General features: G+C 36.4%; 2 protein-coding genes and 1 long non-coding RNA gene across 7 annotated transcripts; all 3 read left to right on the forward strand.

Moving 5' to 3' along the window:
- The first annotated feature begins 44,826 nt into the window (after positions 1-44,826).
- Positions 44,827-48,576, forward strand: LOC113335008 (protein PHR1-LIKE 3-like). Of its 2 annotated transcripts, XM_026581230.1 has the most exons (7): positions 44,827-45,173; positions 45,259-45,465; positions 46,752-46,828; positions 47,036-47,090; positions 47,439-47,511; positions 47,603-47,672; positions 47,923-48,318. In XM_026581230.1, exons 2-7 carry the CDS (start codon positions 45,264-45,266, stop codon positions 48,316-48,318), a joined length of 873 nt encoding a protein of 290 aa, XP_026437015.1. In that variant the 5' UTR covers positions 44,827-45,173; positions 45,259-45,263. The 2 variants fall into 2 exon arrangements, with proteins under 2 accessions (XP_026437015.1, XP_026437016.1); XM_026581231.1 differs by lacking the exon at positions 44,827-45,173 and having other exon boundaries at positions 45,264-45,465; positions 47,923-48,576.
- A 1,260-nt stretch (positions 48,577-49,836) lies between these two features.
- On the forward strand, positions 49,837-53,448 carry LOC113334342. Of its 4 annotated transcripts, none has more exons than XR_003352713.1 (5): positions 49,837-50,008; positions 50,234-50,424; positions 50,941-51,083; positions 51,296-51,452; positions 51,708-53,448. It is a non-coding gene; the product is annotated as an uncharacterized LOC113334342 (long non-coding RNA). The 4 variants fall into 4 exon arrangements; XR_003352714.1 differs by lacking the exon at positions 50,941-51,083 and having other exon boundaries at positions 51,708-51,818; positions 51,992-53,448; XR_003352715.1 differs by lacking the exon at positions 50,941-51,083 and having other exon boundaries at positions 51,296-51,553.
- Positions 53,449-53,942: 494 nt separating this feature from the next.
- On the forward strand, positions 53,943-55,078 carry LOC113334934. Its single transcript, XM_026581157.1, has 4 exons — positions 53,943-53,952; positions 54,060-54,073; positions 54,179-54,370; positions 54,440-55,078. The coding sequence occupies exons 1-4, from the start codon at positions 53,943-53,945 to the stop codon at positions 54,890-54,892; spliced, it is 669 nt and encodes a 222-aa protein (XP_026436942.1). The 3' UTR covers positions 54,893-55,078.
- The last annotated feature ends 17,011 nt before the right edge of the window (positions 55,079-72,089 follow it).

Below are 72,089 nucleotides of genomic sequence, written 5' to 3' on the forward strand. Positions count from 1 at the left end.
ACCGGCTCTGTCCTCTCCTTATCTAACTTCAAATTCAATATCAACCACGCTCAAATCACTTTCTTGCCAACCACAAGAAACAATTTCTAACCAAGCACTATTAGGAAAGTAAGATGTATTATGAAAATAAGATGCATATATATATAGGATCAGCTTGACGATTGATTGACCGATGGGAAAATATTTGTGAGGAAGTAATTGAGCACTTAAATTTCTCTCATTTGAATCCATTCTATGATTGCCGGCAGGCATTATAACATATACAATCCAACCTCGATAAATAAACATTCGACAAATCAATAACCTCGTCAAATAAATAATCTCATTTATTACAATTTGGGTCAAGGGGTTAAATAAATAATCTCATTTATTACGTTAGTGAATAATGAAAAGGGTCGGGATCCCCTAACAAAAGGTTTTGACAGAACTTTTTGACAAAACGTACTAAGAGCAAGTCTTATGGTGGAATGCATCCATCTTCCATCTTCCACGCCACCTCAGCACTTGGAACTTTGGATGGAAGCGCAAGTGTAATGGTGGAATAGTAGAAACGTTATTCTTAATAGCGTTTTACGCTATCCTTAATAGCGCTAAAAAAACGCTATTAAGAATAGAGCTTAGCTCCATTAAGAATATAGTTTTTTTCTCAGCCGTTAGATTCTCAACAACTCAGTTTAAATCTACGAATTAAAAAAAAAACGTTGTTCTTAATGGAGCTAAGCTCTATTCTTAATAACGTTTTTTGTCTTTTAGCGCGCTATTCTTAATAGCGTTTTACGCTATTCTTATTAGCGTTTACATGGATTCCACGGAGCATTCCACCAAATCATGGAACCCTGTTTGGATTTTTTGTGGAAGACCCCAACTTGGAAGCCATTAGACTTTACATTTCATGAATTTTCCACACTTGGAATAGGTTGAAATCCACCATATGACTTGCTCTAACCATGGGATCTCATTTATCCTACGGTTACTATACTCGGTGACATGACGCACATTTTAGTGGTAGTGTGCGTTTGGCCGAGTAACCTATATTTCAGATTCAGTTTTTATTTCATGCAAACTTAAGATTCATTTATCAATGATTTTGAATGGTGATCGGTGATCAGCAAGATTAAAAACAGTTCCGTTTAATCTTGATAAGATGCTGAGTTAAATTTCCATATTTTATCACGTTGATTGCTTGGTTTTCTCCCTTGCAGCTAGTGCAGTTCATCACTAACGGTGATTGGGCGAATACAGAGAACTCTAGGGCTGGGAGACTGATTATATGATCAAATAAAGACAATCATAAGAATCTAGGGACGGCCATTAAAATGTCTAATGTAAAAATCCGTTTCAGGTCGTCAACGGGATAGTACATACGGCGAGAGTTCATCATATCTTAATTTATTGGAATCTTATTTTGTTGCTAAGTTACGATCCCCATTTTCAATCTTCACATTTTTATTCAAATTTTTTCCAATTGAATAAGGTTTATGATCATGTCCTTTTAGTTTCGACCGACTATTCGAGATATGATCGACAATAAAAACATTAGTCGAGATAAATCCACAGACAAGTTACATTGTTCATCTAAAGCTCCATTTTTAACTTTTTTGTATGAAAAAAATGTAAGTAGAGATAGAGGAGAACAAACATGGAGATGACGGTTCATTTTTAGTCTCTAACTTTCTCTCTCTATACTCCGGTGACGATCAAACGCAAACCAAAACAATAATATTACCATCTCATCAATGATAATGACCGTTAGATATATAAGATTCTATGGTTTGGGTGTTTTATCAAATGGCTTTGTTAAAAGACTTTTGTTAGTTGGTCCCGTTACAGAATCCTTGAAGGCCCTATACAAATATAAACGCATAATCAATAAATTTCATATAAAACAATCAAAACTAGTGACGAAATATCTAGGTGACCAATTTTGTGGTACAAAAAATCCAGTAATATTATTTTTAGTAAGTTAAAACAGTTTCATTAAAAAGTGGCACAAAACCCCAGGTCAAATAACAATGAGCAAATTTAGTTTTTGGTACTTTAAAAAAAACCAAACATACTCTTTTTAGCTCTTCTTCTTCTCTCCTTTATTTTTTCTCCTTTCTTACGTCTCCTTCTCCCCACCACCACTACCACCAGCAGCAACAACAGATCTCCACAAACACCAGCAGCAACACCTCCGCCACCTCCACAAACACTTCTGTCTCCTCCACGAACACCTCCGTTCTCCTCCACGAACACCTCCGTCTTTTTTTTATTGTTTTATTTTCAGATCTATCACCAACAGTAGCTCCCCCACCACCAAACCAGCCGCTATGTCCAGATCCGTCACCAACAACACCTCTATTTCATCCACGAACACCTCCTTCTCTTTTCTTCTAGTTTTTTGTTCAGATTTATCACCAACAGTAGCTTCGCCACCACCAAACCACCTGTTATGTCCAGATACGCCACCAATAACACCTCTGTCTCCTCCATTAACATCATCATCACTACTTCAGCCTCCTCCTTTTATCATCTAAAACCACCAATACCTTCAAATCCGCCACCAACACCTCATCCTCCTTTTATCCTCTACAATCAACACAATACTTACAGATCCGACCTCATTCAATCCTCTACAACCACCAACACCACCACCTTATGATGTATCATCACCAGCAAATGATGACTCATCTTTATCATCGAAATCAATATTTGTGTTAGGGAAATGACATATTTATGTTAAAACCAAAATTGGTTTCATCAAATTCTGACACTTTTGGTTGGTGAAAAACAGTAAGTTTATGATGAAACCAAATTTGGTTTCATTGAAAACTTGCCTATTTTCTACCATGAAACCAAATATTTTAATGATGAAAATTAAGTTTATGATGAAACCAAATTTTGGTTTCAACTGATTTTTGTCTAGTTTATTCGGCCTGTCTTGGAAGACGGCTTGTTTGGTTTCATCATTGAAGTTATGTTGGTGAATGACAATATGTGGGAAAATGATGAAACCTAATTAGGTTTCACCGTATTGTTTTTCATTTTGTTGAATATTGATCTCTATGAAACCAATTTTTGATAGTGAGACACAGGTGGATTGTTTTTTGTTGAAACTAGTTTTAGTGAGGAGGTAATGGTAGTGGTGGTTGTGGCAGCGATGGAGGTGGTGCAGTTGACAGTGGTGGTAGGTATCATCTTATTGTGTTTCATCTCTTCTCATTTCTTCTTTCTTCCTTCTCCTTTTCTTTTATGATGAAACCAAATTTTGGTTTCACCTGATTTTTTCCTATTTTATTCGAACTGACTTGAAGTCAGTTCATGGAGGAGACAAAAGTGTTTATGGAGGTGACGGAAGTGTTGTTGGTGGTGTTCGTGGAGATCTGTTGTTGCTGCTGGTGGAAATGGTGGTGGGTAGAAGGAGACGGAAGAAAGAAGAAAAAAGAAATGAGAGAAGAAGAAGAAAAGATAAAAAAGGGTATGTTTGGATTTTTTTAAAGTAGTTGAAACTAGTTTTAGTGAGGAGGTAATGGTAGTGGTGGTTGTGGCAGCGACGGAGGTGGTGCAGTTGACAGTGGTCGGCCGACCGACCACCAATAGGGTTCTTTCGGTCTCTCTGGTCGGTCGCCCCAAACATATTGTTCATAGATCAATCAATAGTTGGGCCAACCGACCAGAGAGACCGAAAGGAGGAAGTCCCTTTTATGGCCATATTTTTGAAATGAAGAGTAACACAAATGTGCAATTTGATAAAAAAGATTGGAATCAAATATTCTTCACGGATTCCCGTCACAAGTAAAATTTCGTGTGGTTTTTTTTGTTACTTTTTCACTAGACAAAATTGTCCCTCCCTTTTAGTCCAATTATTATAACTCTTTATGTATCCTATTTTTTCATGGCATAATCATTATGCAATCAGGAAAATTAATACCTTCGCCTCGTTTCAGGAAAAGTGATATCTTCGCCTCGTTTCAGGAAAAGTGATACCTTCGCTCAGTTTCAGGAAATGTGATACTTTCACCTTTTCAGTATGGCCTATTTTTAGGCAAAAATGAAACTGTTAAAGTATCTTTTTTCTGAAACGAAGGTAATATATGCTTAAAAATATCTTTCCAACAAAAAAAAGATGCATAACAAATTATGGAGCCACCACAAAGAATGCATAACAGTTTATACAGTCGTATTTTAGTTCATGCATCCACTAATTTGGTTATGCAACCATTAAAACGATGTATATGTCGTAAAAATAATATTCCAACAAAAGAAGAATGTTAACGCGTTATGCAATCAGCGGTGTTTCGTTTTTCTTCGGTCGGCCCTCCCCACCGTGGCAACGGTGTTTAAGTAATACCAATACCATACTTTACCAGACACCACCAATCTCTTATTTTCTCGTGCTATGTTTCTGAATTTTATTTTATCTTTTTATAGGTCTCATAAAATTTCATTAATGATAAAATAAGAATTCCACGGACTTCAAGGATATCAAGATCAAAGTTCACAATATAATTAAAAGGTACTCCCTCAGTCGAGTTTCGTTATCTGGAAATGTCAAAAAAAAGAAGCTGGTTTCCATAAATAGAAAGTCAAATATTATTGGTTTACTAATCTGTCCATGGGGAGTATTTCTTTCTCTTCTTTTTTTCTCATAACACAAAAAGGGGACCACCCATTTTTTTCTCTAATATCAAATGAATAGGAGCAAGAACAAATTAAGAAAATATATGAAAAAGTGGCTACAGTGATTAGTTTTCTTAGTCTTTATGCAAATCAAACAGGTCTATTTTTTTAGAAACAGAGGGAGTGTTAACTGTTGTAGTATTAAGATTGCGGTAAATAAGAATTCGTTGCTCGGGCTTGAAAAGATTTATAAATAAAAATATATACACAAAAATTTGTCACAGGATCAAGAGATACTGGGACTCAGGATTCCACCGTTAATCATTCACAGGATTCATATATTTATTCCTAACAGTTATAGCTCAAATAATTAGGACTCTCATTCTTGCCAAGGTAGATTTTTAGAAGATTAATTGTAAATCGAAAGCATGGCATATCAAAAGTACTAAGACCAAGCATAAACCATCAAATGAAATGACAATGAATTAAGAAAAATCTTAAAACGATTAATTATAAGTGCAAGTAGTCAAAAAAGGAATTAAATATAATTATCATATGCGTGAAATATGGCTTCCTCCATCATTCCAGTATTGGGGTTTAGCTACTCATATTAATCATGTTCTCAAAATACATTTTTATAGCTCAAAAAGTTGATTAAAAGATGAGAAAATGCTAAAACAAAGATTCGCAACAGTTATAAGCGTTACAATTGCGCTGTATAAAAAACTGAAGTGTAGCAAAGAGCGATACAAACTCAGCGTTGTAAACAGTGACACAAGGAAACTGTTGCTGGTGATGTTGAAGAACGACGCTTCTGGAGCGTCAGTTCTTCGTCTTCTTCCTCTCCTCGAGCAGCAGCAGGAAGTTCTTCCTCCTCTCGGCTCCAAATCCTCCCCCCCCCCCCCCCAAACTCTTCTAAACTTGCTTGCCTTGTATTTATAGTGAATTGGAGCCAAAAATCCGACCATTGATTGCATATATTCTCCATTTAATCCAAATATTCTCGGCTGCCAATAATAACGAAAATTTCCATTTTTAATCCTATGCACGCGTTAACTTTGATCCTGCACGCTCCCAAATGTCTTCTCCACGCCTCAACACTCTTCCAACGCTAGTAGGACTCTTCCATGCACACAAGAACTCCATTTTTGCTCGTGTTACAGTGCACGTGCTCTGTTTTGTGTCTAATTTGTCTGCAATGTCCGTATTGTTGGAACTCTATTTTTGTACTAATATTGTGTTTTTATGTATTTTTAGGAAATAAACATTTTTGGAAAGATCTGCTCGAAAAATTATGCAGGGCATCTCCGGAGGACATTTGTTATTCGGACTCTCATTTTGGTTAAGGGGCAACCCAATTACTAAGGGGCACCTCAGTTGGGCATTTGCTATTTACACTCCACAGACGATTAGGGGCACTTCATCTCTTTAAATTCAAAAACTTTTTTTTGGCGGGAAATGAAGTTCTCAACTGTTAGAGTTTCAATCAACAAAATGAAGGTGTTTTAGGGAGATTCAATCGCTCAAACTTGGTAGGAAGATGTGATATGGTATGAGGAACACATTATGGGCAGTGGGTTCGATCAGAAGTGGCTGGAAAACGCGTGATGATCCTTGAGCCCAAAACAGAGCACGTGCACTGTAACACGAGCAAAAATGGAGTTCTTGTGTGCATGGAAGAGTCCTACTAGTGCTGGAAGAGTGTTGAGGCGTGGAGAAGACATTTGGGAGCGTGCAGGATCAAAGTTAACGCGTGCATGGGATTAAAAATGGAAATTTTCGTTATTATTGGCAGCCGAGAATATTTGGATTAAATGGACAATATATGCAATCAATGGTCGGATTTTTGGCTCCAATTCACTATAAATACAAGGCTAGCAAGTTTAGAAGAGTTTGGGGGGGGGGGGGGGGAAGGATTTGGAGCCGAGAGGAGGAAGAACTTCCTGCTGCTGCTCGAGGAGAGGAAGAAGACGAAGAACTGACGCTCCAGAAGCGTCGTTCTTCAACATCACCAGCAGCAGTTTCCTTGTGTCGCTGTTTACAACGCTGAGTTTGTATCGCTCTTTGCTACACTTCAGCTTTTATACAGCGCAATTGTAACGCTTATAACTGTTGCGAATCTTTGTTTTAGCATTTTCTCATCTTTTAATCAACTTTTTGAGCTATAAAAATGTATTTTGAGAACATGATTAATATGAGTAGCTAAACCCCAATACTGGGATGATGGAGGAAGCCATATTTCACGCATATGATAATTATATTTAATTCCTTTTTTGACTACTTGCACTTATAATTAATCGTTTTAAGATTTTTCTTAATTCATTGTCATTTAATTTGATGGTTTATGCTTGGTCTTAGTACTTTTGATATGCCATGCTTTCGATTTACAATTAATCTTCTAAAAATCTACCTTGGCAAGAATGAGAGTCCTTATTATTTTAGCTATAACTGTTAGGAATAAATATATGAATCCTGTGAATGATTAATGGTGGAATTCTGAGTCCCAGTATCTCTTGATCCTGTGACAAATTTTTGTGTATATATTTTTATTTATAAATCTTTTCAAGTCCGAGCAACGAATTCTTATTTACCGCAATCTTAATACTACAACAAAATGGCGCCGCCGACGCGGACTTGTATATAGATTTTTTTTTATTTTTTTTAGGTTTATATTTTTTTTTATTATTTGTTCCTTTTTACTTTGTTTTTTTTTCTTTGATTTACAGGTTCGAAGTGGAGCACTAAGGACTTGGAGAGGAAAAAGCTTAAAGCGAAAAGCGAAAAGAGAAGAAAAGAGGATAATTTTAGGATTTAATTTTTAACTTTTAATTTTTTAATTTTTTTTAGAGTGTGTGAGGAAAACTGTAATTTTTTTTTATTTATTTATTTTGGACTTTGGACTTTAAACAATTGGACTTTATTTTTTTTATTTTTTTTAACCCTACATAAGGGTAGTATTAAAAAAAAAATAAAAAATTATAAACTGTGTGCAGGGAAGGACGACGATTACTATATCGTCTCGGCCCCTCCGGTTCGTACACGACATAGGAGTCGTGGCCCGAGTCGACTTCAGCGGTTCTTCGCCCGTCTGGTACGGGAGGTAAGTCTTTCGAAACACCCGCGAATATCCTTCAAGCGGGTTTACTGTATTCCTTAAGGTGATTCATTGATTGAGGACGAATTTGGACTGTTTTTAAATTCCTAGTAAAGGGAAAGGACTGGCCAATACAAGATAAGGGTTCGGATTTCATCACCGCTCCCTTCTTGCCCGCTTTAGGAAAACGAAACCAAACGCGAACCTAAGCTTAAAATTTTGACTAGAACGAGACCTATAGGGTAACGAGCTTAGTAGGAAAGTCGTTCGAAAAATATTGGTTACTCTTTTAGCATACTTCGAAGTTCATGATGGTTTATGTGAGTTGAATGCGTGATTGCGCCGCCTCGTGATAGCGGTGAGGCCTTGGATATCGAAGCTCCACTGAGCTTCCCTCGCCTCAATTCAACTTACTTTGACTCGGATTGATTCCAGAGGGGTTTGCTTAAATTGTAACGAATTCCCTTTCGAAGGATTGGAAGCTGGTCTAAAAACAATCTAAGTGGAGCCATAATGCTTTTTGTTTGCTAGATTCTATAGGTTTGATTTGGTCGAGTCAGCCTTGTTTGTGATTGTGTAGAATTCCCTTGCAATTAAGAATGTCGAACTGGTATGATAGAAGCCAATACAATGATTATCGACCTGAATTTAAATATGGACATCATCCTTTTTATGACCATGTTGGGAATAGTGGTTGGGAACGCCATCCTTTGGAAGGATATGGGTCATACCCTGGTGAGCCCAGTTACTATCCACACATGCATCAGTCTTACGAGCAAGAAGATTATAGTACTAGTTCTTCGTCTTTAGAGGATACAATCAAACTATTGAAAAGTAGTCCTTTTTATGATCCCTTTGTTCCTATTCCTCCTTTAGAAGAGTCCCTCAGGGAGTTAGCTGAGTCGACGCGTAAGTTAGCTGAGATGAATAGTGTAATTTTAGACGAAAGAACTACAATAATGAGTGAACTTTCTATAGAGGAATCCCTCAAGATGATGGCTGAGACGAACGAAAGACTTGCTCGAAATAATCTTACTTTCCAATATAGTGTTTCCAATAATACCCTTAAAAATGAGGATAGTTATTTTCATAATCAAGATGACGAGGTTAGAATTGGTAACACTACTTGTTTTGATGAGGTTCGATCTTTTTCATGTTATTATGATGAGGATAGTGTTGATGGAGAATCATACTTATGTAGGAATAGTGATCAGGAAATGGTTACTCCAATTGAGCTTTACAATGATAATATTATTTCTAGTTCAAATCCAAATAATTTTTATGATTATTCACCTATTCAAAAGGACGAGGATTTGATTAGGGATACCACCGTTTTAGACGATGTAGTTTTTCCTTTTGATTACGAAGCCGATAGTGGTTTAGAGGAACGGGTTTATTCCGAAAATGTTGTTTTAGAGTCTAGAGACTTAGAAACAATAGTATTAGATGAAGAAGATATACTCGTAGAGATGAGTAAAGATGCACTACCTGATAATAAATTAGAAGAATCAATTGACCATTTTCAAGAATCTAATGATCCAGAAATTAGGGAGATTGTAACTAGTCTATCTAGAGACACGGAAAACTCTAAGTTTGGGAGTGATTATCACCTTCCTAGTGCCTTACCTTTAACTCTCAGAAAGTCCCTTCACATAGGACTTGATATCTCTGCCTCGACAATTTTACAAGATTACCTTCATACTCGTTTTCCCGAACCTAATGATGTCCAGGAAGAAGTTCTAGAAAAAGAGACATTCTCATATAAAAAAGAGAGTAATATGTCCAAAGTCTCGAAACTTGATCCAAATCCAAATCCAAAGACTTTTCCAATAGCAAGTACGGGGTCGGCTAGAGAATATCTCCTAAAATTCGAAGATAGGTTTTACGCCGGTCTGTCCAAGCCTTGCACAACTTGCACTACGACAAGCAAAGTATCTTGATCATCACACTTAAACTTCCACCTCAAATCTCCATTGAAATCGCACAAAAAAAAAAAAAACGCCATGAGAGAGTATAGAGAATCTAAGAAAAAGACACACAAAAAGGAGACTAAAACCATAAAAAAAACACTTAAAATCTCCAAAAAGCAATGAAAGGTTGGAGCAAAAACTTAAACTAAAGGGAAGCAATACCTAATACTCTCTCCATCCCTAATTAGATGACCTAATTCAAGTTACATAATTCTTATGGCAAAGAGGAAAGAGAGATGACCTATTTATACCCATATGGACTAGGGAATGACCCGTGTCGTAATGGCACAGACAATTTCACGCTGTCTTAGTCGTTGAACAATTTCTAAGAGACGGACTCGTTCCCTTTTGTTTCGGTCCAAAAAAGTCATGATTTATATATACTAATTTTTCACCCGTGCGATGCACAAGTTATTTTTCTCTCTTATGAAATTTTGTATCCTTTTTTTAAAATTAATTTGATTAAAAATTGAAAAATGTGATTACAAAAACTAAAATAGAATAAAGTTTATAAGATATAAAATACACAATAAACTAATATAAATTCATGCAATGGAAGAAAAGAGTGATGCGACTTCTTATGAGTCTATATACTATTATTCCAGCTCCATAAATTAGCCAAAATTCTCCAAAGTTCGATATTCTTAGAGTTTCTTGATCTCATGTTCCTGTTTTTCAGAAATTCTCAAAACAACCTTGACCTTTTGGTATAAATTCTTACATACGGTCTATCATGTGACTTTTCTCTTTTTTTGATGTATTATAAACTCCTACCGCAAATGGATATCTAGCTAGCAGTTCCTCGGTTGTTTAATAATTTTTTGTCCAACTGCGGTAGTTCGATAGTTCTTTATGCAATTGTGTTATTTTCAAAATAAATAAACATCGGGTTTGATGTCTTATCACATACTTGATACCGTGCATTTTTAATTTTCACTCAGAAAATATTTAACCAAGAATGGGGAATAATTACGCATATTGTCTACCAAGTGGTCATAATACTTTGTTATCGATATAAAAAAAATATCTTACCCGATATATCAACGAAAAACTTGGATCAATTTTTTATTGCGATTTCATTTCATGTTTGTCTTTCACAATAGTAACAGAACACTTAAATTTTTAGCTTGGCTGCAAAATGAATTAGTGAATCTTGAAATAGCCCAAGATCCAAAAAAACTGAAAAGTAATTTTTCATGCCTAACAATATATAATAACCCCGCACAAAAAGAAAAAATCCAATCATTCACACATTAAAACTATCAACCAGGAGATAAAAAAAAAAGTCAGGATGACATTTGACAAAATATTTTTCATGCCCATATATATATTAAGAAACGATAAATATCTTCTTCAAGTATTCGTCTTAGAAAATACCATAATATGGTCAAGATGATAGAATCAATCAACGTATCAAACAGTGATAAAAAAATTTGGTTTTCGGTACACTAATCATCAATTGTGCAAACCATTTTTGACTGAAGATTCCTCACATCATAGTAATTTGATATAATTTTATTTCTTTTTAATCTAATTTTTGCCCTATTTTTGATGAGATGAACCTTACTAATTTTAACAAACGTTAGTTGATTCATGATAATATTATGATGTTGATTGATTCAGACAAAATGGTCATTTGATGTATCCTATACCAAAGTCCATCTAATGCTCAGTCGTTTCGGACGCTTGCCAAATGATAATATTTCCTTTAATAATTGTTTGGTTCGGCTTGATTCGGAGCTGCATAAAAGATTATGTATGTTATAACTGCCACCTCATTGATAATATTAGTCATTGGATACATATGATCCTGTGGACTGAAAAGTTTGTCAAATTTCTTTGTTACCCGATTGCGACAAAAAAAAAATACAAATGAAAGATAGCTAGATATACGCGAACTACTATCATTGTTCACATCCACACACCATATCTTACATTAATTTATAAACTAGAATAGAGAAGTAATATCACCAAGCGTTTATATGTGTAAAGCAACTTCAGTGCACTGTCTTTACTCAAAAGGGTATCTGTACTAACCAAAAGACTATGTAGCTTCCCACAAAATATTCCTATGCCAAAAAAGTTTGTATATCAAAATCCATGAAGAAAAGCAAACACAAAACAAATAGACCAACTATCCACTTGTAAAAACATTAAAATTGCAGAGCTGACTATTTTTTGTAATCAATGTTGAGGCTTGTGTGACATTCTATGAACTCTACTTATACTTATGTTGTCTGTTGGAATTTTTGAAAGAAGAAACCATCATGATGGTTTATGACACCACCAGCAAGCCATGACATCTATTCAACAGTCCCTGAACAAAACAATGAAGTGAATTTTAATAAATCACAGAAGCTACTTCTCTAATTGAAATGTTACGAAAAACTATTACAAAGGAAACTATATGGCCTACAAATTAATGCTTCGGGGATTCCTTACCCAACCACAGCATCACTAAAGAGTGCATTGCAGAGAGCCACTACAAGATGTACTAAGATTAATATAAGGGAACATACGTCATAGTTCAAACTGAAAATATCGGAAAAACCAAATATAATAAATATACTCACCATGGTCTTGTTTATAAAACATGTTTTTTTTGTAAATTTTCATGTCTGCTTCGCGGCAAAAACTTCCTTACCATCAACTAGTTAACAAATACAAACCTAAGTGTAGACCATGAAGTCCAATCTAAACATAAAGGGGAAAAAATTACCTACGTTATAGGAAATACAAAAATGTAATGAATCAATCTGCAATAAGAATATGAAAGAATTTAATAGTATAAGTCAGGATTTGCAGTTATTAACTTTATCCATTTCAGAAAAATTAACGCTCCGCTGCAAAATTAAAACATAATGACATAAATCAAAAGTGTTGCACAGACCGCTCTATGCATTAAATAATGCAATGTGCGACTTCCATTCATAATTGAGCGGCTTACACCTTGGTCTAATAGAAACGAACCAAAAACTCACAGAAACTAAGGAAATCCAATCAATTACCTCGGTCCATGATCACCAGGTCCATGATCACCCACTGCAACATTCTTAACATTGAACCCAGAATTGTCCCCTGAAAGAGCTTCTTGAAGGGCTCCGTGGTGCATCACCACAGAATGAACTTCAGTGGTCAACCCAGTGGGTCAAAGTTTGTCAAATGTCTTTGTTACCCGATCCCGATCCAATATTCTGCTATTTTCCTTTTCAGGAAACACAAAACACTAATATGGATTATTATGAATTTTGACTCCACAGAGTCTTGTAATAAGTTCATCTTCATCCTACATAGTCAAGGTAACATAGTAAACACAAAACTATCAAAATGTTCATATTAATTAGAAAATCTAAACTACATACCAAAGTATACAATTTGGTTACACGTAAGACTTTTAACTTGGTTCGATGTAGGTCGATATTTGTATACATAACATAATCTTGCATCTTGTAATATCCTATCTCGTAATAAAAGAAAAAGAAAGCTGATATTAATATTGCACATATGCTTATAGGTGGAACATACGGAAACAATCAGTCATCTGACTCTCTGCATCATAAAACAAAAAAGGCACACTAATCTACAACTTCAAGCTTAAGTTGTAGTATTTACCTGGGTCATCTCTTGAGTGAGATAACACCACCCTGGATTTTTCAGAATGTATTTATCAGAATTCCATGTGACGCTATGATAAAAATCCCTATAACTTCCAACTATGCAAGTCACACTCCAAAAAACAAAACCTGAAAAACGGATAAACTCAGTGAAGGCCATAAAACAAACAAAACAATATAGAAAAAAGAAAGATAAAATTAAAGAACTCATCCATAAATCCGGAATCTGGGATCTTACATTTTCTGACTCATACATACCAACAATAAAAGTAGAATGAGAGGGTAAAAAATTCCACGAAACAAAAGGTTAACCATACAACGCCCTTATATTTTGATTTAACAGTTCCTATACACCACCTGTAAAAGTGGATTTAAGGGTAAAAACAAAGAAAACCATCTATTAACTCACCCGTATATCAAGGAGAGGTACCATCAACGACTGCAACACAAACAACACCGAGGAGAGGTACCATAAACAACAACAACTGCAAAACAGACAACATACCGCGATTTGACAGTTCCTACACCACCTGTAAAAGTGGGTTTAAGGGTAAAAATAAAGAAAACCATCTATTAACTCATCCATATATCAAGGAGGGTACCATCAACAACTGCAATACAAACGACACCGAGGAGAGGGACCATCAACAACAACAACTGCAAGCAAAACAGATAACATACCGCACCATGTATTTTGATTTAAGGGTTCCTACACCACCTGAAAAAGTGGATTTGAGGGTAAAAACAAAGAAAACCAGCTATTAACTCACCCATATATCAAGTAGGGGTACCATCCACAACTGCAACACAAACAACACCGAGGAGAGGTACCATCAACAACAACTGCAAAACAGACAACATTGTAGAAGAAAAAACAGCGTAAAAAAAAAGAGGTCTTGGCCCAAAAATAAGGGTATGTAATTTTTATAATTTTGTATGTCTACGCTTTAGATAGTCATGATAGTTGCCGCTACAGCTTTATATGCAACAATTTTATTTTCTTATTTGTTTTTATATGGAAAGACTATGAAAATTCATCTAGTATATTGTTTTTGCTTAGAAAAAAATAAGAAAAGAGTTTATTCTTTTTTTTGTTAGCTTGTTCCGTTAAATACTACTGTATTTTGTTTCAAATAATATACACCTTATGCTAATGATTCTGTATATACTTTTTGATTATTTGACAGTTTCTTTGCAAAAGAGAAACACCATTCGATTTTGATCTACAGGTTAGTACTATATATGTTGTAATTCATTTCGTTAGAGTTCAAACCAGACTGAAAGAGGTTCATTTGCTCCGTCTATTAAGACTTTATAGTTTGAAAAAATCCCCACTGTATCATGGGTCCTACTTGCTGTGGTTAATATCAAATAAACAAAAAACCATAAAACAAACCTAAAAATTGTATCACATCTTTGACAAACGCCAACAATCATATTTACGCGTTTTAGAAAAAACTCGTCAGGTAAACATACATGGTAAAAGCAACAATTTTCTTACTGTCACAAGAGGAGAATGATCACATTTTACACTTGCTGAGATGAATTCTCTTCTACTTCTACTATCTCTGCCACAAACGAAGCTTCTCTACCATCCTAATCGAAAAATTCAGGGCTCAAAAAGTAAATAACCACTAATTTTTATTTGAAAATTCTCAAATAACAAAAAGATAAACTAAATCACTTACCCGATTCAATGGGAATAACCACCGATAAAAGAGACACAATCTCTCATATTCATCAATCCACCCAACAGAAACAAAAAAAAAGATTATGGAACAAAGAAACTGTGGGCGTTTTTTGTCATAGAATAAACTCATAATTATACTATTTGAATAAACAATTAGAAGCAAGAAAATAAAAATCACCCGACCAGTTTTCAAAAGGGAGAAGCATCGCCAGTCGTCTGCACACACTTCCTTTATATCCTGCAAAATAAATGGCAACCACATACCAGACTAATAATCGATCGTAAACATCCATTAACCAAGAAAACGAAGAAAGAAACACACCAAAATAATGAGGCTTGGCTTTTGCTCAATCGTTTTTATACAGGAAGAAATTACTACTTTTGGAATTTATGTCTTATATATTCTCTAAGAGAAAAATTGTGAAGATTTTTCCTTCCTTAATTTTTGTTCGCATATTAAATATTTTAAAATTGAGTTATATATTTATCAAAAAAAAATCCCAAAATATACAATTTTTGTTTATCTATTGATTCATTTTCGGTTCAAATTAAAGTTTTACTACTCGCGGAAAGTGTTTTATTTACCCAATTTTTATTAATTTCATTTATTTGTGGGAACATTTTTGCCCAAAATATATTGAGATTTTATTCTACGTCTAAGAATAGAATTTATTTTATTTATTTTTTATTTTTATTGTAATGAATAATTTTACTATGAAAAACTGCATTGAAACAAAATTGAGTTTTTTATTTTGGTTCTCATCACGATTTTTTCTTCTTCTTCTTAGAATTGATTTTTTTTTCTTTTAATAATTTTGTATTTTGATCATTTGATAGGATTTATCAGTTTTTTCCGGAGGAAAGAAGAAGTACAATTCGATTTTCAACAGGTACTAATCATCTAAATCTGATAAATAATTTTTTCATTTTTATCTCGATCTTAATTGTAATTGAAATTAGTTTAATTTATTAGCAGCTTGAAGCTGTAATGAAGGTTGGTTTAATTTTAAGAAATGTAATTGGACGTTGGACATTTTTTTTTTGAATGGACGATTTAATTCTTAGATTAATGTCATGGTGGCATTTTAATCAATCGTGATGAATAGCATAAACAATATTTCTTTTTAATTATTTGTTTGTGTGTTTTATTGATGGAATTTAGTTATGATTTTCTAATATTTTCAATATATATTTGGTAATTATAAGATTTTGTTTTTTTTCCTAATATTATGGGGTAAAAGATTTTTTTTTAGATTATTTTGTCCAAAAATTTATAAAATTGTCTAAATTTTTTTTTATGGCGGGGTCAGAATCAACCAGACATTCCGATTAACCACGTCGCTCGAAAAAACTCTATTTTTATATAAAGAATGGGACCAAGATTAGGAGGGGTTGCCATTTGAACGTTCTAGTGGTGTATAGGTTTGTTCAGATTTGTTTGGTATTAGCCCCATTAAAATCGGTATCCCAGTGAATGGTAGTTCCTCCCACCCAATTTCTTTCTACTTTATTAAGTTTCTATGCAATAAACTTGAGCGTGCTAGTTTCCCAAAAGAATTATCTGGTCCAATTAAGTTAGATCGGGTTTTTAACATTGTAAGATACCGGTTGAAAAAGGAGGGCATTGAAGATGTTATACACGCAGAAATGATAGCGATCGTATAACAACACATTAGCTTAGAGCAGGCACCCAATTAATTCGCACCCAATTTTGTCCATAACATTTCCCGCACTCGGCACATAATGATTTTACAAATGAGCCATATTCCATTCATAATAGTAATAGCAGCCAAGGAAAAAAATAATTTGAACGCGTATAGAAGACTATATAAAGCAATCCAATAGTATGCTCACATTCATAATGCGGATCATTTGTCCAAATATTTTTAAAACATGGTTCAAATGGACGAGTAAAAAATTAGTATGAGTGAAATGGACACCAAAAAAATAGCAAGGATGAAACTAGATTCATCCTGACTTAAACTTAAAAAATAACAAGGATGAAACTGGATGCATTCTGATATAAATTAAAAATAAAAGAAAATATTTGAAAATGGGTAGGATGAAACTGTTTACATCCTGAATATTTTTAAATTTTTGTCCATGGTATCAAAATCTAAATGTCCTTTTCACCCAGAAATTATTGATTTTGGTCTTTTTAACCAATTTTGTGTTTATAAAGAACCTTTAATTAGACTGAGAATGATCTTTTATAGACATAGTTGTACTTTCCGTACAGAACCTTTTAGTCTTATTTGATAGGCTTATGGCTTGAATCCCTTTGACATCGAGTGCGATCTAATTTATGACCACTTGGAACGCGAACTTGTGAATAAATAATTTTTGCATGCCGTTTTAATCTAGATAGTGCAGCTAGAGTTCCTAGTTTTTAAGAATTAAAACCATATGCAGATTGAAAGTGCATGTTTAAGTTTGCTTAGCAAGACATAACATTACCCAAAGAAGTATTTCACTCGATTCGTATCCAACTCGAGCTTTGTATCCTCTTTACAGTGCACTTCCCATTGCCTACAAAACCAACAAATTATATACCATGTACTCAAGTTATTCAATGTGTACATTGAATTAATACTTCGCTTAGAAATATACACAAACAACTCAAAAGATGTCGTGCAAAGAATTGCAGATGTAACTTCCATCCAAAAACTTGGCAAATACGAATCATACTTCCTAATTGCGCTATCCCCGAACATGAAGCTGTCAAGCTCATCATCGTGACCAAATCAGCCACAATACCATTTCTCTGCATTATCCTAAACTGAACAATTGCTTCGATCGATGAAAAAGTGTTTAACTACATAACATTGAATTGGTGGGTATCTGAAACGTGTAGAAATCTGTGCCTAAAAGTGGGATGCACAACCAACTAAAACCATTGAAATGTTGAATTGGGATGTAAAAAAGGACCTGGCAAGATGGATCCCATTGAAATGATGTGAGGAGCTGAGATATGGTTTTCCTGTTGTCAGAATCGAATATATGGATCGCTGTCTTGCCTTTCCTAGTCGGCACCGTAATATGACGGGGTAGGCGCGCATAAGGGCATCTGCACACATTTGATTGGTAGAAAAAAATAATTAATGGCAATAAGAGAAAGGACATGGTCAATGCGGTGAGCTTCTACAAAAGCTAGTTAACTACCTTGAACGCATTTCGACGGTTTCAGGTCTACGTTGTTGTAGATCTTCGTCGCATTGGTTGACGACAGGGTGATTTTCCCTGAATCAGTAAAAAGAGGGGTTTAAATATTTTATTACTTAAGTTGCAAAGGGAAACAACATTGAAAATATAGAACAGCGCAAGTTTGTTGGACTGTTAGTTACCTTGGTAATTTTTCACAAAAGTGGAGCGTACAGCTACCAACACTCGACATGGAGTGGAGTCGCAATCAATTGGGTCATTCCCAACCTGATTAGCGGCGGAACCGTAGCGCAATCTTCATGAAATAACCGGTAAATTAAATATACGTACAAACGGATTGTAAGATGACAAACTAAGCGATGTTAACAAGTGATAATACCTAACATTCTCAATCATTATCTCGCGCATTCGGCTGGATTGCCCACCAGCCCTCTGAAGTACCTGAATGTTGGTGAGGTCTTTAAGAAGCCAACTACATCTGTATCAAATGGGTGTAGCGAATAAGGAAATTGGAACCAATCTAACTCTTTTAAGTGGACCAACTAAGATAATAATAAAGCATCAAACTGTATTTCTAAATCTCTAAGCAATAAAGCTCAGTAACTATCATCCCAATATTAACTGTATAATGAACTACACCGTATGAAGCGTAACATACATGAGCATAAACATTATTCGAAACGTATGCAGTAAGAAATACCCGTACGATGTACTTCTGAAGATTCGATCCGAGTGCCTCAAACTCATAGAAGCAGAAATTATGGGGAATAATGGACACGGAGTAAGCATCCATTGCGGAGAGAGAGGTGTTCCTACCAAAGTAACCATTTTTTTCACCGTTTGCTGGCCTGAACTTGGGTTTTGCAGCAGTCAAGTGTTGTTAGAGAATAGCTCGGTTGAACCCACCAAGGGTTGGTATGTCAAGTTTGGTTGTCATATTTTAGTGAATCAAAACTCATTTTAATAGTCGCTTGATTATGTACTAGAGTCAACTTCGTATAGGTTAGCTTGAAAGTATTAGGATATGAGACATTACAAGTATTGCCAAGACTTGAAGAAGTGAAGAAGTAAGAAGCTACAACGTCAACATCATCTTGCCACTTGAGGTTAGTGATATTTGACTTGAACTGTTTCATTCCCTAACGTATCTTTCAAGTCGTGCATATTGAAAACAGAACTGCGAAGCATGAACACTCTAGATATACATAGTATTAAGGAATACAATACGAGGTTTATTGCTTAACCATTAAACTTTGTAGATAAGATATCGACATAATCGTTTAAATGCTATTGTGATTATGTATGGGTATGAGGTGAGGATTTCATCCTAGGAAACAATGTTTTACATGTATTTTAAGGAAGTAAGTTCATAAACTTGTTTATGAATCGAAAAGGAAATCGACAGACGCTATTGGCATTGTTATTCATTGCGTATCTTGTGAACAACCAATATGTGTGATTTAGTATAACCTCTCATGACTTGTTTGTGTTCTTGGTAAAAATATTCACAAAGGCCTGACTAATGTATTGGTATGATTTTTATTAGTGAAACCGATCTTAAGTAATCACCTGAGATGGTATGATCGAGTTTGTGATTTGTGTATGACCGAATCTGGGTAAAAGGGAATAGATCCTAGTAAGAGGTGCAACACTTCACAAATGGGAATCGATCCTTGTATGAGGTGCAACAAGTTTGTAGCAGAAATGGGAACCGATCCTATGGACATGTGCAACACATATAATTTAGATACAATATATATGTGGGGAACCGATCCTAGTACCTAGTCAACCGAATTTTGGAAAGCTAGTGTGACTATGCATAGTACTCACATGGAGGTAGAACTGAAACTTGTTTTGGTAGAACCGTTAAACTCATGATTTGTGATTGAGTGTTCTTGATCAATCACATAGTTCTTGAAAGTCAGATGAACCAATTCTAAACTTGTTTGGAAGTGTGGCAAATCGGTTTCAAGGTTGTAAGTATGAAAGAGGACTTACAAAGTAAGGATGTCGACACACTTTGAACACATGCAGTAATGTTTATCTTTAATTGTTCAAAGTTATTCCTTAATAACTAAAGGAAAAAAATCTCAGGATCGAAACATAAATAATTTAAGAATCTTTTAATTAAGGTCTTAATTTTATTTTAGGAAAATAAGAATTATTAATGTGCATTTACTAGTTAAAAATTTTCCAAAGAGATTTTCGGTCAATATTTTGGACGGAGCATTTCCAGGTTGAAACCAAATTTATGCTTTAATGAATATCTTGTGAATATTTTCGGTTTTGGAAATTCCTTGGTGTCCAAACTTCCTTGTCTATAAATACTTGAAGTTTGCATTTCTAGCAAACTAATCCTTCGTGACAACAAACTTCCTCGGTTGTGTTGTTACTGGTGAAGCCGTCTATTCGGAGAGGAGAGTAACCTAATTAGGCGAAATCTCTAACGACCGCTCAGTTTAAAGTCTTATTTGGGATTGAGAAGCTCTATTAGTACCATTGGTGGGAAAGTAGATAATTGCGGTTTATATTGTGTTTTCGATTGATTTGATTGACTAACGGTGGTTGAACTTTGATTGCACTTAGTTTGTTTATGCTTGAGAATCTTCTCTTCTGATACAAGATTCACTTAAACTAGATCGAAGTTTCGACAGGGATCTTTAGACTGTTTTTAGTTTTAAAGACGATCTTGTGATAATCCATTGCTAACAGACTTCATTCTGTACGTGATTGATCACAAGAGATTCAAGTGGTTGTGTGCAGGCGTTTATTGAAGATTTAAGAAGATTTGAAGACAAAAAATATATTGAAGATTTTTGATTTGGGGTTCATAATCTTTGGTGTGCACAATACTTGTTTCGGTATAAGAGGATCCAACTATAATCGGTTTATCCTTGTGGTAGATTGGATTGATTAGTTGTGTAGATCGGCATTAATACAATTCTTTGTGATTAAAAGTATTGATTGCAAAATCTTAACAATTACTTCGATAATTGAACATAAGATAGATCTAAGAACCTGACGAAGGAGTTTATTGAGATAAACAGAAGAGCCTTTGTCGAACTCACATCACTTGGTTGAAGAGAGTTGATACCAAACAAATTTGTTTTTCTTTTACTGTTTGGAATACGAACCAAAGGAATTGTTCCAAGTACGTGACTTATTCATAAGTTGGAGGTGTGGGAATACAGATGGAACTAGGTGAACTATAGGTTTAGTTGCTTGGTCTCAACTATACGAAGTTGGTGTAGTTTTGTGTAGCGGCTTAATCCTGAGAGTATTCAATTCTGGACAAGGTCCCGGGGTTTTTCTGCATTTGCGGTTTCCTCATTAACAAAATCTTGCTGTGTCATTTACTTTATATTTTCGGATTACAATTGTTTTATTATAATTAAAGTAATTTACACAAACGTTAATTCCTATTTACTTGTTAAGCAATCATATTGTGTTTGGTTAAGTCCGAACCTTTTTATCAAGTAAACATACTTCGTTGTTGTATTGTCTCGATCTTGTATCCATAGACGATCACATGAAGTGTGAACCGATTAGTTGCATTTTCTCGACTAAGTCCATAGACAATCACTTTCGGAGAAAGAACTTATAGGTAGGAAAAGTTTTAGCTAGAGTTATATTTGGGTACCCTTGCCTTTTCAATTGGTATCAGAGTAGGAAAACACCAAAAGATGTAACAATCTGTGTTTGGTGCGATCCAACCTATAAGAATGAACTCGAGTTCTCATGAATCGACTTCAATTACGTACCGCCAAGATTTGACAGAACAAAATATCTATGGTGGAAATCTGCTATGAGATCTTTTATTCAATCACGAGACTTTAATACTTGGCTATTAGTCTTTGATGGTTATATTCGTCCAAAGATTGAAAATTCAGAAACTGAGTTTAAATGCTTTGTAGATTTTTCAAACGAAGAAAAGGCGCTTGCAAAGCATAATTCAGATGGTTTGAATGCTATAATACATGCTGTAAGTCGTGATATACAACATCATGTATCAACATCTCAATGAAAGAATCTTGGGATAATCTTCAGATCGTATTCGAAGGAAACACTTCAAAGAAAGAAGCTAGACTTCAAACTCTTACGTCTGACTGGGAAAACCTTCGAATGTATGACAATGACACTTTTGAAGAGTTTCATCTTAAACTCTCAGAGATAATCAATGCCTATTTCTATCTTGGAAAGACTATCTCTGAAAAGGATATAATGTGCAAAATTCTCAGATCGTTGCCACCAAGATACGATTCTAAGAAGCATGCAATCATATCAGCAAATTATCTCTCAAATATCTCATGAAGAACACTCATTGGAAAGTTAAAGATCTTTGACCATGAAGCACAGTCTATTCAAAGTAAAGGAATCGCATTTAAAGCTGCAAAAATTCCGAAAGCTCCAATGGAGAGGAATAGACAGACGGATGATTCAGATGAACAGATTGCAGAAAATTCTGATGATGAAATTGAAAAATCATTATCATTGATCACTAGACAGTTTCGAGATCTCTTAAAAAGGCGTAATAAGAGATTCATTAAGGATACTCATCGATCTTCTCGTCCACATGATCGAGTTCCTGTCAAAAAGGATCATAAAGAAGATGATGAATATTAGCCGTAATGTTTTAAGTGTAAAGGATTTGGTCATATTGCTAAAGACTGTCCCAATCTTAAGAAATACACTTGAAGCAAGGCGTTGGCTGTAACTCTAGATGAGACCTCTGATTCATACGATTCTGAAGAAGAGGAAACAACTAATATTGCATTAGTTGTCAATCTTATTTCTTCCTCCTTCATTAGTGATTTACCCATTTTAAAAATGGACATGTCTTCCGATGTTATTAAATCATCTAATGGTAAAGGGAAAAATAAGATAAGATGCAAAAACTGTCTCAAAAACAGAATTGCTAAAAGTTGCATAGGCAACCCAAGTCAATCTCAAGGTACTTCGCTCGTTCGAGGTAATAAGAAGAGAATTTCTCATACGATACTAGATCAAGGAAAATCTTTTTGCTCAAATTTCCATAATGAGAGAAAATCTCATACTAATACCACTTGATCGGTATTAGAATTCTTTCCTCACCATGTGTGCCGAATTTTGAGTGAGGAAGAAGAAAAATAAGGTACTTATGTGTAGAGTATGGAAATAAAATCAAGTATTTGAAAATATTTGATATATTGAAATATTATATTTTCGGAAGTATGAAAATTATAAAAAGATCCTTATCCTTCTTTGGTCATTCCTTGTACGAACCATGAGTCTGGATCCAACATCTTCTTTTGGCAAGATGCTAGATCAGAAAGATTAACTTAAGATTAAGTCTGGATCTTCTCTTGATATTAAGAGTAAAATTAGAAAAGGAGATTGGCTTAGCAAGAAGGAAATAGAGAATACTCTGAAGAAAGATCGGCGTATTGAAGCATTGACACACTTTTGTGTTCAATCAAAGACAGAATTACATGCTCTTGCAGAATCCTTCGCGAAAATTTCTCACCTGCAAGAAGTTCTGGTCAAGCAACAAGGTTTTCTACTTGAAGAAATTCACAAGCTGAAGACTGGAAGTAGTAATCCGCCTTCATTTAGTACTGATATGAAGGACTGAGTTGCAAAAGTAAAATAGACATCAATTTTTGATTCCTTTCAATGATTGTATTAGGTCTAGTATGAATAAAACTATCCTATTATGAATAAAATTATTTAATTTATAATTTTTCTTGTGATGGTTTTGATTTACATAGCCTGTGCTTGAATGCTTTATTATTGCTATGGATGTTTATGGGATGTTTGATTTCGGTTTTATTACCTTGATATTCGATCTCATAATATTGTGAACCCTTATGGTTTGGGTGACTTTTTGATTTAGCAGGATTAAGTTCTAGCCCATATTGGTAGGCTTTATCAAATGATCATGAGGGGTTCTGGTAGAAACAATATGTGAAGAAGTCACAATATGTTGAATCGGTTTTGGTTTAGTATAAAAGCATATGTGTTTCGATGGTGTTCAACTTTTGCTTGTAATAGCTAAAAACCGGTTTTCAACCTTTCTATGGTAAAGGTTGGTTATTGTTATTATTTTGTTTTGCATAAGGATGGCAACATAATGATATTTCGATATCAATTCTCCCTGGAAGAAGATGCAAACATATTGGAGAAGCGGATGCGAAATTTGAGGTAACAATGTTGTTAGTTAATTGTTTTCCTGTTTAAGAAAAGCCTGATTTTATTTCACATATATTTTTCTTTTGCTTAACAAAATTTCGGTACAATTGATTATTTATTCCATTATGTGTGTATGGATGTGTGTGTGATTCAATTGGTTCCAGTTAATAAAAACTATTGTTATCCTGCTTTATTGTATGGTATCAATTGTTTAGGCTTACAAAATTTCGGTGCAATTGCGGTGCAATAATGTCTATGTTGTTTCAATTACTTCTGGTTGAGGTGAATAATTATGCAAGTTGATTTATTTTGGTTTGTATGAATTATTTATGGCTTAACGAAAGAAAAAGTCTACGGGATGGATTGTTTAGTCCAATTCGATTCTGGATAAGAGAAGCTAAGTTTATCTTAGTTAGACTTATCAAAGTGGAGGTTTCGGTTATTCAAGTCTAATCGAATGCCTTAACAAGAAATGCTAGTTAACTAACGTAGTATTTGTCTTGTTTAAAATTTAAAGTTCTAAGTTATATGGATAATTAGAACCCGGTGAGAAAACTAGAGTTATTTTTAATTCGGTCTTATCGAATGGGGCGATTGTATTTGTACAATCGGTTTAGCAAAGGGACTAAGGTGCTTAGTTTATTTTTTGTTTTCTAAACTAAATTGGGAAAATTTCTTCGGGCAATTATTTCCTTGATAACATATCAAAACAAATACTTTGTAGTTTCGGTTTTGATATTGGTTATCAAAAATGGTGTGTGGAACCCTCGTGCTTAACTCTACAGGTTTGCAAGTCTATTTTGAGATTTGTAAGATTCTTTTCGTTTTGTCCTTTATTTTTTCGTTTCTTTGTCATTTTTGACAAAAAGGGGGAGAAATATATGGAGTAAACAAGTGATACTGGCATTGATGTTATATTGATTGGTATCACTAAGGAAAACGACAATTGTGCTTAAACATTTATCTAACGAAAGAGTGAAAGCAAAGACTAAGGGGGAGTAACATATCATATTAATTGATATAACAAAGACGTGCGGATTGATAAAATCTATGTATCTCACCTTTAGCGGGAGTATTATCTTTGTTATTATAATGTCAACAACGACATTTAAGGATTGAATGTATACAGGTTATTGTGCTGTTGAATACGGGAATCAAGCGTATGTGTAATGAATTCTTGTAATTTGTTTATCCATATGATTGTAAGAGTTTTGTCACTAAAATTGACAAAGGGGGAGATTTTTAGAGCATAGCTCGGTTGAACCCACCAAGAGTTGGTATGTCAAGTTTGGTTTTCATATTTTAGTGAATCAAAACTCATTTTAAGAGTCACTTGATTATGTACTAGAGTCAACTTCGTATAGGTTAGCTTGAAAGTATTAGGATATGAGACATTACAAGTATTGCGAAGACTTGAATAAGTGAAGAAGTAAGAAGCTACAACGACAACATCATCTTGTAGATGGGGAAAAACAATTTGCTGGTTTTATGGAATTGAGGGGACGACCGTACAGAGGATACTCCTTGAACCGAGTGAAATGTTTAACCTCACACAGATGCACTGCAAGAAGGGAGTGCTTTAAGTTCGAGAGATCAATCTGTAGGACTCCGGCCTAAAACAAGACAATAGCCGTTCCAGAGTCAATTCGGTCACAAGAGAGGATGGGTCGATCTGTAGGTTGGAAGCTGAGAAATGTGTGAGATCAATGGTGATCGAAGATTGTAGGTGTATTATGTATTCTGCGTGAAGAAATAAGATAAGTTCTGATTGATTGAATTTGCTCTGTTGAGAGTAATTGCTCAAACGTTGAGTTGTTAATCTCGTGTTGTCTGTTTGACGAGAGATTATCCGTTGTTTCAATCATGATTCAAAGACTTATTTATATTTCTAGTATTGTAAACACCTTGTTCCCATGAAGTGTGACAATTGCTGGAGTCAAAGAATGGGGAAGTAGGAAATCGTGTCAAAACCAGTTGATCATCGTGCGGAGACTTGGTTAATTTTCCACCCACTACTTTGCTAAATCCTCCAACTGATTGCACTACTTGCTCACATTCTCATCGTGTGTGTGAACACACGTGCCGTATACCTCCAGACAAAAACCCTAGTTAATATCTCCCCATGTGACACGATTGATGTCTCGTGATTGTGGAGTCAGTTGCTGACTTCATGGGACGATGAGTCCTTGTATTGCTGAGTCTTGATTTGCAAATGTTCTGAGACTCATGAATTGAACATGTGTGTTGAGACAAAGGTATCGGATAAATGTTGATTACCTAAGGTGAGAAAATGTTGCCGAATCGTTTAATATTGATAGTTGAACCAATATTTCTTAGTATGAGAAAATATTGCTCTTCTGAGCAAATGTTGCTCGTTTGATGAATTGTTGGTATCGTTGAATATTGATAGTTGAACCAATATTCCTTAGTCTGAGAATATTGCTCGTCTGAGCAAAAGGTTAATTTAAGATGCTGACATCTGAGCCGAGAAGAATTATTAAAGTGTTGATCATAGGATCAACGTAAAATTATTGATGTTTGAATCTTCTCAGAATTATATTTTTGCAGAGCTCTGGATTCGAAACCCTAATTTTCGAGAAATTGATGATTTATTGAAAATCAACCACAGAGTGATGGAGGAACCGACTACATGGGATGATGAGTCGACCATGTAACACCCAGATGCCCGAGTGAGAAAAAATAACAAAGTCTCTTGAAGACCAGTTGGTGAAAATATGATTAAATGCTGGTTTAATCATTTATTATTAAAATAGTACTCGTCTCAACTTTAGGTGATGAAACCTAATTATCAAGAGATGAGGGACCGTCCAAGAGGGTATGAGACCGACCCTTGGTGGTCGTGGGACCAGCTGATGGTCGTTTGAGCAAACTTCAAGTTGTTTGAGAAGAGTTTGGACCCAATATGAGCAATTGAGCAAATTAGGTCAAAATTATTAAAACATGTGGGACCGGCTATTTTCAAGCCTTAAGGCCGGCCTTGTTCGGTCAAGGAGACATGCCCGTGTCACCATAATGTCCGTGTCTCCGTCATGGGAGTTTCGATATTTTCTGATGCGCGTTTGAGCAACATTTTGAGAAAATATGAAGGATTCAGGGTTTTGCTAAGAATGAAGAATCTTCATGAGATGATGAAAAATAATCAATAAAATAGGGGATTGTAAGGTGTGGAACCGTCCACGGCTAGGGCACGGCCGGCCGGCTAGCATGTTCGGTCCCGCAACACCTTTCTCAATTTTATGTAATTTTAAGTATTTTCCCTGATGTGAAGGAAATATCATGAAACTGAGGAGTTTCATGAGGTTAGGGAACTTCCATGAGATTATGGAAATAATAATAATAAAATAAGGATTCATGAAGTGTGGGACCGACTATGGCCAAGGCATGGTCGGCCGGCCAATGAACACGGTCCCATGGAACTTTCCCTAATTTTATATTATTTTCATAATTTTAAGGAAATATCATGAAATCAAGGAGTTTGTTGAAACTAGGGAATTTCTTTGAAGTGATGGAGTTTCCACGAGATGGGGGAAACAAATAATATTAAAATAATAAAATAAGGGCGTGTGGGACCGGCCATGGATAGGGCATGGCCGGCCGACCAATGTGCCCGGTCCCGTGAGTTTTTTCCTAATTTTATGTAATTTTCATGAGTTGAGGGAAATATCATGAAATCAGAGAATTTTCATGGGATGAGGGAAATAATAACAAAATAATAAAGAATCATGAGGTGCGGGACCGGCTAGGGCACGACCCGTCGACTAGTGAGCCCAGTCCCACGACACATTTCCTAATTTTTATTATTTCTTTGATACGGGGAAACACCATGAGACTGGGAGTTTCCTTGAGACGAAGGAGATTCGCTCAAAATGAAGGGATTTTCATGAGATCAGGGAAAAATAATAAAATATATAATTGGGCGTGGGATTGGCCACGGCGTGACCGGCCGGCCGGTGGGCCCAGTCCCCTAGCGCCTTTGTTAATATTTTATTATTATTATTTTTCTTCCTATTTTGCATAGGTTCATCGTTCCTTCGTGTTTTGGAATGCTCATTCGTGCATTCAGGTGCTCGTTTGTGCAGAATACACTTGCACCATTTTGGTCGGGGATTACTCGATAGTTGCTCAGACGCCCGTACATTGAATATTTATTACTAACCCATGGAATTCTGCTGGGAAGAGCCATGAATTGAAGTAATGAAATATTATGAAGAACGTAGAATATTTTCTAGAGACTCAATTAATGAATCTAATGACTAGAAATAATTAATTGATGGCTCTATACTAGCACGTCATCTAGGAGCATTAACTATTCGATAATTGAGCAATATGAGCTATTTGAAGCATCATATTTATTACGTATAATTAGGGAAAACGTTGTTGCATCCTGAAGACATTGTCGCCCTATAAGGGTTTGGTGTGTCACCCAGCGGCCAGGATACATAGGAAATTCTAACTACTGGCTGAGATCTGCTATCCCTTCCTAGAATAACGTATTTGATCGGTTGAACCAATGGATGCTCTATGCTCAATCCCACGGAAGATGTTTTTCATTCCCTGAATTAAAAGCGGATCATAAAAAACAGACTTCATTGTGAGTAACGCACACCAGAGTGCTCTTAGGTTAGAATTTCTTAGGTTCCGATTCACATCTCTTCATGTTGCTGTGATCTTTTCTCTTTAACTTCTTGATTCCATAACGTATCATAAACCCTACACTCCATTCTCTGTCCGTAATAATTCCCAATCAAGGTGATCTCCGTATTAATTTGGCCTGCATCTCAAAACTAAAAAAAAAATTAAAGAAAAAACGCTTATCCTTGCATTAATTGGATCACGTTTATAAAATGGCTAATCCGAATCGAGATGAACATCAGTTCCAATCGAAAGTGTGCGTATTCTTTCCCTAGATTCAATTTTCGGTTTACAACTTTTTTTTTTTTTTGGGTTTCGCTCATGCTAAGTTGCTTAAATTTTCGGTATCCAATCCTGTGAGAGGTTGTGTTGTTGTTATTAGTTTCCCATTCTTGATTTTAATTTTTCAATTTTGTTTTAAAATCGTTCATTAGGTCTGCTTTGTGAAAATCCCTAATTTTATTATTGTTTAGTACCGATCTCCATATTGATTATCTGATTGATTAATTTTCCAATATCCTGCATATGATCAACTGTTCTTATTCCCATGATTTTACACACTGATTGTGCAGACTGAAACGGGTGAATTTTTAGCTAGTGTAATGACTACCACCCGTAATAATGGGTTAAGATAAATGTGTCTATAATTTAAGGTGTTTAGGTGCATGAGAGAAGAGGAGGTATCTGATGATATGCTTTAGTTTGAATTTCTATGGAGAGAAATTAGAAAACACCATTGTTGGTGACATTTCAGCTTCGGTTGGTTAGGTTTGGTTGGTAATTTTAGTACCCATCTATCATCATAGAAAAACAATCGAATTGATACTTTGATTTTGTGCAATGATTATACACACTTTAAAAAAAATACATGTTGTTCATTATCCTAACCGTTTTTTATGTTCTCACTAGAATGGATCTTTGCTATGTATGAATTAGTGTTTCTGATGAATATCTTTTCCACTTTTCAGTTTAGGTATAAATAACACACTAAATGGCATCTCAAATCAATATCACACCACAACAGGTACCATCTTCAGCTACCCAGGACAAGTTGAAGAGTTTACGCTCCCTTGACGAAGGAAAATCAAGTAGTGTTACTGTTCGTGTTACCAGGAAATGGGAAGAATTAGATTTTATGTCCACCAATGACGTTACCAGTGTCGATATGGTTATTGTCGATGAAAAGGTATTGACCACCCCCTGGTTCTGTAAATTTGCAATACCCGACTTCAATATTGTTTCGCTAACACCTCCACTGGTACATGGTGATGAGTTACATGCCATCATACCCAAAAATCTTACTTGGAAGTTTGATAAGAAGATTAGAGAGGGTGGTTTGTACACTATCGAGAAATTGCACTTGAAAAGACGAGGGTATCCAAATATATCTCAAGCTAAAACTTTTCCTACCTATAAGTCCTTTCTCTGAAAGTGATTGTCTATGAAATGAGTCGAGACGATGCAACTAATTGGTTCATACTTCGTGCAATCGTCTATGGATACAAGATCGAGACAATACATCAACGAAGTATGTTTACTTGATAAAAAGATGCGAACTTAACCAAACACAATAGGATTGCTTATCAAGTAAATAGGAACTAACGTTTGTGTAAATTACTTTAATTATAATAAAACAATTATAATGCGGAAATATAAAGTAAATGACACAACAAGATTTTGTTAACGAGGAAACCGCAAATGAAGAAAAACCCTGGGACCTTTTTCGGAATTGAATACTCTCAGGATTAAGACGCTACAAAAAATTACACCAACTTCGTATAGTTGAGACCAAGCAACTAAACCTATAGTTCACCTGGTTCCGTCTGTATTCCGACGCCTCCAACTTATGAATAAGTCACGTACTTGGAAAAATTCCTTTGGTTCGTATTCCAAACAGTAAAGGAACAACAAATCTATTTGGTATCAACTCTCTTCAACCAAGTGATGTGAGTTCGACAAAGGCTCTTCTGTTTATCTCAATAAACTCTATCGTCAGGTTCTTAGATTTATCTTATGTTCAACTACCGAAGTAATTGTTAGGATTTTGCAATCAATACTTTTAATCATAAAGAATTGTATTGATGCTGATCTACACAACTAATCAATCCAATCTACCACAGGGATAAACCGATTATAGTTGGATCCTCTTAAACCGAAACAAGTATTGTGCACACCAAAAATTATGAATCCCAGATCAGAAATCTTCAATATATTTTTTGTCTTCAAATCTTCTTTGATCTTCAATAAACACCTGCACACAAAAACTTGAATCTCTTGTGATCAATCATGCACAGAACTGAGTCTGTTAACAATGGGTTATCATTAGATCGTCTTTAGAACTAAAAACAGTCTAAAGATCCCTGTCGAAAATTCGATCTAGTTTAAGTGAATCTTATATCAGAAGAGAAGATTCTCAAGCATAAACAAACGAGGTGCAATCAAAGTTCAACCATCGTTAGTCAATCAAATCAATCGAAAACACAATATAACCCGCAATTATCTAGTTTCTCACCAACGGTACTAATAGAGCTTCTCAATCCCAAAGAATACTTTAAACTGAGCGGCCGTAAGAGATTTTTCCTAATTAGGTTACTCTCCTCTCCGAATAGGCGGCTTCACCAGTAACAACACAACCGAGGAAGTTTGTTATCACGAAGGATTAGTTTGCTAGAAATGCAAACTTCAAGTATTTATAGACAAGGAAGTTTGGACACCAAGGAATTTCCAAAACCGAAATTTTTCTCAAGATATTCATTAAAGCACAAATTCAAATGCTCTGTCCAAAATATTGACCAAAAATCTCTATGGAAAATCTTTAACTAGTAAAGCACATTAATAATTATTATTTTCCTAAAATAAAATTAAGACCTTAATTAAAAGATTCTTAACTTATGTATGTTTCGATCCTGAGATTTTCTTCCTTTAGTTATTAAGGAATAACTTTGAACAATTAAAGATAAACATTACTGCATGTGTTCAAAGTGTGTCGACGTCCTTACTTTGTAAGTCCTATTTCATACTTAAAATTTTGAAACCGATTTGCCACACTTCCAAACAAGTTTAGAATTGGTTCATCAAGAACATTCAATCACAAATCATGGGTTTAACGGTTCTACCAAAACAAGTTTCGGTTCTACCTCCATGTGAGTACTGTGCATAGTCACACTAGCTTTTCCCTAGATCTGCAAGAACAAGTCTGGAAAGCTAGTGTGACTATGCACAATACTCACATGGAGGTAGAACCGAAACTTGTTTTGGTAGAACCGTTAAACCCATGATTTGTGATTGAGTGTTCTTGATCAATCACAAAGTTCTTGATGAACCAATTCTAAACTTGTTTGGAAGTGTGGCAAATCAGTTTCAAGGTAGTAAATATGAAAGAGGACTTACAAAGTAAGGACGTCGACACACTTTGAACACAGGCAGTAATGTTTATCTTTAATTGTTCAAAGTTATTCCTTAATAACTAAAGGAAGAAAATCTCAGTATCGAAACATAAATAAGTTAAGAATCTTTTAATTAATGTGTTAATTTTATTTTATGAAAATAAGAATTAGTAATGTGCATTTACTAGTTAAAGATTTTCCAAAGAGATTTTCGGTCAATATTTTGGACAGAGCATTTCCAGGAATTATGGAAACCGAATTTGTGCTTTAATGAATATCTTGAGAAAAATTTCGGTTTTGGAAATTCCTTGGTGTCCAAACTTCCTTGTCTATAAATACTTGAAGTTTGCATTTCTAGCAAACTAATCCTTCGTGACAACAAACTTCCTCGGTTGTGTTGTTACTGGTGAAGCCGTCTATTCAGAGAGGAGAGTAACCTAATTACGCGAAATCTCTTACGGCCGCTCAGTTTAAAGTATTCTTTGGGATTGAGAAACTCTATTAGTACCGTTGGTGGGAAACAAGATAATTGCGGGTTATCTTGTGTTTTCGATTGATTTGATTGACTAACGGTGGTTGAACTTTGATTGCACCTCGTTTGTTTATGCTTGAGAATCTTCTCTTCTGATATAAGATTCACTTAAACTAGATCGAAGTTTTGATAGGGATTTTTAGATTGTTTTTAGTTCTAAAGACATTCTTGTCATAATCCATTGTTAACAGACTCAGTTCTGTGCATGATTGATTACAAGAGATTCAACTTGTTGTGTGCAGGCGTTTATTGAAGATCTAAGAAGATTTGAAGACAAAGAAGATATTGAAGATTTGTGATTTGGGGTTCATAATCTTTGGTGTGCACAATACTTGTTTCGGTTTAAGAGGATCCAACTATAATCGGTTTATCCATGTGGTAGATTGGATTTATTAGTTGTGTAGATCGGCATCAATACAATTCTTTATGATTAAAAGTATTGATTGCAAAATCCTAACAATTACTTCGGTAGTTGAATATAAGATAGATCTAAGAACCTGACGATGGAGTTTATTGAGATAAACAGAAGAGCCTTTGTCGAACTCACATCACTTGGTTGAAGAGAGTTGATACCAAACAGATTTGTTCTTCCTTTACTGTTTGGAATACGAACCAAAGGAATTGTTCCAAGTACGTGACTTATTCATAAGTTAGAGGCATGGGAATACAGCCAGAACTAGGTGAACTATAGGTTTAGTTGCTTGGTCTCAACTATACGAAGTTGGTGTAATTTTGTGTAGCGGCTTAATCATGATAGTATTCAATTCCGGAAAAGGTCCCGGGTTTTTTCTGCATTTGCGGTTTTCTCGTTAACAAAATCTTGTTGTGTCATTTACCTTATATTTCCGCATTATAATTGTTTTATTATAATTAAAGTAATTTGCACAAACGTTAATTCCTATTTACTTGATAAGCAATCCTATTGTGTTTTGTTAAGTCCGGACCTTTTATCAATTAAACATACTTCGTTGTTGTATTTTCTTGATCTTGTATCCATAGACTATCACACGAAGTATGAACCGATTAGTTGCATTGTCTCGACTCAGTTCATAAAAAATCACTTTCGGAGAAAGGACTTATAGGTAGGAAAAGTTTTAGATTGAGGTATATTTGGGTACCCTCGTCTTTTCAAGTGCAATTTCTCGACAGTGTACAAACCACCCTCTCCAATCTTCTTATCAAACTTCCAAGTAAGATTTTTGGGTATGATGGCATGTAACTCATAACCATGTACCAGTGGAGGTGTTAGCGAAACAATATCTAAGTCGGGTATTGCAAATTTACAGAAACAGGGGGTGGTCAATACCTTTTCATCGACAATAACCATATCGACACTGGTAACGTCATTGGTGGACATAAAATCCAATTCTTCCCATTTCCTGGTAACACGGACAGTAACACTACTTGATTTTCCTTCGTCAAAGGAGCGTAAACTCTTCAACTTGTCCTGGGTAGCTGAAGATGGTACCTATTGTGGTGTGATATTGATTTGAGATGCCATTTAGTCTGTTCTTTATACCTAAACTGAAAAGTGGAAAAGATATTCATCAGAAACACTAGTTCATACATAGCAAAGATCCATTCTAGTGAGAACATAAAAAACGGTTAGGATAATGAACAACATGTATTTTTTTTTAAAGTGTGTATAATCAGTGCACAAAATCAAAGTGTCAATTCAATTGTTTTTCTATGATGATAGATGGGTACTAAAATTACCAACCAAACCTAACCAACCGAAGCTGAAATGTACCCAATAGTGGTGTTTTCTAATTTCTCTCCATAGAAATTCAAACTAAAGCATATCATCAGATCCCTCCTCTTCTCTCATGCACCTAAACCCCTTAAAGTATAGACAAATTTATCTTAACCCATTATTATGGGTGGTAGTCATTACACTAACTAAAAATTCACCCGTTCCAGTCTGCACAATCAGTGTGTAAAATCATGGGAATAAGAACAGTTGATCATATGCAGGATATTGGAAAATGAATCAATCAGATAATCAATATGGAGATCGGTACTAAACAATAATAAAATTAGGGATTTTCAAAACGCAGACCTAATGAACGATTTTAAAACAAAATTGGAAAATTAAAATCAGGAATAGGAAACTAATAACAACAACACAACCTCTCACAGGATTGGATACCGAAAATTTAAGCAATTTAGCATGAGCGAAACCTAAAAAAAAAAAGTTATAAACCGAAAATTAAATCTAGGGAAAGAATACTCACACTTTCGATTGGAACTGATGTTCATCTCGATTCGGATTAGGCATTTTATAAACCTGATCCAATTAATGCAAGGATGGGCGTGTGTTTTTTTTTTAGTCTTGAGATGTAGGCCAAATTAATGCGGATATAACCTTGATTGGGAATTTCTATGGACAGAGAATGGAGTCTAGGGTTTATGATACGTTATGGAATCAAGAAGTTAAAGATAAAAGATCACAACAACATGAAGAGATGTGAATCGGAACCGAAGAAATTCTAACCTAAGAGCACTTTGGTGTGCGTTACTTACAATGAAGTTTGTTTTTTATGATCCGCTTTTAATTCAGGGAATGAAAAACATCTGCCGTGGTATTGAGCATAGAGCAGCCATCGGATCAACTGATCAAATACGTTATTCTAGGAAGGGAGAGCAGATCTCAGCTAGTAGTTAGAATTTCCTATGTATTATGGCCGCTGGGTGACACACCAAACCCTCCTGTTGTATAAGCATGGGCTTTTTACAAAAATAGGCCTGTTTTTTTTGGTTTGCAAAACTAGGCCTGTTTTTTTATTTATTGCAAAACTAGGCCTGTTTTTTTATTTATTGCAAAACTAGGCAAGTTTTGACCAAAAGTGATGGAAGGAAAGTTAGCACCGTTAGTTGTAACTAAAAAGACCTAAAAGTCCTTTGAATCGGTTATTGTGACCCAACCAGATGTGTGTTGACTCTGTATACGTCACCACATAGTGCGTGCGTGGCACTGCGTACATGGAACCGCTTACGTGGCACTGCTTACGTGGCAGTCTTATCTTCTTCTCCATAAATCTTGTCCATAAATGAACATCTCCACAACCACATAAATCTGCTTCTATTCATTTTCAGATCTGAAAAAATGGGTGGTGGTATGAATGACAAAGAAAGTACTTCAAGTAGTATGATAGTGTGTTTAATGTGTGAAATGGAAGAAGATCATGAAACAAAGGCATGTCCATGGGTTTATTCAAGGTGCAAACATGTACCTTGTAATGGAGTAAGAGCTTTGTTGAGGTCTAAAACAAATGTAAGTAATGGAAAGTTGTTCTTGAAATGCTTGAATCCTACCTTCAACTACTTTAAGTGGTTTTCTCAAGCTTCTTCCCATTCTTCAGCACTTCCAATCAAGCCTCCATCAGCTCATGGTTTTATTGCCTGTGGAGAAGACAATCATAGTGTTACAAACTGTCCACTGAAGCTTCAAAAATGCTTTGAAGACCACTGCAACTCTCAATTAGAACTGAAGGTATGCAAAAATCAACATAATTTCAACATAACATACCTTGTGTGCAAGAAGAAATCCTGTGATGCATTCAGATGGTCTTCAGATGATCTTGTCACTGAAAGCAAAGAAACAATGAAGGGTAAAGTGTACGAAATATGCAAGGAATTTAAGAAAAATCTGAAAATGTAGCCTGCAACAATTTTATAATAAATTTATTTTAATTCCAGAACTTGCATTGTCTTACAAAAGTATCCATTCATCCATTCACAAAAGATAACCAAATTAAAACACAAAATCAACCATATTGTTCAGATCCAGTCACAAAACAAAAACAAAAGAGACCAACACAAACATAGAATCAGATTTTCATGTACTTCTTTGGTTTCTTCTTCTTTCCCTTTGGATCTGCAACTGTGAAGGTGACTTTGTTGTTGACAGATCCAACATGTTTGTTATTCTGATTGAAAGAAGGTTGAGAAGAAGCCTTTCTCTTACTCCCTTAGCTTGATTTTGCAGCACCTTGTTTAGAAGATTCATAAACACATGTTTTGGAACTGTTGTTGTTCTTCATTCCATCCTTAGCAGTAGTAGATGCACCTGCAGAAGCACTAACAACTGGTTTCTTTTTGTTGTACTTCCTTTTTGATGGTTCAGGGACATAAGTAGATGATGTTGAGCCATCAACACAGGTTCTAGGCTTGTTTCATTTTGGATTCTTTCCAACCTCTCCACAACCACAAGTTACTGCATAGTGACGATAAACTCCACACTTCTTACACTTTCTCATTATCTTCACACTTCCATCTTCATCATAAGAAGGAATCCTCTTCTTCATTGGCCTTCCAGTTTTCCTTATGATAACAGGAGGATTAATGAACTCTACCAGTATATTCTACACAAAGAAAGAAAGAAAGAGAAGATATTGGTTAAGATATGAAACCCTTAAAGGTTGTGTACTATATAAAGCATGTATGAAATCCTAAAAGAATCTTTGTTATTATTAAATATTTATTTCATAATAATCAATACCTTTATTTTTAATAAAACTAATGCTCTTACCCAGTCAATTTCAGTTGACAGTGGTTCAAACTCTGGAGCATATGTCTTTTGTAATATTCCACACTGTACACAGGGTCACAGTAGCTACAACATGAAATCAAACAAGAAGATCCACAAATTATCAGTTTACAAGATTGAGCAAGGAAAAATAAAGGGAACATAACAAATCAAAACATAGGAATGAAACTCTGGAATGAAAAGAGAGTGCGACTTACTCAGCCCAGTTTGGTCTCAAAGGTGTTAAAGCACATACAACATGTTGACAGGGAAATCCCCTCAGCTGCCGCTGCAAACAACTACATGTATTTTTGGGAATATCCACAACAAACAAAACATCATGAACACTCTTGACCTCATACACCTTTCCCTTTATAGCTCCAGTTAACTCAAACAGATGAGTTGAGTCTTGCATCTTTGTAATCAGCTTCATTTCCTTTGGCACTATCTGACCATCCTGCCACTTTTCACATTCATTCCTCCTCTTGAAGAAAAGACCCATCACCAGGCTAGCATACATTTGTCCAAGTGTAATGATAGGCTTATCCCTGAAGGGCTTGGCCATGTTTTTGAAAGATTCGGAGAAATTATTGTTAATGTGCTCACACTTGCTATCATTTGAGAAATGAGACCTAGACCAGCATTCAGGTTTTTGATCTAGGAGATACAGTGCAACTTTATCATCCTCAACAAACAATTTATCCATGTGTTGCTAAAAACAAACATAAATAGTATCAAACTCATGTTTGTAATACTTACAATTACATTATATTGTTCTGAGAAATGAGAATACCTGATAGTGTCTCTTCTTGTAACATTTGGCAGCATTCCAGATATGAGTGTGTAAGTTGTATGACTTGAAATTCTTCATCAAATGTCTGCCAAGTATCCAAGTAATAGTTAGTCATTGAACTGATATTATTAGGAAATAAAAAAGTAAATAGATTAACAATAGTATAACATTACCTGAAACATAATTTGTGCTCATCCAAGCAGAAGTATTTGTCACAAGCTTCACTAATCCCCTTCTGCTTGTCTTATATAATGGTGAAATGCAAGTCTTTACCCAGTATATCTTTCAAGTCTTTGAGAAATATCTTCCAATTCTCAATGGTTTCTTTCCTACACACCATTATACCGAGAGGAACTAAACCATTCTGACCATCTAGACCTGTTGCAACCATTAACACACCACCATACTTCCCATACAAATGGCAAGCATCAATCCAATGATTTTCCTACATCCAGCCAAGAATCCTTCTATAGCAGGCTTGAAGCAGAGTGTCATTGACAAGAATGTGTTGTATGTGCTTTCATATGAGAAACTAGCTACACTGCCAGGCATTTTTTCCTGCAATTACAACAAAGTAATGTTAATGCCATATAATTTGTAATATTAAGTCATGTTGCTCTAACTAAAGACAAACATTAACCATTACAACAAAGTAATGTTACCTTCACCATCTCACAGAATGCAGTAATTTTCTTGTACTGCTCCTCGTAGCTGCCATAAAGATTCTGCAACACAATATTTCTTGCTCTCCAGGATGTATGGTACTTAATGTTCACCTTCATTGTTTTGTTGAACTCATTTGCCAATGACTCAGGATCAGGGATGTTGTTTTTGTTGCCAAGAGTCTCCAACCTTTCCATGTACCAATCAGCTACAAATGTTGGATTTGCATATCTGTTCTCCCCTTTAACATTTCCATTGCATGCGTGCTTCAGATTCCAACTTCTCAGAGTAAATGTAGCTCCTTCACCCTTCATAACTCTTCCATAAATGAACATAGGACACTTGGTCTTCTGATTATGAATGCACTTCACCCTAATCTTATAGTTGTTTGAATCACTAAATTTAACCTGATGTTTATGCTTTACACAGTAGGCTCTCAAATGCTTCTTGAATGCTTTCTTGCTGACAAACTTGCTTCCCTCCACTAGGCTATAAGGATCCACTTGTTCAAAAGTAACTCCCTCAGGGAACATCTCTTCAGCTTTTTCCTCCTTAAAATGTTGCGCATGGTCTTCCTCAAACTGTGTGTTATCATGAGGCTTTGAACATTTAGGCCCATCAGTCTTGTTGCTTTCTGATACTATAAGTTCAAGCCCATCAGTCTTGTTGATTTCTGATACAAATTCCCAAAAACAAATGATTCAGTTAGAGTTCAAACAAACATTAACAAACAAACAAAAAATAAGAAAAACAAAAGACTACAAAACAAATGACAATTTACCTTCTTCTTCTCTGTCAGAGACCAAGTCCCCATAATGGTCCTCTACAAAACCACAGAGACAAGGGCATTAGTACTAAACAAATTAAAATCAAATCCAATAAAGTTTAAAAAAAGACAGAATCAATGAATTACCTTCCTTGTCATTCTCAACATCCACCTCCCCAAAGTTTGGAGCACCACCATCACTTTCAGCATCATCACCATCACTTGCAGCATCCTTATCATCACTTGCACCATCATCACTTCTCTCACTTGCAGTACCATCTGAAAGATACCCATTCTCAACTTTTTGTAGAAACTTATTTTAACTTTTGATATTTTTCTCTTCATTTTCTTTGTATGATATATTGTTCAAGACATACTCATCATCAGGATTACATTCATCTTCTTCTACATTCTTCAAGTGCAGGACATACTCATCACTTTTCTTGTAATCTTGGGCAATTGCAAACAAATCTTCCACCACTTCTGCCTGTGTTGTAGCTTGATCCCAAAAGTCTTGATTGAAATATTCCCCAAATCCAGGTATCTCATTAACTTGTTCAGCTCCACCAGCATTACTGTGTTGAGTCAATTCTTCAGGTTCAGCTACACTAGCTTCCAAAACAGGATTATTCTCAGCTACACTAGCTTGTGTTTGTTGAGTAAACTGTGGAATATAAACATCTTCATCAGAAACATCGTCATCATCAGCTACATCAATGTATAATTTAGTAGGATTCTTCTTCTTGATCCCAGGTATTCTTTGACTTCTTCTTACTGTCTTGCCATCCCTAAATCTCTTTGTTACTGTCTTGGGTGATGAACCACTAGAACCAACTGGTTTAGGTGGAGTCTTAGAGACTAGATTCTTTGGAGTCACATTCTTTTTGGGTGTCATCTGTGGTGGAGGAGGCTGTGAATCTGCAGTAACCTGAGATACATCTATCTCACCATTCTCATCTAGTGGCATCGCTTTCAAATACAATGTAATCCAACCATGTTCATTTTTAATTGCATTTTCCCAGAATAACCAAAACTCTACATCATTAATGATGTTTGATGGTAGGCATGAATCAACATACCATAGAAGGTCCAATGTCTCCCTACTGGTTAGTCTTAACATTGGACTAATCCTAGACTTTAACTGATTTATACCCATATCTTCTCTGGACAAACCCTTAAACTCAAAACACATAGCAGTGTTGATTAGATCCTTCACCTTAATATCTCTGGTTGGAAATATGTCCTGTTTAACCTCATTTGTAACCTCTTGAACCACTTGCTTTCTACAATTAAAACAACAAAATATATATCAGGAAAATTATGGAAAACCCATCTCAGACAAATTTCTAGAACCATAAAAACCCTAGAAATCAATTATCACACAAACCATAAAAAACCCTAGAAATTAATTTCAACTAAACATTATCAGCAAAACCCATTTTTGAAATTAAGAAACCCTAGAAAATTATCAGCAGAACAAATTCGAACATTAATCAACATATTAGGGTTTTTTCTTATCTCTCTGTAGAACGCTTCTTCCGTCTCGGCATCTTCACCAGCAGGAAATCATCAATTTGTTCTTCGAATCTCAACTAACAAAACACTGTTTCACTGATTTATCTCTCTACTAAAAACCCTCTCCGAAGAACCCTCTCTGAAGAACAAGAGAGAAGAAGAAACTAAATGAATCGATCTCTCTCTCTGTCTTCTCTTATTCCTTACACCTTCCCGCGCTGTCGATAATACAATGAAGTACTATCATGGCCGTTTAATAATCCTCGAGATGTCGTGTTAGTTAGATAAGGCTTCCAGATAGAGGCACGTGGACATCTTATCGAGATACGTGGATATCTTATCTAATGTGACTGACACACACGTGTGAAGGACATTTCAGTAATCTTACCACATCCATGAGATATCGTTGCATGAGTAATTGACGATAAATTGACGAGTCAACGCGATAAATTGACCGAGATAACAAAAACGGATGGAATCCGTTTAACTTGCCTAGTTTTGCAATAAATAAAAAAAGAGGCCTAGAAACGAAAGTGAGGGTCCAAAACAGGCCTATTTCTGCATATAATCCTATAAGCATTGATAATAACTAGTAAAATTTAGAAATGATTTATTTCTCAAACTATACCATGGATATTCGTAAGGGGAAATTATCGTTTGGTCCTTTTTTAGGTGGTCCCAAAACTATTTGGTATGGTGGGAAAAGGTGTTTCCTGTTTGGTCCATAATTATTTGAAAATATAAAATGAACAAAAATGCCCTTCCATACTATTTTAGTATTAATTTCCGTAACTTTTCTATTTCCATAATTATCTGAGTTCATGCTCTCTGATGAACTCTGATCTTCCTACTTATTTTCTTGTAGCAGTTCATTCTGTTTGATGAACTATCGATGTTTAATAATGCTTTCTATAGATTTGAGTTCATTCTAAAAATCTACATACAACAAAAAAATTCATTATCATGAACAAAAAACAGAGTTCATTCTTTCGAATGAACACCTAATAAAAACCACTAAATCAAGTCTGAAAAAAAAGTTCATTCTTTTAAGAACACCCAATCACAGTTCATTATTATGAACAAAAAATCGGATTTCATTCGTCACCAATCAAAGTTCATTATTATGCACATAAATCAGAGTTTATCCGTCAAAATGAACACCTATCAAAAACAAACTAATTCAAACCTAGAACAGAGTTTCATTCTTTAAAATGAAAAAAAAAAACAGAGAATGAACACCTAATAGTTCAAGATCTAAAATAGAATTCATTTTTTAAGATGAACACACAACAAAAATCAGGATTCATTTTCTCGAATGAACACCTAATAAAAAGATCTAAAAATAATTCATCATCTTCATCGTCTTCATCATCTCCAACAATAACAATAACAGTAGCAGTGAAGAAGAACAAAAAAAATCTTCACCGTTCATCATCATCTTTATCGACAAAAACCTAGAAAAAACGGAAGAAAAAAATTTACTTTCGTCATCATCTTCATCATCATCGTCAACATCGTCGTCGTCTTCATCATCTTCATAAACAAAAAAAAAAGGAAAAGAAAGAAAGAAAGAAGAGAAAGTAGATCTCAAAACAATAATACCCTTTTGGGACCATATATACATACTCAATTATTAAGAGAGAAGAAAATCATTTTCAGATTTGTTTTCTCTCTCCTCTCTTTTGAGATCTACTTTCTCTTCTTTCTTTCTTTTCCTTTCTTTTTGTTTATGAAGATGATGAAGACATCATCCCCGCGTGGGTATTGTCCACCATAGGACAAAACAATAATTTTTAGGACCAAACAAACAGTTGATAAGGTTAACAGGACCAAACTAACTCTATTATACTATTTCTAGGACCAGATGGTAGTTTCTACTATTCATAAGCTATATACCATTACAATTTTTACGGTAAAATTGTAAGTAAATCTTCTTTCTTCTTTCTTTTCTCTTCCTTCTAAACAAAACCCAAGAGTCTTTTCATTTTTCTTGCTCAGATTTGGTCCTTTTGGACCAAATCTGAGCAAGGATTTCTTTTTCTTTTCTAGTTTTAGTTAATAGTTTATTGAATAAGATGTTTCTACATCATTTTTTGTGTCTTTTGACATATTTCTTCGCCGTGTTGGGGAGATTTTTCTTCGTCGTTGTGGGGCGAGTTCTTCAATTTTTGATGGCTGGTTCGTGGATTTCTACTCTTGATTCAAAAACATCGAAGATTCGATCTATAAGTTTATGGGCAAAATACTCCTTCCTTCGAGGAGCATCTCTTTTCAAGGAAGAATACAATCAAATCAAATGGTCGGAATTACTTCCGGAATATACCATCATCTATCCCGTATACATAATCGGAAATTGGGTATCTATGTGGTTTATTGCTCTTTCTCTTCGCGATCTACTTGTAGTTGATATCCTTATTTGTATTAGGGTTTTGATTATCTTGATGTTTTTATGTATTTTGATGTTTCAGTTAATCTTGTAAGCGAACATGTAATCACTATTTTGATTGGAATGAACTGAAATTTGTTGATTGACAAAAAGGAAAAAAAAGCTTTACGCCATTGAAAATCATTTAAAAAACCTATATAATGAATTTAAAATGGCTATCAAATTATAAATATTTCTTATACTAACACTAATTAATCTAAATAGTAATTTTAAAAATATTCTCTTATTTAATGATATGTATCATGGCTTCGGATCGTCTGTGACCTAATAAGGTGTCCCTTTGTGTCCCACTAATAGTAATTCGCCATGTGTCAAAATTAGTTTACCGTAAATCACCGTTAGACAATAAAGATAATCAAGGAAAGAAAAATCAAAACAATAAATATTTAGACTAATTTATAGATATCTTTGTGCCGAACCTACTTCCTAACCAAAAGATATGTATCAACAGCATCCGTGGATTACGGTAGCTATAACAAGAATTGTCTGGAAAAAAAAATGATGAATTAAAATGAGAAATGGATTGAATCCCTTGTCCTTTGGCTATTATATTAACGAAATCAAATGAGGTCTTTATGTATACAATTTAACATGATCAAACCTTAAGAGTTATGGGTGGTAGTAGTGGATTTCATTTATCATAATCATAGGAAAAATATAGAATAGAATTCCAAAATAACAGAGTATGGGCACATTAAACTGCATCCTTGTTTTACAAAGGAAAATTACAAGAAGATCATCCTTTCTGAAGGAAAGGAACAACATTTTCACGGCATAAACAAATCTAAAATTTTACTTATGTGCAGCTGCATCTTTTTTAGTCTAACATTTGGAGGGAAACTAATACTAATGGAAGAAAAGAGGAGAAGACCAACAAGAAAGAGAAGTCGAGAAGATCAACAAGTTATGAAGTAGGTTTGGTAAAAAAATATCTTTAATTTATTAAGTTTTCATTTTTCTTCCTTGATTTTCTCTACTCTCTAAAAGTGATATCCTTTTTTAATTATGGGAAACTCATTTAGACACATGGCAAATTATTACCAGTGGGACACAAAGAGACACCAAATTAGGTCACTGACGATTCGAAGCCATATATCATCTAGTTAAGGATAAAATTTAAAATTAACTAGGTCATCGCGGGAGAGTATATTTCCTTTCCCTATCAGTCAACGTTAAGTCATCGCTAGTCTACATACAAAGTTAAACTGATTGAAAAAAGAAAAAATGTTAATAAAAAAGTACCCGAAAGGAAAAGAAGAAATGTAGTAGAGCTCAGGCTGCTCAGCCTTTAAGTCCTCCAAAAGGACAAGTGCCCAGAAAAATCAAAAAATTGCCAACCAGAAAACTTAACATTTCATCTCCTCCCATCTCTCTATAGTCTAGTCTCTCTTACACTCAAAGACCCATATAGAGAAGAAGAGACAGAAGAGGAAGAACAGTAGAGACATTTCATCATTTTTCTTTTACATCCTCTCTCTCTCTCATTCTCCTTCTCCATTTTCATTAAGCTTGCATTTCTGTAGATCTGATTTTTGTTTTCCTTTTCTTGGATTTGAAGATTTTTGGGGCACAGTGCCCCAACAAACAAAAGGTGGGTTCTTTTTTGGTTTTGAGTTTGTTTTGTTTTTCATTTGAATATGTTTTTTTATTTGTTCATTTTGTGAAATTTTGTATAGGAAGAATGTATTCTGGGGTTAATCCATTTGAAGCAGCTGGTATGGGTTTACATGAAGATTTACAAGGATCTTATGAAGGACATAATAGTATTCATGCTACTGATGCTTGTTTAGTTCTTACTACTGATCCAAAACCTCGTCTTCGTTGGACTGCTGAACTTCATGAAAGATTTGTTGATGCTGTTACACAACTTGGTGGTCCTGATAGTAAGTATTATTTATATTTTCATTTTCTACCCTTATATTACTGCATTGTTATTAGGTTTTATCATTGTCTTCCATCTGTTTGCTTTATTTTCATTTCTAAAGTAGTAATAATAAAGTAGCTTTGTTTGAGGGGGCTCATTTCCTCTTCTAATGGTTGTTGGATAAATTGGTATTCTTCTTTGTACAAATAATTTACTTCTTTGAGGCTTTTGTACAAATAATAATAATTCATTCTTTCTTTTCCCATGTTTTTATCTACTAATGGTTTCAGAGGTGTCCTTCAAATAATTTCTTTTTTTCTTTTTGTTTTTTTTTTTGTATGCGCTGTGTAGGCTTTAGTTTTTAAATATAATTGGATTTTTAGTAATCAACATGCAATTGCCTCTCTGGAAATCTTAGGTAAGGTAACCTGTCTTCCTCATTAAAAAAACAAAAATTTGCAGTTTTCAGCTGAGGAAACCTATACATACAGAGTCTAGTTATGAGATCCCGATACGTACTTGCGAAGATGATGTTTAGGGGGAAAACCCCAGATCAAATGTGAAATAATTGGTTTGCAGATGATCACATAATTCGATTATATAAATTCTGACTATGTAGCTTTATTTGACTCGTGCAAAGTAGAAATTCTACATTTTCAAGTAAGTAATTAAATAATAAGTTAGGTTTTCGCCTTTCAACAACTCTTGTATCCCATTGCAAGATACTGTTGGTTTATGGCTAATAATGTTCCCCATCTCTCATTTGGAAGGATTAACTGATAAAATTTGCTCATCAAGCAAAACTACATATACGGGTTTCACAGATGGCGCAATTTCGTTTTTATTTTTGGCAGCTATGACGTTGTTATTCTTCTTTGTTTTTTCCCATTATACATGTGTGGGGTATGGCATATGCTGTTGATAGTGTGTGTGGGTCTTCAGCTTCTTTTTATTTTTTTGCATGTTCACTTTGAAACTTGTGACCAGTAACTTTGTGGGTGTTCAGTTGTGTATTTCATCAGTGCAGTCTCTTCAATTGACTGCTACAGTTGTTTCATGTTCAACGGCAAAACATGTTTTTATGTTTGACACTTCATCCTTTACTCCTTCCAAAATATATATGTTTAAAAGATACTAGGATTTATTGAAAGATTGCTCCATAGATCAAAATTCTCACTGAGCAACGATCATTCAAGTATCAAATTGCTTCTTAGATTGAAAAAGCCTTAATTTGTGCCCTTGCACCAGTGCTGTAGATTAATTATTTTATTTTAACCGGATTTCTTTCTCCAAAATTTGTTGCAGAAGCAACACCGAAAACCCTCATGAGAACAATGGGTGTTAAGGGCCTCACTCTGTATCATTTGAAGTCTCATCTTCAGGTCTGATTCCTGACAAATTGTTAGTTGACTAGTTATCTTGCATATAGATCTTCAAATTGTATTCTTTGTTTAAACATCATAAAGCTTACGAGAAACCATGACCATGTTTGTGTTTTCACTTTCATCCCTATGTTCATCTACTGTTGAGTGTACCCTTCAATAGTGATATGTGCATATACCGAAATTGACTGCAGTGTACTCTTACAGAAATATAGGCTGGGGAAGCAAGCAGAGAAGGAGTTCAGTGACAACTCAAAAGCTGGTATCCATCTTGATCCCTTAATCATGAGCAAAATATTGTACATTAGCATATTCTTTTGCCCCTCTATCAATATGCTAGAGAATCTGGACATGTGAACTTGGCTCATGGTTCACCATGTTAGACCTGATCTTGTACTAGTGCTTTATAAGTTAATAGGTTATATTATAGACAAAGAACCCATCAAATATTGTGTTAGTTATCCCCGTTTTTCTTTCATTGGAGACAGTTTAATCATCCGTCTACAGAGCGTGTTGGTTCCTTTTTTTCTTCCATCTGGTAATGGTATACTAGTTCCTCGTTGAGCGGAATATTAATTTAACCATTTCATGGGAATTCCTGGAATTGCAGTTTCAGGTATTATGGAAAATCAAGACACAGGTTCATCGCCTTCAACACGGACAACAGCTCAGGATTTGAACGAGTATGTTGTCGTTTATAATCTCATTGACAGCACGAGTCAATTTTCTCTCTGTCCCTCCCCTAATTCATTCTTCAATTTTTATGTGGAACAGAAGCAACCAGGTTACTGAGGCTTTGCGAGTCAATATGGAGGTTCAGAGAAGATTGCATGAGCAGCTTGAGGTTAGTTTCTTCATTTTTTTTTCATTTATCATGTGCGAGATTATGGAAGGACTGTATGTTTCCAGTGTTCTGTTTTGGTTTCGGTAGTTAGTACTTACTTAAACATGTAGCCAATATAAGATATTTTACGTTAGTAGTAACTGAAACAATTAGTCAACCTGCAATTCTTATAACTGCGTCTAATTTCAATCAACTCGTATGAAGGAAAATGACAATAAATATCTGATGTTTTGTTTGAACATATTTTTAGGTCCAGCGTCATCTTCATCTGCGAGCTGAGGCACAAAGCAAGTACCTGCAATCCATACTCGAGAAAGCCTGCAAAGCTCTGAATGAATCACTTGGCCTTGAAGCTGCTAATCAAGAGCTCTCAGAATTGGCGATCAAGGCTTCAAGTGGCTGCCCTGAAAACAACAGCCAAAAAATTCGGACGTTCTCTGAAATTGCAGGGGAAGAAAAACCAGGGTCTAGTGAGCCTGGTCCGGTTGGAGACTCTGTTGAAAGCTGCCTCACTTCAACAGGGAGCCCTGTATCTCCAGTGGCGACGAAGAAAAGACCCAGACCAATCTTCACAACTGGGGAATCCCCTAGTTGGGAAAATGACTTACGGCAAGATGTTGGGTGGATGATGACAACTATTCGATGAAAAGCTTCACGACCAAAATGACTTGTCTGGTGAATAGATCAATAGTCAATGGTACCAACTGCGGAATTAGTGGTGATGTATATTCTTCTTTGTGGTTAGGCAATTGTACTGAAACTGATAAACTCTCAAATACATTTTAGTTGCACGGCACTTGCACCCAACGATTCTGCATCCTCGGTAAATGCTGAATGTACTTGGCTTCAGTTTTTCATTATATCGGTAAATGCTGAATGTACCTGGCTTCAGCTTTTCATTATATTTTAGCTCTAATTGGCAAAAATGCTTATTTGCTTTGTATTTTTGAATTCATAGCTTGTCGCAGTACTTAACGCGAGTTCATCCAGGCGAGTTCATCTAATAACCCATTATTTCCAAGGCTGCTAAGTGCTAACAAGGGTACCAGTTAAATGGAGAGGGTACCAAATATGAGAAAGTACTCGGTGATAATACACGGTTGTTTCCTTTTTTTGCAATATTCCAATACAGTAATATGTTACTATTGGGTATAGGTTTTACCTATTTCTCATCCCATTTTTCCCATCTGAAATATACAAACGGACTCTATTCAATTCGGGTGAACAAGACTCACTCTATTATTCTCCATAGTCTCACAACCACAGTTGTCGGCTGCCAAATTGATTAGGTTCAGAAATTAATCTCAAAGTCACCATCTTAATCGGGTTTGAGATCGGATCGCAAAACTTTTTTTATTTCTTTTGTGCATGGTATTGATAGTGTATAGAACGAAAATAAAAATCCATAACACAAAACTGTTTTATTTGGGGATAATTGAATACGATGAAAACCCAATTGAACAGTGAATATCAAAGAAAGTTACATGTTTCCCTGTATATTTTAGTTCATGTATACTCGGTTCAATGAATCGATATTAAAATTTAATTTCCAGTAAAGAAATAAAAAATTAAGCACAAATTTTGAGATCGACTATATACTTGTTCTTCTATTGCAGTGGTAGCGATGGTAACATGCAGGTGGGGCTGTGGTGCTAGCATGAGTTGCACGGGTTAGCATGGGAAAATTATTAGGTTTAGGTTTAAAAAGGAAGATGGAGACGGGTAACTGATGAAGGCGAAGGTTACGGTACATTTTGACGGGTGAGTCTTGTTCACCTAATCTCCCCTTCCTTTAAAACACTAAGTTATATATGAGCTCCCACGTCGTCCGACGAGTGTGACACCCTTATCAAATTAAATGAAATAAAAGCTTTGAACTAAAGCAATTCTGGACAGGAGAAGTGGCGGGATTCTATTGCCCAGAGCATTAAAATTTGAATCACACTCCGTTTACACCCTGTATTTGACTGGTTGTTTGTAACACCGGCAGTAAAACGTGGGTATACAACACTTATGTCAGGATTTACAGCTAACTAATAACTCACACTTGATTTACACCAAAAACGTGGGTATACGTCCGTTAAGTGTACAGTACATCCATGAAATTATCATCATCTAAAACCTTTTTTTATTTTCTTCTTCGGTTACATCCGTGAAATTATCATCATCTAAAATCTTTTTTTTATTTTCTTCTTCTTCGGTTCTCCAGTAAATAAGCGGCTGCCATGGTTCTCATCGTCTGAACACAGAAGAAAAGTAGAACTCAAAGATTTCAATGGCGAATCAATCATGGACTGAAAGTATTCGAAGCAATAGAAGCTGGACTATCCTCTCTGGTGAGATTTTCTTCATCTTAATCTACACCGACATTTATTTCCTTTTGTTAGGGTTTCCAAAAATCAATCTGTTGAATATATATCTGATTTGTTTGTAAAAATCAGATTTTCTTTTTGTTTCCTTTTGTATTGTTGATCGATCTTCTTTTTCTGGTTTGTTAATTTTGGGTATCATTAGGTTTGATTTATCAATGTAATTCACGCTTGATTATCGTTATAAATCAGGTTCCTTTAAGAAATCGAGTGAAGAAGAACAGAAACACGCGGTGACATGGTTGTCCCAAACTCATCAGTAACAGGTTCTTTTGTTAATATTTGTTCTCAATGCAAATTAGGGATCTCAAATTTGTGGATTTTGATTTCAACCACCAAATCAAAATCAGGAACATGCATTGTGACGGGGAAACACCAGAAAGGTATTATTGATTTTTTCATTACAGTCTCGTAATTGAGTAGAGTTTGAGTTTTTTCTGTACTTAACAGGATTTTAGGTTGTTGGTGTATGATTGAGTTTTTCCCAATATAATTCTATTTGCGTTGCCCTCTTTGGTGATCCTAAATCCAATTGATTTATCATTGAACTATTCAAATTACCAATGTTTGCTTTCAATTACAAGTTCTGTTTTCATTTATATCTGATTCGGGCAAAAGATCAACCAGGTAGCACATTAGTTAGCTTCCATGATAATTGCTTTCGACACAAGTCTTAAGATTCATCGTTCCTGACTGATAGTTATGTACTTGCAGTCAAGTTACAGCTCACTTAATTCACGTAGCATTATAATTTGGAATATGTAAAGCTATGGCTGCCTAATACCTAGCAAGTCAGCAACATAATATTTTGCAGTTACAAATAGCTAAACCCCCAAATGTGTGGTGCAAGTTATGGGAAACCACTAACAAAACCAACATCCTGTCATTTTAAATGCCAGTCACAAGCCCAGGTTAGGAAGGAGGCAAGAGATGCCCCTAACAGATGCTCAGGAATGATGTACCTCCTGTGCAAAGAACCACTATATTTAACCATGTCCAAGATAATTAATTTAGCGAAGTGGCAACATCCTCAATGATACGGGTAAAGACTTGGAACCTGCCAGCAAAGTGGTTTTTAATTTTGTCCTTTTTGAAATGTTATATGTGCACAATCAAGGCAAGTAATTTGCGTTCTTTGGTTCAATTTCTTGCTTTTTCTTTAAAACTTTTTATGTTTTTGTTGAAAGTTATTGATTTCCCTTAACACCAACCTATGCTGTTAACTTAGTTTGGTTTTTAACTGATCAAAAACAGAGAATGAATTCACTTGCTGCAATGCTCAATTGCATCTACAAAGACTGTGTCCGACAATTTCCGCAATGATTTTGAAGAAGTGAAGTATATGCACAGTTATATCTACCAAAGGCATGACCCCACAAAAACTATTGGCAGTTTTACACACGGTTACTTAGTAAGTGTATCGAAAAGGAAAAACTGTAATTTACTTAATAACTTGAGTTAAGAAAACTTTCAGAGGGTAAAATCGCAGTGATTCTTTTCTCATATATCTAGGTTCGACTTTATTTCTTCACGTTTGTTAGTTTTGTTCAATTTCTATGATGATTTTCTTTTTCCTTCCATCTTTATTATATCCTCATAAATACTGATGAATATATGACTACTGTCATTTTTGTTTTTCATTCCGATTTCTATTTTTCTTTTTCAGGTTTCGCTGATGCTTCCTTCTTATGCTTAACCACTATGGCATCCCTCATGATTGACTCAGCAGAAACTCTGATATGCAATACGAATAGACTATGAAAAGTTCCATGACTTGGTTTGTTTTCCTCCCTACTGCATTTGATTTCCTTGCACATAGTCAAGCCTTACTGAATGTTTGCTTTTTGTCAACGCAAGTTGCTTCAGGATTTAAGAGATTCAATATATTCGTTTAGTAAAATCGGGATTCATTTATGAGTTTGCGTTAATTTTTTTCACGCATTCGTGTAGAAATCAGTGCATATGAAGTAACACGAATATCACCGGTAGTCAGTCCATTGCCATCAGCCGGTAGCTTCTAGCCTCTCATGGACAAGGAACACTGGCTAAGCTATAGGCCATCCGATCTCCTTTGTCTTTTCTTTTTATAGTTTCCGTAGGCTTTTTGTTTTCATGCTGTTAGTTCCTTTTAAATCATTCACTAATTCGATCTCCTGTGTCTTTTCTTTTTGCTCGAAGATATCATTAAAGAGTGTGTCCGGCAACTGCAACAAAGGTGTGGTTGCGAGAGTGTTTGCATCCCTATTGGTGCAGTGGCTAATAACTGCTTTAAATCGTACAGTGATTAATACTCCCTCCGCACCACCTATTATATAGGCGGAATTTTCATTTTTCCCCGTACTACTATATAGACGGAGTCCAATTTTCAAAATGATTTTTTATTTCTACTACCCCTATTTGTTTGCTTGGGAATCATCACAATCGAGTGTTATGTATCTAACATTGGAAATATAATTAAGGGTAAAATAGGAAATCACATAGAAATGTATAAAATCAAGAAAGTTTCTTAATGTAAGAGTTTTTGTCTATTGGGCGTATATATATATATGTGGTATGGAGGGAGGGCCGACGAGTAGTACCAGACCAAAGGACATGTATGCTTTTTATTTTTTTCCGTTCCATTGTTTAATGGGATAATATATTGTTATTAAATCAGTTTGGTAGTTTTTGTTTGCATCTTTTCTTGATTTGAATTCTAAGGCAATGACTGCTTGATTTTTAGTTAATAACTTGGGGGCAGTATTCGGTGCAGCATAAGCCGGCTTTGACATTTTTGTAACACGTCTCATGAAATGCTTTCTAGTAAGTACAGGGCGAGGCGCAGCCGAGCCACACCAAATTAAAAATCCTAAAAATGCTAAGCGATTGGATGGGGCAAAGCCATATCACAGTTAAAACTAAAAGAAAATGATAGTGAATGGTTTTCGGGCTTGCCCGGTGTGTAGTACGGGCACAAAATCTAGTTTAGATAGAGTTGCATAAAAATTGATTTTTGTGATATGGATGGGATTTAGAAAAAGGTGGGTTAAGAAATAGGTAAAACCTTATATATTTTTAGTTTTGACACCCAACAAATATACAAATATACCGTTATACAACAACAAATATACTCTTATCATTTAAAACTTTATCCTTTAAAAATAGATTACCTTAATACCCTCACTCATATAATATATTTATTTATTTCAAAATACAACAAGAAAAAATTCCACCACTTCACCCACCACCACCATCACTAGCTCCACCTATATCCACCGTCACCATCCGTGCTCCATCATATATCTATTACCACCACCGACAACATTCAACTACTATTCCACCACTACTACCACCACTAGTCCGCCGCCACTAGTCCACCTCCGCCGCCAGTGGTGTCAAAAACCGAAGTTGATCCCAGAAACAAAAAATTTAAAATAATAAGAAAAATAATGGTGTCAACAATCGAAGTTCAAATCATGATATGGAGTCAACAACCGAAGTTCATAATAAGAAGACAAAAAAATTGTCTCAATAACTGAAGTTGATCCAAAAAAAAAACAAAAAAAAATAGGGTATTAATAAACGAAGTTGATCAGCAAAACCAAAATATGAAAATAAGTAGAAAAATAATATGGTGTCAACAACCGAAGTTGATCCCAAAAACAAAAATCTGAAAATAAGAAGAAAAATATTATGGCGTCAACGACCGAAGTTGATCCCAAAAACAAAAATCAGAAAATAAGAAAAAATCATAATATGGTTGATCCCAATATATGATTTCAACAACCCAAGTTGATCCCAAAAACAAAAATCAGAAAAATAAGAAAAAATCATAATATGGTATCGACAACCGCAGTTGATCCAAAAAAGCGACATACACGAAGGAGTGAACCTTACGTGAATCGAACACGTATCTTCTAACATGGAGTCAGGTATGCTACCATTGCACCACAAATTCATCGTACCACAATTCATTTACACCTCTTCCTAATAACATTGTATCGAAATATCAAAATGAAATGTACTATCTCGTAAACAGACTCTATTCTCAAGGCAAGTTAATATAGCTACTTTAATGTTTTCGTGGTTCAAGTATAAAGAGATAAATTACACAAATTTCCATTTCGTCATTGACTTTTTTTTTTTTTTTTGACTCAGGGTCTTGACAACTCGAATATCTTTGCCAGGCTTTCCCACGGCCAAAAGACGACGCCTCTTGAGGAGGGAGACGACAAGACCGAATCTCTTGAAGAAGAATCCGAAGAGGAAGAAAGTTCGAGATCCGGTGGTGAGAGGAGCATTACTGAATACAACAGCGAGTCTTCTTCTAGTGGGCCCACAAATAAGTCGGTGAGTTTTCCATACCCTTTTATTTTAGGCCATTTATTCGGAATAAATACTCAATCGGTGTTATCACAGGAAGAAGCCGTCGAAGATAACCCTGAGATGGAGATTCATCACGATGAAGATGTGGTTTTGTCTCCGATCATGGAAGTCGTACCTGCTAGCAATCCGGAGATGGAGATTGGTCGTCGTGAAGGTGTTGTCATGCTTCGGATGCCCGAAAACGCTCTCGTGGCTGCATGTGCGATTGTTGTCAAGGAATCCCTGCCGGTTGTGGGATCAACCGCATGTGCCATTTTCGACCCTCCATTTTTGACTCCTCATGTGCTGATCGGAGGTTTCAGCGTACCAGTTAAGTATGAGGCGCTGTATACCAAGATATGGGAAAGATATAGACATATCGCCACATCCAAAAAGATCACTAGCCGATTTGTGCTGGTCAAGCGCGTGGAAGAAGTTTTATCTTCGATTTATAACATGTGCAATGTGACTGGCCATACTGTTTCCGAAGATGTAATCTCAAGCTGAAAATTTCACCGGGATGTGTGTGTGGGCTTTGAGTTCAATGTCTCCTGGTTCTGTGAAGGTATTTATGAGGTCCAATGGTTGCAGGCTGAAGCGGCTGACGGTCCTTCCGCGGATTTGATTAATCAACAGGAGGCGGAAGTCGAGAAGTTGTCCCAGGAGTTGAAGATGAAACAGGCGGCCCTCCAAAACGCGAAGGAGGCTTTCTCTAAGAAGAGCAAGCCATTGGTGAATGATTTTCCTTGACTATCTTCTGTCTTCTGGACTTCTTTTTGCTTAGGTTTTTTTTTTAAAGGCAAATGAAACGCCTAGTTTATAGTTTGATTCTTTTTTTTTTTTTTAGATTTTTGGATTGATAGATAATTGTTACCTATGAGGGTTTTGGATTATTCTTTGGAATGAATTTTAGAATAATGCCGTTTTGATCATGACTGCTAGTAGCACAAATATTCCAGGAGAGTCATGGAACCGTGAATGTTGTATGACGATAGAAAGTATGGGATGAAATTTTGGGGATAACATGGCTGTCGGTTCCTATTATCAACGTGAAAACTTGAAGTAGAAGATTATGTACTTTGTCTAACAAGACTTGCTTGCTTTTAGGGTCTCCCAACAAAATGGATCTTCCGGGCGTAAGTCTGAGTTTTGTGGACGACACCGTTGTGACTGTGAGAAGTCCCCAGCCATTCCTCATCGCATGATAACTGTCAACTGAGTCGTTGAACCCTGGGTCGTTTGCTTCTACCATCTTGATATCCGGGTTAAAGAATGAAATTTGGAATTGGAAGTTGATATTGTAACCGAGAGATTAATCTCCCACTGTGGTTGCCAATTGTTTGTGGGTGAAAACGGTTTCTGCTGATTTTGGTAAATTCGTGTGTGTGAATGAGAAACGAGTCTAAACCCTAAACAATGTACAACACGAGAGTACTTTTGATTCGAGAGATCAATCTGTACAAATCTGGTCTAAACCAAGAAATGGCCGTTCCATACTTGCTTCGGTCACAAAATGAAGGAGAAGGGTTGGTCTTAGGGAGGGAAGCGAAGAAAGTGTTGAGACCAAAATCGTCGTTCTGGAAGTGTGGGTGTTTTGTGACTTGTATCAGAAAATTGGACTGCCTAGCTGAATGAAAAAGCAATCAGGTGATTTCTGAATGTTGTATTGTTCTCCTGATCCAAAAACTTGTTTTTCCCTGTTGAGGGTGGTGTGATTCGAACCCAACACGTTGTGTGCGTTAGGTGAATGCTCCACCATTGAGACATGGTTGATGTCTTGAATATTTTCGTGGAAATCATGTAGCACTTTGCTACGTGTGGGAAGTTGAAATTGAGAGGCTTGCCGCAGGTAAATAACATGTGATGCTATTAGGCTCGTCTTGGCTGGTCGCCTAAAACTTGCCACAAGCTTGCCGGCTTGGTGGCGAACTTCGATGGCTGAGATTGCATCTTATGAAATAAGGGTAGCCGTTGATTGATGCTACCTTGTGTTGGTGCCTGAAGATGGCGCAGTGGCGTTTTTGGTGCACACCAGTGGCAATGTGGCATGGCTGGCATGGCTCGTGCATGCTAGTGGCACAGTGGCGCAAGTGGCGCCTGGTATAGCCATGGATATGTCCACTTTGAGAGTGATGTAGCCATAAATATTTCCGAGCGATCCTTTAAGGTCTTTGATTGAGATGGGATCACGACTAGCTTCTTATCGAGTGATGCCTGCGGCTCCGAGGGTTTTCAGTGGAATGATGTTGATGGCGGTGTCAGCATCGATCAACATTCTTCCGGATTCATTTCCTCTGAGATGGATTGTGGTAACTAGTCCCTAGTCGTGCATATCCTTGTGGATGAAGGTTCAAGGAGTATTTTCGGGATGGACACACAATGTAATTTGGTGATGTGAATATGTCTTTCCTCCGTGCCTTAGACAGATAGAGCAATTCACAGATATGCTCGATCAACGATTGAACTGCTTCTTTGACTGGTTGTTCAGAAAATGTAAAGGTTCTGACTGGAAGAGGATTCTTGTGTACTCCTTTAGCCCCCAATTGAAGCTATTATGGATCAACCTTCTCTTTGAAAATATTGCAGTCACCTGTTGGATGATTGGTGAACTTATGAAGGCAGCAGTACCTGGGATTATTCATTTCTTCTTCAGTTGGATGTCTCCTGATGAACAACAATTTGATTGCACCATCTTGAACCCAGACTTCCATTAAGTCGATCACTCCTTCATGAGAAGAGAGAAGTTGAGTCTGTCTGATCATTTCCCCGTTCGTTGATATCGGGTTGAGGTTTGTGCATTTCAGGATTGGTTATCCTTTCTGTGCACTTCCGCAGGATCATGAGAGATTGGAGAAGTATTCTTCTGCTGTGGTGCTTCGGCTTTCCTTTTGCTTCCTTCAGCAACAACGTTCATGGAAGGTTAGAGGTTGTATTGTCTGTTGAAGAGACGCTGAGTATCACGAGGTTCTCAGTCTAGGTCTTTCTCTTTCAAGTAAAGCATGTGCAGTAGTCGCTGATCGTCTGGCTGTTTCATGAAGCTCTGTGAAATTCTGGAACCAGAGATTTTCTATCAAGGCTCTATAGACCGGGATCATTCCGTTGATGCACAAGTCCACCAATTATTGCTCAGTAACAATAGGATCATGACAATCCAAAACTTGAATTCTGAACTTCTTCACGTAGTCGTTCGGATTTTCAGTATTCTTCTGAGCCATCCTTCCTAAGTCGGAAAGGGTAACTTGCTCAGAAAAAAGAAGTATTTCCTGTAGAAAGCGTTAATCATTTCTTCCCAATTCGATATGCTCCCTGGTGCGATGTTGTTGTACCAAGTATATGCTCGACTCGTCAGGGATTTTGAAAACTCTTTCAGACGGACAACATGGTTGTGTTCATACTCTCCTAAGGCTTCCAAGAATCGGGAAACATGTTCTCGAGCATTCCCCGTTCCATTGTAGAGCGTGAATGTTGGAGAAGTGTATCCCTTTGGGAGAGGGATTCTTTGCGTAGAAGCGGGGTATGGAGGTTGATGACGGTGCACGGACGGTGTATGGCCCTTTCCACGATTCTCCATAAAACGTTCCAGGTCCTCACGAGTGATGAAACCAGCGGGTTCTGCAGCTTTGTGGGCCTCGTCATCGTCGTGGACTGGAATAACTTCAGGATCCGTGCTTAGATATGTTTCCTTGTCTTTTCCTTTCTCCTGAGTTTTGTCTGAAATCTTGTCAGTAAGAGTTTTGAGGTAGTTACATAGCTCCTTCTGAGTAGCAGCCATATCAGTTTGATTTTTGGCGAGAACTTCCTGGACTTTCATGAGATCGAAGATAGTGGGCGGATTTTTTCTGACTTCCTCAGGATGTCGGACAAAAAGAGGATGATTTTCGACATTGGCTCGAGGAGGAGGAGTGTCACCACCATTGTTGGAAGCAGGAATGGTTTCTTGGATACCATCATTGTTGCTGTTGCTAGCGATGTTCGCGTTAGGATTTGTAACTGCACCTGACCTAAGATCAACCGTTTTGCGAAAATGTGATATTGCAACCGAGAGATTGATCTCCCACCGTGGTCGCCAATCTGTGGATGGGGAAAAACGAGTCGCTGTTTTTTTAGGGAATGAGGGAATCACCGTGCGATGGATATTCCTCGAACTGACCAAACTGCTCAACCTCACACAGATGCACTGGAAAGGGAGTGCTTAGATTCGAGAGATCAATCTGTAGGACTCCAACCTAAACCAAGTCAATGTCCGTTCCAGAGTCAATTCGGTCGCAAAGAGGGAGATGGGTTGATCTGTAGGAGGGAAGCTGAGAATTGTGTGGGATCAATGATGATCAAGGATTGTGGATATGTTAAAGGTTTCTGCAATAATAGTGAACTGCTGAGTTCGAATAAGTTCTGGTAGATTGACGAATTCTTGAGAGTAGTTACTCGAGAAATTCTATGTTGACAATTGCTGATAGCTAGTGATCATTCGTTGTCCTCAATCATGGATTCAGAGACTTATTTTATATTGCCAGAGTTGTGAACACCTTGATCCCTGTAAGTGTGACGGTTTCTTGAGTGAACGAGTGGGAAAGTGGGAGATCGTGGTGAAACCAGTTCCAGGTCGTGCGGATATTTGGTTGATCACTCACCCATTACTTTCCTAACTCCTTCAACCGTTGACACGACTTGCTCACATTTCTCGTTGTGGATGAATCCACGTGTTGTAGGCCTCCAGACCAAAACCCTAATTGATATCCCCCAATGTGACGTGATTGATGGCTCACGAATCGTGGAGTCTGCATGACAGGCGTGTATTTTATTAGTCAGTTATTGACTGTTTAGATAGTAAATCTAAGTTTTGTTGAATCGAGCATGAGTGATCGAATGCTCAATGGAACATATTAGACATTGCTCAAATATTGTAGATTTGAACAACTGAGCAAGTATTGCTTCGACGAATTACTGGATATCGATGGTTGGATCAATATTCGAGCAATTGAGAAAGTATTGTGAATTACTGAATATTGAATAGTTGGGCGATTGAGCAAGTATTTCTCAATTCGACGAATTATTGAATATTGATAATTGGATCAATATTCGTGCAATTGAGCAAGTATTGCTCAATTCGACTAAATTACTAAATATTGATAGTGGATCAATGTTTGAGTAACTGAGCAAGTATTGCTCATTTTAGCAAATCACTGATAATTTACCGAATTTTGATGGATTAAGCAAGTATTGCTCAATTCAGCAAATTATTTATGGATGCCGTGACCCAATAAAAATATTAATTAAAATATTGGTAAACTACCAAATATTATATAATTAATCCAGATGATGATTGTTGAATCAACATAAATTTATTAGCGTTTGAATCCTGCTCAGAATGATTATTTATTGAGCGTTTATTCGAAACCCTAATTTTTGATCGATTGCTCATTGATTGACGAATTGCTGAAAATAAGCCAGGAGCGAAGGAGGGACCGACCACATGGGACTATGGACGTCCATGTGATTCCCAATTGCTCGAGTGAGCGTACACCAGGGTCCTGAGTTGACCGGTTGGTGAAGGAATGACGATTAAATGCTGGTTTCGTCATTTATTGAAATAGTGCTCGATTGAGCATTAGGTGATAAAACCATAATTATGAAAAGGTGAGTGATGTAGTTTTGTAGTGGTAAGTAAAGTGTTTGTTGCTCGGACTTGAAAATATTTTTAAAACAAAAATATATACAAAATTTGTCACAGGATCAAGAGATACTAGGACTCAGGATTCCACCAATTCTTATACTCATGCGAAACAACTATTAATTCTAGAAAATTATAGCTTATATTGATAAAAAAATATCGACTCTTTTCTTTGCGAAAATAGATTTTATAAAGTATTAGATGTAAATCATAAGCATGATGCATCAAGAGTTCCTATAATAAGCATACATCATCAGATAAAATCACAAATAATCAAGAAAAATCATAAATCAACTCATAATAGTGCAAATAGTCATAAAAGAATTAAATAGAATTACTCATGCATAAAGAATGGTTTCCTCCATCATCCCAGTATTGGGGTTTAGCTACTCATAATAATCATGTTCTCAAAATACATACTTGATGCTCAAAATATGATTAAAAGAGTGAAAAATATAAAACAATGAAACTACGACCCTCTATAAGCGTCCAGAGAAGAACGATACGTACTGCTGCTGAAGAACAATACTTCAGCGCTGCTGTTGAATAACGACGCAAGTCTGCTGCTGCTAGCACTATTTGAAGAACGACGGCCCTGGATGGTCCGTTCTTCGTCTTCTTCTTCCTCCTCGAGCAGCAGCAACAGCAGGAAACTTTTCCTGCAACTCCTGTTCTTCGCTCCTCCGGTATCTCTCTGGTCTCTGCTCGACCCCAAACACTTCATAATCTTCTCTCACTTCGCACCAGCCTTTATATACCCAATCAGCTCCAAAAATCCCGAGAAAATCTCCTCTTCTTTCTTTCTTCCAAGTCACGACTTTTCTTTTCTACACGGCTGCTGATCCTTGTTCAAACTCTTCGTACGCGTCTTCTGTTGTTACCAAACTTTCCCAAGATATAAGGGAATCGAATAAGAGAAGATATCCTCCCTAATCTTCCACGCAATTGCCAAAACTGGACCCAACAGAATCCCGTGAAAACAGCATTCCCTGTTGAACTTTGTTCTCTTTTCACAACTTATCCAGCCCAATTTGCTTCGTGAAATCACTTACACTATCCATGTTTAGCTTAATCACGTTCATCCCAACTGTTTCCAGCAATTGAATCTCTTCAAATCTGCTCCAAAATTCGAACCCTAAAAATTGTTCTTCACTGCCCATAGTTTCCCGCCAAAACGAGTGTTTGAAAACGTGAAGAAATGTGACCTTCCCCTATCCAGTCCCGGTCTCCCTTTAGCAGATGTCTGGAAATGGGTCACCCCTTAATAATTAGGTTACCCCTTATCCAAAGTGAGAGTCTGTATAGTAATTTTCTCCCACGAGCGCAAAAACCACTTTTTTAGCCAATTTCGCCGCAAAAGCTTATTTCTCCAAAAATACCTACAGGGACATAAAAAGCCATAATAAATATAAAATCGAGCACTAATAATATATACAATTGAGATTATATAAGACACAAAAATGTGCCTATCAGTGAGGGACCGAGCAAGATGGTATGAGACCGACCCTTGGTGGTCGTGAGACTGCCGGTGGGCGTTCGAACAAACTCCCAGTTGATTAGAAAGAGTTTGGACCCAATATGAGCAATTGCGCAAATTAGGTCAAAATTAGGAAAACGCGTGGGACCGTCTTTGTGCAAGCCATATGAATGACCCTGGACGGTCAAGAGGGAATGCATGTGTTACCATGGTGTCCGTGTTTCCATACTGATAGTTTCAGTATTTTCTGATGTGCGTTTGAGCAATATTTCGGATTTTCAGAAGAGTTCGATCTTTGACTGAAATCCTCGATTTTGCTCGAATGAGCAAGTATGCTCGTTTGATCAATATCTTGTGAATATTAAAATAATAATATTTTAATATATTTTCTTGAGTAGCCTAGTCGATCGTGTGACCATGTTGACTTTTGGCATTTTCATGGTTTGCGCAATATTTGAGAAAATATGGAGAAACCATGATTTTTGCAAACAGGGGAGTTTCACAAGATGAGAAAAATAACAATTTATGAAAGATTTGGGATTGCAAGGTGTGGGACCGTCCACGGCTAGGGCATGGCCGGACGGCTAAGTTGCCCGGTCCCTCAACACCTTTCCCTATTTTTATTATTAGTTTTTGTGAAACTACACAAAATTGGAGAAACCACAAAATATGGAGAAACCATGAGTTTTGCTCAAACAAGGAAACTTGCTGAGATGGAGGAGTCTTCATGAGTTTATGAAAACAACAAAAATAAGGAAAAATAATGGAGGAAGCATGGGACCGGCCACAGCTTGGGCACGGACGGCCGGCCGGTGGGCCTGGCCCATGGGCGCTTCTCCATTATTTTAATATTGTTATTTTCTCTCTCATGTTTTTTGCGGGATTCCTCATTTGTCCATATTTTGGATGCGCGTTCGCGCATTTGGGTGCTCGTTCGTCATCATTGTCGAGTACACTTGCACCATTTTATGGGGCTTACTCAGTGGTAGTCCAGATGCCCGATTTTTCAGTATTTATTACTAATTTATGAAATTCAGCGGAGAATGATTCATGAAACTGAGTAATAAAAGTGAGTAGTTTTTTATTATCAATTCATAGGATCAACCGTGGATTCGACCATGAATTCGGAATAATAAAATAGGTATTACCATTCCATGGGATCGTGGATTCGACCATGAAATCGGAGTAATAAAATAAGTGGTGATATTACCATTTCATGAGACCAGCCGTGGGTTCGACCATGAAATCGGAGTAATATCTATTACCATTTCATGAGATCAGTCGTGGATTCGATCATGAAATCGGAGTAGTACATTTATCTATTACCATTTCAATCACGAAATAGGAGTAATGAGATAATTATATTATCTTCTAGGAATTCAGTGGTGAATGTCATGGTAGAATTTAATCTCTTATGTATAGTCAGTGAATCAGCAAGTGTTGCCTATGCCCTGGAGACGTTATTTCTCTTAATCTTACGGAGAACCGCCTGGATCTATATACGATCTCTCTACATAATCAGGGAACAGTGAGTGTCACCGACGTCCTGAAGGCGTTATTGCTCTCAATCTTACGGAGAACCTCTCAATCATTCTTCTATGTAGTGGGGGGTCTCTCTCATGTAGTCAGGGAACAATGAGTGTCACCGACGTCCTGAAGGCATTATTGCTCTCAATCTTACGGAGAACCGCTCAATTATGTTATTCTACATAGAGGGCATGATGAAATGCGAGGTATCGAACGCTCAGATAGTGGAGGCCTTCCGAAATGCATAATCATCATGGCTTCGTAAAATATGAATTGTCACATGCCTGAAAGCCGTGTCAGAAATATGTATCATGATTTTACGATTTTGACCTTTGTTGAAAATCCACCATCTACAACGTGGTATGGGATATAAGGGGTAGAAGCTCCAAGTACTGGTAAGATGAATTTTGTTAAGGAAAAGGACCTTCCTCAATATACAGCCGTAGATGTATCTGGAAATAAAGTACGTCAGCATACAAGGACGACTCAGTTGAGAATGGATAAAAACTTTCCTGTCAACTGTTTTTATTACAGAAAGAAAGGTCACATTGAAAGAAGATGTCATCTTCGTCTACGGAATGAAAAACTTCACAACATTCTCATTTGGATGTCTAAAGAAGTAATCAACCATTGGGAACAATGTTCAGTTAGAAATTCATTCCACAATCAAGAAAAGAGCTCCATTGGGCCATTTCCTTATTATGAACATAACATTTATTCTACTTACAATTGTAAAAGGAACAATGTTATATGGATGACTGATAAATCTAAAATATCTGTAAAGAGAAAAATATATCGAAGAAGGAAAAAGTCTTCAAAACCCTATATTTCCCTCAACGATGATCTTGCTTCTAAAATAAGTGTTCCTAATGACATCCACATCAATAATCGTGTTTCGGAACTCAAGACCAGTATCAACGGTCTCAAGCGCAAGATCAAGAAGGCGAGGAAAGCAGCTGATTCAGATGTCTCTTCAATTGGTTGGAAATCTCCTTCAAGATTTTGAGGTCGTGCGTGAGCATCTTGAGATTGCATCAAAGAACCTAGTGTTTTTGAAGGAGGATCTAAAGAAAGCGACTGATGAACTCGCCCTTGTCCGTCCCATGGTTTCTGTTCTCGTCTGAGTTGTTCTAATTTATATGTCTAGGAAACTTCTTTTGAGAATTTATTTCTTATGTTTTTAGAAGGATTACTAGGGTTTGTAATAGCCATTATTGTGAGTACACATAGCTATGTCCAACATTTTCATCTCCATGTTTTTAGATTTATTTATTTGAATTCTAAGTTATTTGGAAGATGATTTTTGCAATTTTAATATTTATGATTTTATATATTGCAAATTTGTTATCGGATATATTGTTTACATCCGTGAACCCGTGACTGTCCCATACTTGTTCAAAAGTTATCTCTATTATGTCGGTATGAAAGTATTGATGAAGATAGAATGAACTTTTGACAAACAAAAGTTAAAGCCTTTTATGTAATTATGCAAATTTTGATGGAAGAAAGGATGCACTTCTATTTACAAGTATTAAGTCTATTATATGTCATTGTGCAAATAGTGATGAAAAATAGAATGAATCTTTGTGTATTCCGCAGTATTGGTCGATCTCTGATCCACATTTTTGTGCATATACTGTGTTGCTCCGTAAGTTCTCTTATATCGAGCATGTCCAATTGAATTGATCATTTTTGCGGTTGATTCAATTGAGTTTTTTGGATTCAAATCCATGTTTTCATGTGATTTGGTTATGACCAAAGAAATCCTTCTTTTCTAGTAAAAGTAAGGTCGCCTTTGTTGTTCTTTCGGGAATGACATTTTATGGTGGTGGGGGGGGGGGAGTTCTTTTTGAACTTGTTCTTAATTGCCAAATCTTTGTGGGGAGTGCGGGTGTGTAATATTAAAGGGGTTATCTTGTATCTTTATAAACTCCTTGATGAATGCATTTAGCTTCGGCTTTATGATTGCATAAAAAATATTTTGGTATCTTATTCTCTTTTGGTCATGAAATATCTCTATGAAAATTTCATTAGGATCCCTTTAGTTTTCATAACTTTTCCAATTTATATTAACAAAAAGGTGGAGAATTAGTGTGTAGTTTCATACTACAAATACATATGGTTTACAGATCATTATGTAAGGTGGAGTGGTTTTCATGTCGAGATGAAGTATTGACTAAGGGGGAGTGATACATATCACCATAGTATTATTGTCAAAGTTGTGATACAATTGAACTTGGATTTTGTGTAATAATACTATGACACTGTATAACAATGATTGAGAGCACTTGTTTTCTCATTGTTATCGCTGCAGATCTTCAACAACTATGATGTTGAGTTGAACACCTTTAGAATCATGGAGTACTTGGAAGTGACGAAATTTTCGAGTCGTGTTGAAGATGCCATGGAGATCAAGCATTTGGATGAGAAGTTGCAATTTTTTATTTATTTTGTAATCCATATGTATTGATAGTTTTGTCATTAAAATTGACAAAGGGGGAGATTGTTAGAGCACTGCTCGGTCGAACTCGCATGAGTTGCTATCTAAAGCATCTTTTTCAATGTTAGTGATCAAAACTATAAGTCTTGATTTCTAGCCTATTTATAGATGTCTCGGACTAGGACATAGATTGTGTAGTTGAGCTTAGACTTCACGGCGTTCATCATTTGAATACGAAGAACTACTAAGGGGATCTTGTGGAACTTCATCGACAAAAGGTATGTGGAGACTGAAACTAATCTATCACTTGGAAAGTCAATTTTTACTATATCTCCTATATTGAGACATAAGTCGTTTTACGATATAGTTTTATATATACACATTTGAGATTTCTAGCTGAGTTTATCTCGCTTACATATTTCTCGAAATATGTGTTGGCAAGCTTTCGCTTCGACCAAGTTCATCTTATATCATGTGAAAATTTTCGAGTAACACATTACATGGTTTGTGTGATACAATCATTTGGTGTAGTCTTGGAATGTTTCGTTAATGATTATTTCAATATCTTGAAAATTGCTTTTATGCTAATACTGTGTGAAAACAGCTATTGTCATCCTCTAAGAAAGTTTCAATGATCGAAATAAAGAGCTTAGAATCATGTAACCATGTTTGGATATAAATATAGTGTGTTATCACATTTGTGTGTAAGTCCAAAACCGGGAACCTGAAGTATGCGTACTCGTACGCATACTGGCGGTTGTTGGATGTCTGGGCAAGTATGCGTACCCATACGCATACTGGCGGAAGTCTCACGTCCGTGAATTTCTGCCGGAGTTTGGAATGTAAATTGGTGTTGATGGTGGTTTTTAGTTCAGGGTTAAAATTTAAAAACCTCACATTTGATGTGTCGTCACTCTGCAAAGAAACAGATCCATGTAAAGTGATGAGTGTTCAACCTCTCCACTGGCGTATTTATTGAGCAACTCAATACGTTCACATGAAATTTATCCAGAATGGTGCATGTAGCAACAATCCCAGACTAAGCAATTGATCCGCCATGGATTAGTAGGTGCAAAGTCCTACCCAAAATCAGAAAGCAAAGAATAAAGGAGCCGCGGAGTAGGAGCAACAATGAGTGGAAGCGTGGCCATGCCAGCCGGCGCCACTTGGCCACGCCCCATGCTACCCAACCGGCCCTTACTCCTTTATCGACCAATCAGGTCGCCTTAAACCTGCCACACTCCAATGAGTTGTGGTTGGGCCCTTACTTGTCGTCCCTATTCCTCATCGACCAATCAGGTCACATTAAACCTGCCACGCGCACCAAAAGGGTAGCCACGCCCATGCTTGGATGGCTCCCTACTTTCATTGACCAATCAGGTTGCTCTAAACCTGCCACAACCTTAAAAGAGGTGGAAATTGTGTCAAGAGGTTGCCATACTAAGTTGGCTTCCCAAAACCATGCCAACATGCTAACGGCATGCCAAACATGCCAAAAACAAACACGACAGGTGCACATGCCAAACGGCATGTCAAACATGCCAAACACGCATGCCAGGCGCACATGCCAAACGACATGCCAAATGCTCTTGACAGGCGCACATGCCAAACCGGCATGCCAAGTGCACATGCCAAACGCGCCACGTACCGCGACAGCATGCCAAAACTTGCCAACCCACTCTCCATGCGTGACCAGCTTCACAACGGACTTCAATTTGGATAGCCTGAACCCTAGGCGCGGCCATGCTCTAGTGGCGGTGGATGAAACCCTAAATTCTAATTGGGGCTCAAAACTATGCCACCTCGGGCCCGCAACATGCCGCAAGTCGTACGGACTTAGGAAACCCTAAAAAAGGCGCCACACCATGGCCACTCGTGGAAATATTTGTTCCTGTGGACGTTTCTACATGGTAGCCTGCCTATGGCTCCTCTGGCATGAATCTTGCATCGTTTGTATAAAATGCCATGCCACTGCCACCTACCGCATGCTACATGCCATATATGCTAATTAGGGTTTCGAAATGCCAAACCCTAATTTAGGCAAAGTTGTCGCGCCAACCGAGCCAAACAATGTTCTACAGAACATGGGGATCAATGTGGCCATTAAAACTAATGTTGCCACACCACGTTTGAGTCTAACACCAACGTGCCAAAATTTCAGTAGTCATGGCTACGCCAGGCGCCACTTGCACCACTGTGCCATTGGCATGCACGAGCCACGCCAGCCACGCCGCATTGCCACTGGCATACACCAAAACACCACTGTGCCATTATCAGGCGCCAACACAAGGTATCCATAATCAATGACTACCCTTCCTCATGAGATGCAATCTCAGCCATCCAAGTGCGCCACCAAGCTGGCAGGCTTGTGGCAAGTTTCAGGCGACTAGCCGCCTAAAATCTAGTGGCCATGGCTGCGTCAGGCGCCACTTGCACCACCGTGCCACTGGCATGCAAGGGCCATGCCAGCCATGTCACATTGCCACTGGCGTACACCAAAACGTCATTGTGCCATTATCAGGCGCCAACACAAGGTAGCCATAATCAACGACTACCCTTCCTCATGAGATGTGATCTCAGCCATCGAAGTTCTCCACCGAACTGACATACTTGTGGAAAGTTTTAGGTGACCAACCAAGACGAGCCTAATATCATCACATGCTATTTTCTTGCGGCAAGCTTCTTGATTTTAACTTGCCACACGTAGAAAAGTGCTACATGTTTTCCACGAAAACACTCGAGACATCAAACATGTCACAAACTGGGGGATGCTCATCAGGGTATTGGTATGGCGGTTTACAGCGTGCGGCGTGCAATACGCCCGTTACAAGAAAGTTTCATAAAGCGGGGCGGTTAGTAATGGCAAGAAGTAATGGTGTAAATGGATGCACCTTCTTCATTATGGAAACATAATTCCTGACGTTACACGTTACTCTTCCACCACTAATCGTTTCCACTTCCTACGAGACCAAGGTACGTTTTATTACGACTTGTATAAATAAGTTTCACCGATTTACCACCAAAAAACAAGTTTTGGTTGGAGAACAACACAATATCCAGAAATCACCTGGTAGCTTTCCATTTTGCTAGCCAGTTCTATTTTCTGATACAAGTCATAAACAACCACACCTTCAGAATCAACTATTCTGGTCTCAACACTTTCTTCGGTTCCCTCCCTAAGACCAACCCTTCTCCTTCATTTTGTGACCGAAGTAAGCCTGGAACGGCCATTTCTTGGTTTTGGCCAAGATTGTACAAATTGATCACTCGAATCAAAAGTAATCCCGTGCAGTACATTGTTTAGGGTCTAGACTCGTTTCTCATCCACACACACAAAATTACCAAAACCGGCAGAAGCAGTTTTCACCCTCAAACAATTGGTATGCGCACCCGTACGTGTACAAGCGTAACCAAACTCGGTCCGGCTACTTAAGTATGCGTACCCATTTGCATACTTGAGTTAGTTACTTTCTAAAATCGGTAGTGTACATGAACTTAAACATTTATAAATTAAGGAATGCAATCTTTGCAAACTGTGGCTATAATGTTCATGTATTGATTCGAGTGAATCAAATCGATTTTGCTTAAATTGTGTTCTTGTATACTTCTATGAGAATATCGCAATTGAACGGCTCTTTAACTAGTTTCATTTGAGTCATTCGAACTAGTTATGGTTAAGATGAATAAGGTTGATATGAGAATAATCATATGACTAACTTCGGTTAACTATTTGTGAGACAACATGGTGTACACGTTTGGGTTCGGTTACATAAACCTAAATGAGGGTACATTTCATTTGTGTGTAACAAGCTAAGTTCGATCTAACAGTTGAAAGATATTAACTTGGTTGAATCAGGTTTTTCATCTAACGGTGAATATTGAATGCTTTTTTACCAAGGTAACTTGGATTACAAATCCTGATTTGAAAACTATATAAAGGAGAACTCTAGCAACATGGAAACCTAATCCCCACACCTCTTGTGTGTTACTAGTTGCATCAACTAGAGTCGATTCTCCTTTAACCTTAGGTTTCTTCGAAACCCTATAGGTTAACGACTTCAAAGGCTTCATTGTGATTGTGAAGCCAGACCCAACTATTTTCTTTGTAGTTGTGTGTTCTGATCTTACCCGATTCCATCGTATTGAGCGCAATTGAAATAATTGACTCGAGATTAATTTCTCCGATAGGCAAGATAAAAGTAATCACAAACATCTTCGTCTCTTCGTTTGTGATTCCACAATATCTTGTTTCGTTAGTCGATTAAGATTATTGTGAGGTGATTGATAATACTAGGTTGTTCGGTTTATCAATTGGTTCATGTTCACCTTGATTTATCAAAAGATGGAACAAAAACTCTTGGGTATTTCTGTGAGAGACAGATTTATTCAATCTATAGACTTTTCTGTGTGAGACTGATTTGTTTATCAAGTCTTCGACTTTGGGTCGTAGCAACTCTTAGTTGTGGGTGAGATCAGCTAAGGGAATCAATTGCGTAGTATCCTGCTGGGATCAGATACGTAAGGAACGCAACTGTACCTTGAATCAGTGTGAGATTGATTAGGGTTCAACTACAGTCCAGTTCGAAGTTAATTGGTAGTAGGCTAGATTCTGTAGCGGCTTAATACAGTGTGGTGTTCAAACTGAACTAGGTCCCGGGGTTTTTCTGCATTTGCGGTTTTCCTCGTTAACAAAATTCTGGTGTCTATGTTATTTATTTTCCGACATTTTGTTATATAATTGAAATATCACAGGTTGTGCGTTAAGATCAATCAATTCGAATATCCAACCTTTGGTTGTTGATTTAAATTGATTGACACTTGAACATTGGCCTTTGGTACCGTTCAAGTTGTTTCACAGAATAATCAGGCTCGCGGATTTCTATCTGTTTGATTTGCTGATTACGTTGTGAAACAGAGATATTAAACTCTTTGATATACTTTACTCTAGATTGAGTCTGAATGTCTAGTTGATTCTCTATAAAGTATATTGGAGTAAGTCTTCTCAGATTGCCAAACGAATTGTTGGGTGTGGTTGTTAGACCCCCGCATTTTCAACTATTACTTAACAAAAGATTCATATTCAAGCAGTGAACAACAATATACCATTATCACTATCGAAATGCGGGGGTATAACAACCACACCCAATATTTCGTTCGGCAATCTGTATGGACTCAACTTCAATATAATTCTGAGAGCACCAACTTAAAAGTGAGACTCAATCAAGAAATTTATCTTTTTCTCATTAAATTTATATCAAAGAGATTTATCTCTTTATTAATACAATCAGTAAATCAACTAGATAGAAATCTGTGAGACTGATTGTTATGAGAATAGCTCGGATGGTACCAAATACTAATGGCCGAGTGTAGATCAAGTCCTATCCAACAACAAGTTCGGATTTATGAACTATGATCGATCTACGCACAATCTGTGATATTTCAATTATATAAACAAATATAATGTGGAAAAGAAATAACACAATCACCATAAATTTCGTTAACGAGGAAACCGCAAATGTAGAAAAATCCCGGGACCTAATCCAGATTTGAACACCATAGTGTATTAAGCTTCTACAGACTCTAGCCTACTACAAGTTAACTTCGGATCGGAATGTAGTTGAGCCCTAACCAAGCCTCACACAGGTTAAGGTACAGTCGCGTTCCTTACGCCTCTTGAATATCAACCGGATTTTGCGCACTTGATTCCTTAGCTGATCTCACTCAAAAATAAGAGTTTCTACGACACAAAGTCGAAGACTTATAAACAAATCTGTCTCCCGCAGATAAGTCTATTCCGGTTGTTGTTTCCGTCTTAAGATAATGATCAAGGTGTACAGGAAACTCAACTAAATTTCCCGATTTTATACTCCTGAAGAGCAGCCTAGAAATATTAGTCACCTCATAATAATCTAACTGATTAACAGAAGAAGTTATTACGGAATCACAAGAGTCTGAGGCGAAGAACTGTTTTGATTACTTTTTATATCTTAACTATCAGAGATAAATCTTGAGAAAATCTTATAGAAGATTAAATTCAACATGATGGAAAAAGTAAGATCAGAATATGCAACTACAGAGAAAATAGTTGGATCTGGCTTCACGAATCCCAAATGAAGTCTTCAAGTCGTTAACCTAATAATGGTTTTGAAAAACCTAGGTTAATGGAGAATCGACTCTAGTTGGCAACTAGGACACACGAGAGTGTCGGGATTAGGCTTCCCAGATGCTAGAGTTCTCCCTTATATAGTCTTTCAAATCAGGGTTGCTTACAATCAAAACTAAGATAGCTTAGTAACAAATCAGGGTTGCTTACAATCAAAGCTAATATATCTTAGTAACAAAGCAATTGATATTCACCGTTATATGAACTCCTGATTTAAGATTCAAGCTAAGTCTGCTTAGAAATTAAGCAATCAATCTCCACCGTTAGATGGTACTAGCTTGATACACACAAATAAAATATACATATATTTAGATATGGATGAACCGTACCTAAACATGTATAACCGTATGCTCAATAATAGTTAACCGAAGTTAGCCACATGAACACTTATTGTTTAGCCATATTCATCTCGCACTTCTAAATCAA

The sequence above is a fragment of the Papaver somniferum genome, unplaced genomic scaffold (assembly GCF_003573695.1).
Source record: "Papaver somniferum cultivar HN1 unplaced genomic scaffold, ASM357369v1 unplaced-scaffold_137, whole genome shotgun sequence".
In the NCBI taxonomy this organism is placed as follows: domain Eukaryota; kingdom Viridiplantae; phylum Streptophyta; class Magnoliopsida; order Ranunculales; family Papaveraceae; genus Papaver; species Papaver somniferum.

Bases quoted from the DNA above. Each gene is read 5' to 3' on its own strand.
- LOC113335008 (XM_026581230.1), top strand. From the start codon at position 45,264: ATGTATTCTGGGGTTAATCCATTTGAAGCAGCTGGTATGGGTTTACAT. The intron at 46,829-47,035 runs GTCTGATTCCTG...GTACTCTTACAG, and splicing joins ATTTGAAGTCTCATCTTCAG to AAATATAGGCTGGGGAAGCA. The intron at 47,512-47,602 runs GTATGTTGTCGT...TATGTGGAACAG, and splicing joins ACAGCTCAGGATTTGAACGA to AAGCAACCAGGTTACTGAGG.
- LOC113334934 (XM_026581157.1), top strand. The intron at 54,371-54,439 runs GTGAGTTTTCCA...GTGTTATCACAG, and splicing joins GTGGGCCCACAAATAAGTCG to GAAGAAGCCGTCGAAGATAA.